This window comes from Sprattus sprattus (genome assembly GCF_963457725.1).
Source record: "Sprattus sprattus genome assembly, chromosome: 8".
NCBI lineage: Eukaryota > Metazoa > Chordata > Actinopteri > Clupeiformes > Clupeidae > Sprattus > Sprattus sprattus.
The window spans coordinates 16,975,634-17,047,722 of NC_137927.1; the positions used below are offsets into that span (position 1 = coordinate 16,975,634).

Sequence of the window (72,089 nt, forward strand, 5' to 3'; positions counted from 1 at the left end):
TTGTCAGGGGAATAGAACTGATGTGTTGCACTTTCTAGTATCTGAGTGGGGTTTCTGCTGCTAAGGACCCACCCATTAGCAAATGACAGCTATTCATATGATAAGGAGATGGTGATTCAGTGATCTCCATTGGGTCATGATGTGGCAAGATTCACTCCAGGGGGTTTGGGCCACAAAGACATTCTAGGGCCATTAGGATATGGCCTTTGTCTTTGCGAGAGGTGTCACAGGTTTGTTCACACCAACTCATCAATATGCATTTGTAGGGGCACAGATTTAGGAATGGTACAGGACACTCTGAAATTATAAATATGTGGTAGTGAAACAAGACATACTTTCTGAATGCTAAACTAACATGTGTTTAGCCAACACCTATGTTTACAAGGCTCAGAAATAAAAAGTCTTGTGAATAAATCTTTACAATGTGTTTATGTACAAAGTCTGAGCACCTCTGAAACAAGGATTTTCCAAGGGTATGTTTACATTTGATTTAAATTAAACTTTTTTTTACTACATTCCTTTTACTTACATGATATTATTGCTGAGGTCGTCTAGAATAGAATCATATATTCCATTTGTGCATCAATGTTTTAAGTTAAGCAAAATGTACAAAAACATCAAGGCATGTCAGACAACTTAGAAAAGTCTAAAAGGCCTTGGACCTTAGAGTGTTAACAAGCGATTTACATTTGATAAATCTATTGCTGGACTATCAATAGGTATAAATACACTCTCTATGTTTGCACTTACTTGTATCCAGCCACGTTGGTGGTTCTCCCACCACTGAATATGTGCCTGTGGGCCACACGCCACCACACGAACACGACCGTGTTCTCATCTGTCCCTTTTGAAGAACAAGAACAAGACCGATGCCAATAAGAAAATGGTTTGTGATCTATTGAACTCCAAACTTAAGTTTACGTTTCCATACCGCAGGGTAGCTAGTGCTAACGTGAACACAAAAACACACCTGGCGCGGTAACGTGTCTTCAAGAGCACTAACGTTACTACTATTCAAGTGTAATAACACATTGACTTTCATTTAAAGTCGCATATTCAATTACTACCATAACATTCACAAAAACAACGCATCGACAAGATAATTACCTCGGCAAATCACAACTGGTTTGCTATATTTCGAGCTAGCTGCTTAAACCGGACGATATCGGACGATAACAACAGCTGTAATCATGAGCGTCTTCACTGTAATCATCTTCACGTATTCATGGGTAAACGTTAGCCTCCGACCGATAAAGATAATGTAGAGTCGTGCTCCATATACAGAAGACAAGAGGGTCCACGAATGTAGCATATTTTTACAAAATCCTGACACAAAGGTCAAGTGACTGAAATTGCTGTGGTTGAATTGGACCTACTGCCCATCTGATGTTGTCGGGTGGGTGAGACGTTAGCTAGCGTATAACATTAGCTAGTTAGCTGGCTAGGTAGCACCCTCGTATAAGATGTTAAGACGTTACTGTAAGCAACAAACCCTACCTAGTTGTTAGCTAGCTAATCTTCAGGCGTTGCCATACACAACAACCGAATATACAACAACTGTAATCATGAGCGCAGTGTTAATTCATGTCAATACAAAAAATAACTATTCAGAGGCGGTTGTAAAGTGTAAATATGAATGTGTACGTCAACTTACATCTGTACGGTTCGGGAGCTGCAGGCGCAGTCATTTCGGCCGCCATTTAATTTTTTTTTTTTTCAAGCTGAGCGGCTCTGCCTGGCTCCACCTCTTCCGCTACGTAGACAAGATGGCGGCCGTTGAGGGTGGAAAGTGTACCTCGTTCCACACTCAGTGTTTTGACCGTTATGAGGGCGACATCCGGGTCCTTTGGGTACACTTCTTTTCGCCGCAATTGAAATCGGAACACCCTACATACTCAAACTAAGGATCGTAGGTACAGGAAGTATGGATATCGGAACACGGAACAATTGATTGCCTTGCAGTGGCCACAACACATCAACTGTGACCAGGTCTGTAGGAGCTCTGACAAAATGCTGCTGTAAGGGTGCACGGGACTGGTCTTCAGGGCCCTAGCGAGCTGTACAGGCATCGCTCCTGCGGCGGTAGTCCTCAATGTTGCGTCTCTTCTTGCCCAAGTAGAACACCTGCTGCCCCGAACACAGGGTCTATGGCAGGCTGAAGTGACCCACTCTGGCTGGTCCATTGGACACCTCCAATACTCTCTCTTTACTCTCCTTGGGAACCACCACGTGCCACTGCTGTTGTCCTGTTACAGGTTCCTGTCATCTCTGCTTGATGACTCCATCCTCTACTTTGACTGCTGGATATTGAGACCACAGGCATCGCACAGTAGCAGATTGCCAAACTACTTCTTCCAGGGTGTCTTGTGCCCATCTTCTAGCCACCCAATTCAAGTATGGATCCTTCAGTTACAGTTCAGCCCCACCGTACGTCCGGCAGAATGACTGTATGGTATTGGGGTTCCAGGCCCTGGGCTCTGTAAAGCGCGTTGAGACATTTTTATTGTTTTGGCGCTATATAGAATTTAATTGGATGAAATTATTGCAGGCCAATGTGAGGGGGGTTTAAGCCTCTCTGAGCCTCCGCCTGAGCAGGGTGATGGCATTGTAATGGACTGGGCTGTTGGGACAATCCATGTCATAGTATGCCTTGCCCTCTGTGTTGGATGGTGAACTGGAATGCTTGAAGCTGTTTGATCCCTCTGCCACTTGGCCCTCTGGTACTTTGACAGAAGCCTACGCATGGCGGCAATTTCAGTGTGGATGATGTTAATTGGCAACCCACAGAGGTTATGCTTGAAATGTAATTTATTGCATCCACTATCCAGGGGTTTTCAACGGGAGGTCCGCGGCCCCCTGGTGGTCCGCGACGGCATTGCAGGTGGTCCGCGACATGAGCCTATATTGATCACTTCACCATTGATTTTTTTAAATTGTATAAATTCGCTTGATATTTCAACACATTTCCAGATTTCTCTTGAATATTGTGAAAAATATCTAAAATAAGAAAAATGTGTCTAAAGGAGATTCACGCTGACAGAATGTAGGTACACTGCACCTATGGTAGTCTGTGCTTTGCAAATGTTAATGCATTGCTTCCCTAACTTCACGCCATACGCATTTTATTCTAACGTACAGTCTGGCGCTCAAAGTTAAACTCACCTGCAGTAAAGCATAGCCTACATGTACTTCTGAAGTTTAGTCGAAAAAGTAATACATGTGGTGAACCACTGTATATCACAGTTATCTACTGTCCTAAGCTAACATTTCGTTCTAACGTCGAGTTGGTCAGAAGCACCAATGGATCAGTTTTTAGTGAGGAGAGTGACAGAGGGACACTTCAAAAATATCTTGTTAAAGTACAATGGGCAAAACAGCCGCAGGCAACCTGCCTGGCCGAGTGTGCCATTGATAAGCCTTGTGCTGAAAAGTTGAGAATATTTCAACTTTTAAGCGCACCTAAAAATGCTTGAAAGGCGTACCGCACCATAGGAAACAATGGTATTGCTACCGTCACGTTTTTAGAAACGCGTTTGGTGTGTTTCAGCCTTATTGCGGCATATGGAGACACATCACGTTTTCTTGAATGCCAAGCCTATTGAGTACATACAACAGATGTTACGTGATTTTCATATGCCTAAGTTCTTTAAAAGTTGCCAGACAGAATTTCCAGAGCTTGCTGCAAAAGCAATGAGGTATCTTTTGCCCTTTCCAACTATCTACCTGTGTGAGAGCGTTTTTTCTATACTGGTGTACTTGAAGAATAAGTGCAGGGCGAGGCTTGGTTCAGATAATGATACTACCATTTCACCACGAATAGACCATGCCCAGATTTCACACTGACACGTCTCTCCTCACACGCACGCACGCGAGCACAGATCAGTGGGCCGCGGATTACTTTCTAGTCAGAATGGTGGTCCCTGGGACAAAACCAGTTGAAAACCCCTGCACTACTGCAAGGAGTTCCCTGCAAGTTACATAATAGTTTCTCTTTGGCCTGGTAAAGGTTCAGCTACATACAGTACTGCTCCCAGACCCTCTTCACAGCCATCCATTTACATTTACATTTTACATTTAGTCATTTAGCAGACGCTTTTGTCCAAAGCGACGTACAAGGGAGAGAACAATCAAGCTAAGAGCAATAAAACCTGGTGTAACAATAAATACTGCTTATTTATTTTTCGATTAAATTGAAAACGACAGAAAGAAAAAGAAGTGCGGGCCTGTCACTGCTTAAGTGCAAGTTAAGCCAAGGTGCCAGTTAGGAAGGGAGTTGCTCTCTGAAGAGTTGGGTCTTCAAGAGTTTTTTGAAGGTAGGGAGGGACGCCCCTGCTCTGGTAGTGCTAGGCAGGTCGTTCCACCAACGTGGAACTACAACTGAGAATAGTCTGGATTGCCGTGCTTGCACCGGGGGCAGTGCCAGACGACGCTCACTGGCTGAGTGCAGTGTCCTGGGTGTAACATTTGCCCTTACAAGAGCATTTAGGTAGGTGGGCGCAGACCCAGTAAGCACTTTGTAGGCGAGCATAAGTGACTTGAACTTGATGCGAGCAGCTACCGGCAGCCAGTGGAGCTCAGTGAGTAGCGGGGTGACGTGCCCTCTTTGGCTGGTTGAACACCAGACGTGCCGCCGCGTTCTGGATCATACGTAGCAAAGAAGACGGCCCTGGGTTCTGTAAAGCGCCTAGAGACAATTATATTGTTTTGGCACCATATAACTACAATTTAATTGAATTGGAATGAATTGAACAAGTTCTTTGGATTTGGGGCGAAAAGGACAGAGGCCTCACATTGTGCTTACTTGAGGGTGTTCCAGGCAGCCTCTTGCTCTGGACCCATCTCAAACTTCTGCAATCTTTCTGCAAGCTATGCAGGCAGCTCGCAGTGGTAGCGAAGCCGAATAGGACAAAGCTACGGTAATAGGAGGGTAAGCCAAGGAAAGCACGCAACTTGTGGCCATTCTCTTACAGTCCTTGCCAGTCTCTGTCGTTATCCCAGCTTGGTTGACCTTGTGAAAGGATATCTCCCTTAAAAAAGAAATTGCTCAGGGTGCAGCTTTAAGTCTGTATCCCTAATTCTGCCGAGCACCTTGAGCGCTCTAGGGCCTCCTCCAAGATTACGGGTTCAGTAGCACCTTTTGGCACAGTGGTGCTGGGAGCAACCCGCCAACGAAGTCCTCTTTAGCAAGGCCCAGTCTGGTAGCCTCATTAAAGCCCTTAGAGGCAAGATAACATCGTTCTGCAGCAAAAACACAAATCTTTTCTCCTGAAGTGTGAACTCTCTCAGTGAACCTCACATAATGACTGCTGGTGCAGAACTCCCAAATTGCCTCTCTAATGCTTGGGCTATTGCTTTGGGATTGTTCAACTCGGCCACAATAATGTCCAGCAATTCCCTGGCTTCTCCCTACTGTCAACACCCAGTGTGGCTACCAGGCTAACTACATTGGGGTTTTTGAGTTATGGGTGGGTCATTGGTAGTGTGTACACTCCCCTCTTTTCCCTTTGGGTGATTGGCACTGCAGCCATACCCAGGCATTCTCTCCCTATCCATCCATACATCAGCATATGAGCTCCAAGAAACTTTTCAAATGCATGCTCATTCCTCTCCATTCAGGTTGATGTGGCCAGAAGTAACTGGTAGCAATAGAATAAGTTGACTGCCCAGATAGCAAAATGCCAGTAGACCACTGACGGCCCAGTGGGCGCAGAGCTGGCGGTCCGCTGGCCTTTTGCTCATCGGTTTTTGTGCGGTTTACTGGTCTTTATTAATTTATACTTCTTCATTAATTTACACCAACCCTTGATTCAGAAATTTCATGTTGTTTTCTTAATATCTTAATAACTAAAGGTGATGGCGGTCTGAGAGCGGTTCAGAAGTGGCATACTTCACCAAAATCCCCCAGTGGATGGATATATGCTTGCTTTCTGGGTCCACATTCAACATTCACTCTTCATAGTTTAGATAACTCAGTTTGACAGAAAATAATAGGCTGTGTGAAAGTTTGTAAAATGACTCGACCATTTTCTGAAGTTCTTCTGAAATGTGTCTTACGGACTTCGGAAAAACAACGTAAGCAAAAGACCTCCGCTGCATTCTCGCACGCTTGATAATGTGTTCAGAGCTGGCTCCCCCGGAAGAGCTTTCTTAAGTTGAACCCCGTGGGCCATCTTGTGGTTATTTGAGGAATCACATTGAGGAATTGACCCTTCGCTAAGCCCCGCCCACCTTAACTACTGTTGCTACGCCTGACAAGCTTTTGTACCTGGCATATCAATCTCAATGATAAGTGCCGTTATCTGACGTCCGCAGAGAGATAATTACTAATTTCTGGAGTTCAGGGGAGATCTCTGAAAGAACTAGGCAAAAGGGGCTTCAGTATGCTTTTGAGGGATACATACATGATATCTGCGCAAAGTCAGACAATGGGGAAATACATATTGAAACCTCCGGCAACCCTCCTGATGCTCCCGCGTAGGAACTGACACAGGGAGAGCAGCAATCGGATTGGGGAAGTCGTGTGTCGGCCGTCATTTAACAAAATGCTAAAATATATTGAACAGTATGTCAAAGCGAGCCTGCATCTTGTCTCTTACCATTTTTTTTTACGTTAAAATGTACGCATTCTAAACAAAGAACCGTAATCATTTGCAAGCAATACTGAGATGAGTTAACTATCCGCTAGCTTGATAACATTAGCTTGTCCTCATGTTGGACACTTAACAAAGTGCCAAAATACATTCAACAGTATGTCAAACGCGAAAAGTAGATATGTATCTTATAGTCTCATTTTACGTTAAAGTATGTGCATTGTTAACAAAGGACCGTCATTTTACTGCAAGCAATACTGAGATGAGTTAGCTCGCTTGCTAACATTAGCTTGTTGTAAGCAAATGTAAGTGTTCTTTGTAATCTTCGAGACATTCAGCTGCGATTGGGGCCTCCCACACTTCTTTATCCACTCACGGCATTTCTCATATTGAGTTTTGGGAATGAAAAAATTCAACCCCACCCTCCAAACTCTTTGGGTATCGGCTGTCGGTTTTGCCCATAGGCACAGTGCCTCGGAATCTTCACTTTGCCCAAAAGCTTCTCAGGTCCTCCGCGCTTAGATACCGTTGCTAAACTACGATTGGCCTGGGGCGGTTTTCGGGCGTGGCTTAGCGAAGGGTCAATTGCATTTGAGAAGACTCCGGCAAAGTTACGACTGCTATTTCGCGTTCTGAAAGTCTTCTGAAGTTCAGAAGAAATCCCAGATGAGAAAACGTTGGAGAATGGAAAATATTGTCCTGAATCCACAGAAGTGGAGTTAAGAAGAAAGTCCTTCTTAAATTCTTCTCCTGCGTTTGAGAATGAGGCCCATTGTGTTTTACCAAACTTTTGTTGTTTATTAATGTGGGGAAATATTTTGTGACTCTTTTGTGAGAATTATAGGCTACTACCAAAGGTGACTAGCCCACAAATCCTTAATGAATTAAGTTACCTAGCCATCTTCAACGGGTGTAAGGCAATAGGAAAGGGACACCATCTAATCCTGATGCCAATTTCCATGCTGCAGGTGGACTGACACAGAGGTTACTTTCTTCAGGTTTTAACAGGTGCAACTCTTGCACAAGGGGAGAGATTTTCCCAGATGTTTGAAATGGTAAATTTGGCCTTGGCAGGTGTGGTTAGTGGAGGCGGCTGCTATCGGTGACCCAGGGAGTGTAATCTCCCATGGTCCATCAGTGTGGGTCTGTGTAGGGGTCATCTGTAAAATGACTGGTGAAACCATTAAATGTTTATGTCAATCACTTTGGGTTTGTCAATACTTTACGTTTAATAGCCACTGGTGAATAAGTCTGTCATCAAAATCTCACAATAAAAAAAATACTCAGACAGTATTTACACAAGATGCATGTATGAAATCATCTTTAAGTTGTTTTGGCAAATTCATTCTCATTTTGTGTTTTATATCCTATAGGGTACACATCTGGAACAAGATTAGTCAAAATCTACATTTTGACTATTAATACATATGATTTTCAAAAACACATTAACTGTCTTAAGAACTTCCGCTGTTTATGGACATTGGAACACAATGAAATAATTGAAATTAAATAATTTTAATATTGTGATTCCCTGGCAGCAATACTTAATACTTTAGACCCCTTTACATATATTAGCACGTCCAAACCCCCCTATCAGTAAACCTTATTATCATGTCTTCATGGTCTCCTCTGCAAATCATTGTTAATCTTGACAGCATATACAGAACTACTACTGTACAATATGCATACCCTTTCACAAAGGTTATTTGTTGAGGTGCAAAGCCTGTGAGAGAATTTCAGACATCAGTCATCAAAGCTCGCCAAAGTTCCTATCGTTACAAGGTAATGCCACAATCCTTGCTTGAGTACTACATAAAACAAACCATTCAACTTGTTTATGGCATAAAAAGGTACAATTGCCTATTTACAAAATTCAAGTTTACATTTCTAATATAAAAAAGTGCATTGAAGTCAGGAATGCGCATTGAGGATATCCATCTTTAAAAATTAAGAGCTATCCATAGGGGGCAGTCTAAGGAAGAAGTACCCCGCTGTAGGGTGATTAGAAACCAGTGCATGGATGACATGTCAGGGGAGTCACACGGGTCCTTGTGACTGGTTCATTGTTATGCTGTTCGCTGTGGATCAGAGCTGTTCACTCCAGTGCCTGATGTCACCTCACATCAAAAGAGTGTGTGTTTGTGTGTGTCCAACTCCTGTTGTTCCAGAGCTTCGTGAACTCTGAGAAAGCACCAGATTAAAAAAAAAAAATCGATCAAATTAGATATGAAAGGCCACTCCTTTGAGGCTCCTTTGACATTCAGGTCATGAATGAAGAAACCAGAGACCAGGAATGGTACTGCTGCCCAACAGAAATTCAGGTCCTTATTTAATAAAAAAAAGACTGATGCTGCATGTCGAGCCGAGGTCCCTGTGTGTGCAGTATTCAGTCGGCAGTGCAGGACGGTGTTGGGATCTGTGCAGTGGTTCAGTGGTTGGGGGACAGGTCATCCAGTGCTCAGAGTGCTGCTCTTTCCCCTTGCTGTCTGCGGAGACTTCTGTAACGGTCTGTCTGGGACGGTCCCTGAGTGATAGGTGTGCTGGTGCCCGGCTGCAGCCTGTGTTACCGCTCCTCAGCCACCTTCCCATTGGCCTCCTGCTCAGGATGATCTCGCCGCTTCTGCCTCTGGAAAAAGCCCAGCTGAGAGAGGGAGGAATGGAATGAATACGCAACATACTCACACTGGAGAGGAAAGGATATCTAAGGAAACACTAAATCTACACTTAAACCTAAGAAATAGTTAATTTTGTTCTCACAAAAAAGTAATTGATGTGTTGGCTAAATGTAGGACAGATACACTGTTGACAGATTGTAAGTAAGAATGTCAATGTGTGTCAACTGTGAAGTTATGGCGATGTCCCTCTGGTTATGCTGGTTATTTTTTTGTCAATTAGTCCTAATCTAACTCCTCACTTAAAATGGCTTCATCACATGAAACATTTAGATGACGATCATGCTTCATTAATGTTACCGGTCACACTACTTTATGTTAGATGATTGGATTGGAATTAGAGATTGTCAAAGTTTTTTGTCTCTCTTTCTCTCAGTTTATGCCTCGTACTCTTTATAGACACGTGTTTGTATGTAGATATATGATAGAAGTAGAAAAATACCTTCCACAGAGCCAGGCTGAGAAGGGCCAGCAGTAATAGCCCCCCAAGAGTACTCCCTATAATAATCCAGATAGGGATCCGATAATCCTCCTCTTTTCTTATTTCCAGAATTATCTAGGAAAATGCAGTGGAATAGGACATTTTAAGTAGACATATATGGACAGCAGAATAGCTTTCTCTGACACCTTTTTTCTATGACAAAATGTTAATTATACAGATTATATACAGAGCTTAATAACACACTGACAAAAAAAAAAGTGTAAAATACGTTTGCTTGCGAGCCCCTGCATGCTATGCTTTGTGTTACTGCAGATGTATACTCATAGGGCATCCATAGATGGCAGCACAACTCAGTATAAAAGAAAAGCTGAATTTCTCTCATGGTCCTTTCGGTCCTTTGGCTCCACTGAGCTTGAACATGCTGGAGAAAGGAAGCACTCTCAAAGCAAACAGCGACAGGAGACAGGGCAGTGGACTGAACCCCTGGCTCTAGGCACACAGTAGTGATGATTAGGCCTACGTGAAATGTTAGCATGCAGATCCGCAAGCTGCACGCACTGCTGTGTTTATGAGTGGTGCAGCTTGTTTAGAATGTCTCAAACAAGTACTCATAAATAAACTCACATGTCTCAGAGGCCGTTCTTCAAACAAAAACATTGGGCTTGAGGAGCTTAGCTGTATGGAGGCTGTTGTCACCAACTCCAACGTTTTGAAGTTCAGCTGGACATTAAGACAGTGTTTTCAGTCATTACCTGTACAATTCTTTTTAGAAGAAGCATACAGCAATAAAGTGACAGAATATATACTATCTGAATGAATTGCCAGAGTTCTATTGGAATGTGAAGCTTGAATGACTCATATTTCAGTGTTGACAGTACAAGTTATGATGATCTTGAATAGTACTTACAGCATGTAAGGAATCAATACGAAGGATCCCTCTAACACGCACACCAACGTCTCTGTGGGGCGGCAGATTGACGCTGCACTGGACTGGTACTGTTAACATGTTTGTATAATTCTGCAGAGATAGGCAAGGTTTTACACAGTCTTCTTGTAGCTACATCAGTATGGATGCACAAATAAAGGATAATATCTGTGTAGACAACCAAAGACAGATTACCAGACGTGATACTCGAGACAGATCCTCAGGAGATGCCCGACTGTGTGCCACATGTTGTGGTGGAATGCAGTGGGTGCCATCGATCTAAGGTGTGGAAGATTTGAAGAGTTTGGTTCATTTTGAATAAGAATCACAATCAAAATGGTGCCTCTGGCGTAATGGTTAAAATTGGTCATTTAGCACTTATATAAAAAGTTCAACATCAAGAGACGTAAATTTAGGTCACATTGTCTTATTGTTCTTTGTCTATCCTCGTGTGGACATATTCCACTGAGAGTGAAGAGATCAAGTTAGCTGGAAAATAAGAAGTGGTGACATCGTAGCAATTCTGGTTAGATAAGAATCGAGACAGAGCTTTATTGCAGCTTTTAGCAAATACTCTCCATATGTGCTGTGTAAGTTCTTCTTACCTGATCTATCTGAAAGTTGGTTATCTGCAAAAGCTGGTTTCCATTCTTTGTCACCTCAGGGATTTCAATATTCAGCTGCAAGTCCCGCACTGGAAAGTAGCCTAAATTTTGAATCTGCACAGAGAAAATGGATAGAGATGGTAGCATAGTGATTCTTGTTGCAGCTGAACTCACACTGAACTGTTAGTGAAACTCATAAGTAATGTATTATTTCTGACCAATATCTCTACAATATCTCTAGAGAGATAGAGACATTTGGCCTCATGACTCACTTGGAAGGTGAAGTTAAAAGGAGGCCCTACGCTTCCAGGCTTTTCCAAGGACAGGTCAGCTTCAATTTCATAACGGGAAGGATCTGAGTCTCTGGAAAGAAAGAGGGAAGTAATTATTTTGCTGTGCAGTTGCATATGTAATTTGGACAACATCAGGACATACAAAAGTAGTATGAGGTGATCATCATGTACCCTTTAATCTACCAAGCCTTTTGATGTTTTATTTTCTTCTTTGCTATGGAAAGGAGATTCACTTATGTCATAGAAGTCATCCTCACAAGCATTGACCCTGCCCTAGACCATACTGCTGTATGTGCAAAAGCAAATAATGTTGATAAACATAGTAAAACCGAGTTCTCACCTTGTAAAAAGAAGGTCAGCCTCATATTTCAGCTGGTAAAAAAGGTCAATTACATTGTCTTGGAGGGATACTTCCTGTCCATCACTGCGACGGGAGAGACAGGCATTACAGACATGTCAATTCTTGAAACTAATGGTTAACATTTACTGTAATTTGGAGATCGTTGTATTGGAGTGTTGTGTGTCACAGTTATCACCTGCTAGCATGTAGGATTATCCGCACGTAGTTCAAGACCATAGAACGATTAAACTCAAATTCCAGACGGAAAGAAACCTTCAAGAAGAGGGACAGGGTGACTTTTAGTACTGCATCTCTAAAGGAGGGAAACAGCATACTGTTGCATACCACTGTTTATGTGACACATTAAGAGTCTGGAAAAGACTGAGGAAAGACTTTATACACAATAGTCTCAGTGCTATATGTTTAGAACTCCACCAACAACATGCAGCTAAAGTACCTAAAGGCTTGCAGAGAAAAGCCTGCAATAACCTGCAGTAAATCCTTGGCTTCCACCCTGACCTGCACACAGCACTGTTGGTACAGTGGGTTCTTAAGAAACAGAGCCTGTTCCTCTCTCTTTTGATCAAAACCATTGCACACATGCATGCACTGTGGTAGTCCATGAGTGCCAGTGCAGCAACATAGCCACGGTTTTAGCAAAGCAGGTTTTGACACATTTACACAACAAACAAGTTGTGCAGTGTCTTCTTCTTTCGAGTTGAATCCTGTGCTACAAGAGAAAACCTTTGGGCCTGATATATCTCAGTACAGAAGAAAAGACAACTGTAAAGTCTTTCCAGCTTGGGGGAGAGGAAGGCTGTAATGAGCTATCTGTCTTGTTCTTGGGATTAGCCCTGATGGATGCCTGCTGGCCCCACACAAAATGCCTAATCAGGTATTTACTTTATACGCACAGGAGGTTGCACATTACTGACAGAACACAGACGTCAAAAGGGAACAGGCTCCAGCATGCTGCCCCTCCCCCTCCTGAATGCGGCATGAATTAGATATGTCAAAGGAATGCTTGTTTGCTTGGTATGCCCAACCAAAATGATGTGCATTACAGAGCTGCTGGGTGAGTTTATATGAGGTCCTTTGAGGGGGGGGGCTCCATAATAACCCTGTCCTTACTCTCTGAAATGGGGCTTGGAAAAGACTGCCGGGCGATGCGGCTAATGGCTCCATTGGTTTTGAATGCTGGCACAGCCGCGCATGGAAAATCATGCACTTCTCTGGGCCTGAAATGTTTTATGTGCCCCTCAAAGGAAACAGCCACACATTTCATTCATGAAGGGGGGGGGGGGGGGACCTCATCTGTGTCAAACCTTCAAGAGAGAGATCAGTCCAGTTATCACCATGTTCAAGTACCTGAACTATCGTTTGGCAAACAGGGAGAGAAGCAGGTTACACATTTCCTCATCTGAATAGGAAGACAGATTTAAGTGGTTTGGTGTTTGAAGCTGTTTTTGTGATTCTGTGTTTGTGGCTTCCTAACAGCTCATTCCATGTATTCTGTAGGGACTTTGTAATTGTTTGGCAGTGATGAAGATGCGAGTCCTAACGTCGGTCTCACTTAAATGTCCCCATCGAGGCATGCTGGTTTGGACCTCAGTCAAGACAACTGACTTACTCAAATGAATCATTCAATGCCTTAAAGGTCCTTGGCATTGTCTGACATTCCAGACCCAATAAAACACATTATGACCCAATGACTTGGTTAAACAATGCAATAAAGTGGCAATGTTATCAAGGTCATACTACACAATATTTTGTGTCTTTGTCACATTAAGCTACACTGTCCTCCCACTGTCTGTATGTCTCTGAGTCGCTTACAGACTGAACTCCACACAACACTGTTACACAACAACGAGACCTCTCTACTGAGGTCATGTTCTGGACTTTAAAGGTCTATATTTATGGGCTGAGGAGGGCTGAATGGGCCATTAGTGGTCACAGAAAGAGGGTCCTAAGGAAGTTGGAGAATCAAATTTCCAATAATGAATTTCATGCCAACAGCTACTAACAGAACGATACATTCCTAGATCACCCCTAGATCATCTTGTTCTTTATAGCCATCTGAAGTTAACCAGTTCATCTTAACTTCACCTTGTAGGGCTGTACAGTAGTTGCTCATAAAAGGGAAGTGTAAGTGCTCCCCAATTATTTTGGGATCACCTTCTGTAACGATAATATATCGACTCCTTAGAAAAAGATATGTAGGGCAGTGACTCACTTGAGTCTTGGCTCTCATGAAAGGTGAGCTGACATTGCAGGATTTCTCATGTTTTTTCTTCTCCACATTGCGGCACTCTATCTTGACGTCTGTATTGTCCTGTAATGGCAGAGAAAATGTATGTACCTACATGCCTGTAGTAGGAAATCTTGGAAGTTGCCATAAAGTACAATATGGATTGTGACATATTAATAACAAAAAATAACACTTACATTAAATGATTTTACATGATGTATAATACGTTTGGCCATGGCATAGCTTGGCACAAGTCATGTAATGAATTTGATACTATGTGCAACCTCTAAGATCATAAAGAAGGATGGACAACTCATTAAATGAGTGAGTACCTTGGCTACGAGACTGGAGAAGCGTAGATTGGGGGAGAAGGAGATGTTGAGACGAGCTCCATAGGCGTTCTCCCCACGGTTCTCCAGACGGGTGTCCACCACCATTCTTCTGCGAGAGGCCTCGATTATCCTCTCCGATGGCAGGACATCGTCCTGACTTAAGCAGACTGTGCCCCGTGTATGGACCACCTGCCCACAGAACTGCCTGAATAAAAAAAACAGGGGAACATGCCGATTCTGTTTGTGCATAGTATGTGAATAAAGCATCATCATATCAATATCATGTGGAGTATGATGACTTCACTTGTTTCCAAGTGACCTACCTCCGAGTAATTAGATCAGAGTGGCTCTGCAATACCAGGTTAGGAACACAGCGGTCATCCTCATCACAGCCATTCCAGAAAGGCAGCTGCAAAGTAACATGCAGCCAAGTCAACTATTGTGAAATCTTGCAGTTACAACAGTACAACTTTTCTCAGACCAATATATTGCACTGACCTCTGAGCGATCTCTGAGTCTTGAAACATTGACATGAACATTATTTGCACTTTTACATTGAAATTGAGTTGGGGTTGAGTGTTTACATTCTTGCAAGTGTACTGACCGTAATGGTTGTCAACTGTTTGTTTAACTTTGACTGAAACTAAATTTGTATCTGAGCAACCCATTGGCTCTAGAAGACACTTGAATACTGAGTGGAAGAGAACTGAGTGGAAGAACTGACTGGCACTGCGTAAAGGCTTTAACTTTGCGTTTTTTATTTTATTTTCATACATTACTCATGAAGGTACTCAGAGTTTGACTGACCGAGACTTTTGGAGGGGGAAACCAGGCCTTACCTCAATTCTAACTGTGGTTGGCCAGCCATCGTCCATTGCTGGGCCCTGATGTGGATCCATGGCAGCCACCACCACACTGAAGACGATTGGTCGGGCATAATCGGTTGTCTCCTGAGGAAGAGAATAATGGATGAGATCAGACCTCACATCATACAGTTACCTCCTGGTCATTCAGTATTATGCTTACTAATCAGTGGCCACCAACTGTGTTTAAGAATAACATTCCACCATACCGCAACTCTTATGGATGAGTATTAAATGTTATTGTAAAACCTTTGCACCTGCCATATCCGCGACACACTGTCTGTGTCCCATTCATCCATCATTCATGTGGATATGCTCTCACCATGACGTGGAAGTAGACATGCTCACAGGTCTCCTCTCCAGGCAAAAGTGTGATGTTACGTGGCTGTTGCCTGTCCGTCTCATCAAGCACGGCACGGGGAGCAAAACGTTTCTCCTCAATGGACACGTTGTACTGCAGAGCTAAGCGGAGAGGGACATTCCTTCATGAGACTAGAATACTATTGGAGACACATAAAACAACTACACAAAATCTTTCTTTGACGAGTATGGAAAGATGGACCAATGATTAAATAGGAAGTTTGAATAAAATAGAAATTACATTTTGACATTAATCATTTATAGGTAATGACGAATGCAGCAGAGGGGTCCAAAGAGGATGGTGACTTATGAATAAGAAGAATGTGTAAATGTGTCCTCAGAGCTTTTAAATATATGTTTAGTTTTCCATAGGAGGATGATGACCTAGACTTTGAATTTATGGATGTCTTGGTGTAATGGATATCTGATCCCAGCATCCCTCTCACCATGTCCCCTGAGGACTATAAGTGGTAAATAATGTACAAATAAAATATTCAGCACAAAAGCTGACTTATTTCTTTTAACAGGTTAATTTACCTTTAGGTCTAGCCTTATTTGCAAGGGAGCTGTTATTTTGGCTCCTATCTCAACTCACGGGGAGGAAAGTCTTTAAAACTCTTCCAAAGGTCAGTCACTGAAGACAATCCTGACTAATGCTACAAAGCAGTGCCAGTGATGACATGTCTCTGCTTTGGCTTAATAGGAAGCAGACTACTGCATGAGGCACTGATAGAAGACAAGGCTCTCCATCAACGACAAGTAAAACCTAATGATTCAGCCCAGCGAGCGACACACTACAAAGAGTGCCACAGATCTTAAGGCTTGGTAGGTTTGATGAAAAAAATGTTTCCATTTTAAAAGTGCTGAACTTGTATCAACTGCAACCCAGGCACATCTGACTGGGATTAGGGGTAGACAACTAAAGATGAAAATGGTGAACAAACAGAAATATTCCATTGTTTGCTGGCCCAGTGTCTCAATCCCCTGATTTCACTAGCCTCCTTATGGGGCGTTCCTGTCAAACCAGGACAAGATGTCTCTCAGTGACTCTTCAACTACCCTGCATGTATGAAATGTGGGCTCAGATGAATATTTGGCAGGTCATGAGGATTTAACCTGAAACACTCACACCACCCTTCTGCCCCCCCCCCCCATACTCACAGGGGGAAACCTTAGTGCCTAAGGACAATCTTTGAAAATAAATTATGCGATCAGAGGCCTAGCGTCTGCTTGCGGGTGGGCTGCCCCTGCTGCTCTCAACCGGCTGGAAACCAGACCTGTCCTTGGGGACCAGTGGCTGGCGGAGGTGGTGTGGATAACTCGCTCCTAGCTTTGATAGTTTACCAAAGGCTGACATCCAGCAGGCCCCTGACGTGGCAATGGTGTTGTAGTCTAGCATACACGCAAGTATATGGCGTGACCAACATTATTCATATTCTTTGGGTCTCTGGTTAAGTGATTCAACATGCATCATAGGGATATCAAGGGATATCAGGGATAACGGCCGACGAGCTGTCCAGTTCTACGAAGTTAATGGACGCTGCGGGGCAAAGAACACCATGACGCGGAGCGGAGTGGTGTTGCTCCGCAGAAGTCCATTAACTTCGTAGAACTGGACAGCTCGGAGGCCGTTATCCCGCTTATCTCCCGTTTACAACATCCAAAAATGTTTTTATTATTATTTAGAATTTCCTTTATCTTTAGGAAATGTAATATGCAAAATAACTTGATGAATTCTTGATTAGAAGCCTAGTGCTCCTGTTAGAGAAAGTAGTGAGAAAGTAGTGCGTGGAACTGGACCTTTAGTTTCCCCGGGCGTTGCTGCAAAGTGACACTCATGAGCTCACCTCTGTAAAGTAAACGGACACACGGACACAGGTATTGTTCATAAGGTTTTACTATTTACAGTTGAACTCCACGTTTCCGTTGATGGTGAAGTTGGACAGAGCAACAGGGAGGTCAAGTTTAGTAATTTTGGTCGAAGGCTCACAATCGAGCCGGCTAGTTAGCCGTGTGAGCTACCATCTGTTTCAATGGGTTTTTTTCTAAGCGCTAACAGCCGCCTACAAATAATATTCGAATTAAGAATTACAATACTCTGCAACATTCGTGTAGAACATAAACAACTAACCGAGTCAATTTAGACATATAAAAAGTCGTGTAGATAGCTTAATTGACATAAAACATTGCCCACTAACTTGTCCCAACACGCCGCCATCTTGGTTCAAATTTTCCTAGCTGTCAAAAAATAAACGTTACGTTGGTTGTCAATGGTAACCATTCAAGAGCATTGATATGGAACGGCGATTTAACGTTTCTACTGGGACTACATCCAAGGTGTCCGGTTATACGAACTTAATGTACACCCCATTAGCCAATCAGAAAACAGTATTTTGTTCCAGAGGGAGATAATTAAAGATAATATAGTTTTGAGTATTTTGGGTTTGATTAGGCAAATGTAAAGCATTGTTCACAGTTCAAGTAGGGGTTTTGATGTGACAGTTTAAAAAAAAAAAAAATACTTTTACTTTTAATACTTAAGTATTTTTGAAGGCAGATACTTTTGTACTTCTACTCAAGTAAAAAAATGAGGTGAATACTTTTACTTTTACTTGAGTAATATTCAATGCAATGTAACTGTACTTTTACTCAAGTACACAATTGGTTTACTTCGTCCACCACTGTCATAAGGCATTTGTATTGGAATGGTTTTCACAGAAGAAAGGAATTGCTATAAAAAGAAATTCCCCTCAGACTTAGACAGAACTTTGAATGCTTCACTGACCCTTTCAACAACACTGTAGTCACTCCAGAGTTCTGTGTGTCTAGCATTTCTCTAGCAGCCCCCTTACTGTTCAAAACAGATCTGTAGGGTAATGCACGGGTAAACCACTCAAGACTCACCGACTTCCTGTGTTGGTCGTATGGAGGTGCGAGCCGTGACGTTTAGACATACGATAGCTGACATACATGTCACGTCCTTGCCACCCCTTCGACAGTCCTTGTTGAAGATGTTTACTTTGCTGGGTTCAAATCTCACTGTAGTATGGATACGGACAACACTACGGGACCTGCACTCCACATGTATGTAGGTGTTAGATTCATACGCTGTATACCATGACCATTTCTCTCTCATAAATAAGATTTTAATTATAATATTGTTTCAAATGTCATTTTCACACTGAAAGGTAAAACACAAGTGCAGGTATAATTTTAATGTGAATTGATAGTTCATGCAACAAGAGAGAGAGATACTTGGGTAAAGGCTTTTTAGATGTCAGTTACTGGGTGATTACAGAGCTATTTGACTACCTCATTGGCTAGATGATTTTGTGAAATTGAATATTTCGGGAAATGTGGTAAAATGTTCAGTTCTCTTCTTACCACAGAAGCACTGCTGCACCAAGAGAGCCTACTGATAAATCCACAAGCCCATCTCCATTAATGTCCATCTTTCCATGGATGCTAAGTCCAAAGTACTGAAGGCCGTTAGCTAGTTGTGCTGCACCAATTCTCTGAGGGTAAGGGAATTAAGTTCAAAAAGTAAGGCAATAAAACAAACCTAGGAGGCAGTCATTGGAAGTAACTTCAAATAGTAGTGTTGTATCATAAGCTTTGAAGTAATAAGAGCATATTATGCATTCATTTTATTATTGTCAAAGTTTTAAAACTATGTTCTGTTAGTCACTTTGGATAAAAGGCTAAATACGTAAACACAAGTATGTGCTACAGTCATAGCTCTAAAACAGGCTTCACCTGTTTATATTTGCGAAGTATCCTGTTGCGTTGACTGTAAAATATGTAAATGGCACCACGGTGATTCTCCTCAAGTGGTGCTCCAATCACCACGTCGTTGTAGGTGTCACCATTGAGGTCTGGTACAGGGGCCAGAGCTGAACCAAAGCGGGCATTCTGTCCCTGGTCCTGGACCTCCAGAGCGCCCTCCAGTACAAAACGGCTCTGGTAGGGTGAGAGGAAAATCCCAGGGTTGATTGGGAGATACCGGTACACAGGAACTCAGTGTGCCAAATGAACAATAATGCCACGTATGTACACAAGAACACATAGGTTGCCAGAGTCTGCTGAGAACATCTCTTGAGTAACCCATGACAAATCTCCAAAATCCAATATCCTACTCTGTGAGGAATGGACAGACCTCTATTTATGTTAGACATGTGGGAACATCAATTGTTGCTTACTTAACTCGTTTCTCTCTTTCTCGCTCTTTCTCTTTCTCTCACTCGCTCTCTCTCTCTCTCTCTCTCTTTCGCTCTTTCTCGGGTGGCTTTGTTTGTTGTTTCAATTACATGAAATTTATTCAGAAATATGAACACAGAACCAACAAGGACAAATACAGAATGAAAGGCAAAACCCACAGCATTAACTTCAATTCAATCAACTTCAATCAGCCAAAACCTCATTCTCAAATTCCATTGTTTGTGTAAGGCAAACTTATGCCCTGAAGACAAGAAAGCATACATGAGGCCTCACAAGTACTTATGGTCAAAGAAATAGTTACGGCTTCTGAATGCCCCCTCAGAGATTGTGTGATCAGATAACTAACAATAACCTGAAGCAAGCTGGAAAGCATTTGTGACTTGAAAGATAATTAACCTCAATTCCTGGAGTGTTTTAGGAAAAGGTGTATTTCTTAAGCTTTCAGTGCATCAGCCCAGTATGAAAAACGTTGAGTTAGCCACACACATCATCTCCACTCATTTCAGTCTCCATCTTTGTTTTTCATATACTGTGGTGGACAGGCAAAACAAAATGAGATCACTTGTTTTTTCAGTCGTTCCTCAAGGACTGAATGAGTGAAAGGGAGGGTTATTGTATTCCACCACACTTCACACAGATGCAGAGCCTGGGGCCTACTAGATAACAAGCACAGGGAGGACCCGTGCAGTCTCAGAGGTTTATTTAAAACACATGGGGTACTGCTGAGCCTTGCGGATGGCCATTCATAGACTGACCCATTACAGCCAACTGGCAGTCCCACACAGCCCTTCTTATTCACAAGGTGTAAAGTCTGGACAGAGGGGGAGATTGAGTTTAGCTTTAAAGGGAATATCTGATTGATCTCTCTATTTCCATGGGGCTTCGAAGTTAGCTGGGAGGCTGTTGGGGAAATGCTTTATAAAACCTGCTGGAGAGAGGCCTGGTTGCCTGCACTGCCTCCTAATGACCAGAACTTTTTAGAATTTTCTCTCCAGCAATTTCCACCTATTAGGAGCTTTCATCCACAAGCAGCAGGTAATTATGTTTGAAGGGGTAAATGTTTTCCTGCTGGGTTCACCGTGCACTTGCCATTAATGAAGGCCAGCCGTTTTCTCATTTGTGTGACGGCAGGTGCCCTGTGTCTCACACTTGGAACAGGTTGGATTAATCAGTGTGTACAGTTATGCACTGTAGTCAGTTCAGTTACAGTTTTAAAGCAACGGGTAAAGGAAATTGTTCAAACTTTTTTTTAAAACCTGTCTTGGTGATGTGAATCAGCTGTCAAGAACATACAGTATATTATCAACCGATAACATGAAGCATCTGGTTAATATGCCTGTATAATGTATGAATACAGTGAGACCTTCTCAGACAAAGTAGAGGCAGTAAGGGGAGGGACAATGGACAGATGGATTTAGACAAACATTCAGAGAGAGAGAAAGAGACAGAGAGAGAGAGAGAGTTTAATTAAGAAGGAATGTGAGCACAGGAAATGGGATTGAGACTTCATAAAAACTTTGACAGAGATAATGACAGTGAGGGGGTTTGGACAGAATGGGGTTTTAGAAAAGTTGTTGGTGATGAGGTGTTGAGCCGAGGGTGGTCCCCAGTGTTGGAGCTCCACCAAAAAGCAACGGTCACGCAACACATCTACTGACCTGCTCTGTCACCCGGTAGATGTACACTTTGCCCCTCTCCCAGCCTCCACTGAAGAACATGGGAGCTGCCACCAGGAGGTTGTCTGTGACACCATCTCCATCAATGTCCACGGGGGCGATCTCACTGCCGTAGTAGGAACCTATCTGTAAAACAAATCAGCGGCAGAAACATCACATCCTCCCACGTGCACAAAGAGACAAGGCAGCATAGATCCAGTCATTTGTGTTGAGGCAGTATAACCCTTCCTGTCATCATTGGCCAGGTGCACTTCCCATATCCCCCTCCTCTGACATTTTGCCAAGGTTAAACAACTGTAAAGCATAACACAGTGATCACTCCTCTAAAGAATGCAAAGTCTGTCCTCCAGCTGTTGCTGTTGTTGTTGTCTGTGGTGTAAAATAGTTGTTTGATTCTTTTCCTTCTTTCTCCTCATTGAGGGAGCAGGGCACAGGGCAATTTAAGCACTCTGTTTTAAATTAGTGACTAAGATGGCAAACACATGAGCTGTCCTGGCGATGTCAGCCATTTTCTGTAGGCGTGCGGTCTAGACTGTCATGGTGTCCCACTAGCTGTTTGGATAAGAGGGGGGGGAATCTGCAAGAGGTTCACCTCACTGCATCTCACTGAAAAATCTGCAAGAGGTACACTGATTTTCACACTTTCATCACAGTTTTCCCATAGTTAGGCTGCTTTTGGGACTCAAAGATACTCATTTTCAAAGCTCTTTAAACTGGCATCAGTACTTTCTATTTCACCTATATGCTTATGATGATGAAGGTGAACTGGGAATTCAGTAAAACCAAAGCCTGTGTTTTTTTGTGTGTGTGCGCATGTTTGTGTGAAAGGGAATGAAATTCTCTACCTGTTGTCCCTTAAGTGAGTGTAAGATAGTTAGGTTGCCGTCATTTCTCAGCGTGAACACGATGACCTTGCCAGTGTGGTTGAACCGCGGGGCTCCGGCCACATACAGCTGACCATTTCTGGCAGACACCACTGAGGTCACCGTGTAACCTGTCAGCATGGTGAAGAGCATTACTCACAGTTCATGCAGATAGTATTTACTTTATGACCATATAATTTGTAACCATATCCTTCATAAGGGATTTGACATTGCAGATAACATTTTTGGTTACTGTGCAACTGACACCTGCCACACCAATACACACCGGTAAACTTTCTGCTGAGGGCACAGATCTTGAGGCTGATGCATGCAAAGGATTTGTGTCTACACAGTTAAAAATGACGTCAGGCAAGCAATTAGTTACTCATATGGGGTAAGGAAATAGTAGCTGTCTGTAGCAAAATACAGCACCCACAGCCCTAAATGGTAAAAAAAGCTGGAGCACATCTGTGATTGCTGGGCTATAATCAGTCAGTCTCAGGTTGGCATAGTCCCGGCGCTCTTTAGTGAGCACAACCAGATTCATGCCTTTGCCCTGTTCCATAATGAGTCTGGAATGGCTTCCATAATCAGGGCCTGATGGGAAATGGGAAAACCAGAAAACCGGAGCGGGATGTGAGGAAAACCAGTAGAGCGGTTTATGGACAGGGCCGCAGTAGTGGTGGCGCTAAACCACAAGGCTTCAATGCGCTTGCCACATGGTCCTCCAGTTGGAGAGAGAAGGAGAGAGGAGAGAACAACAGAGAGAGAAAGAGAATAATAGAGTGTTGCTTGATAAGCAGTTGGTAATGAGGTCTGGCGGCCCTTTGAACCTAGCTTCCTATTCAGGACCCTATGCTTCCCTTCCATTGGTTTCCCTGCTCACACCCTGATATTTCATGGCAGAGGACAAGCAGTCAGTTTCTTACCTAGATATGCACCGTGATTTTTCAGTTCCTCTGGAAACTCTTTGGAGTATGAAGACTTTGGGGGGATCACTTTTCCATGGCGGGTTTCCTTCAAAACTGCCCCATTCCAGTCATAGGCACCCGGTGCACCAACCAAGATTCCATCCTGCCACGAAAGGAGGTGACATGTAGAACGGATAGAAAAATATATCCAAAGTCGAAAGTTTATTTATCTTTTGTCATTTCTTCTCCAGAAATGAATTTGGAGAAACTTTCTAAACATGAGACTTGAGAAATTTCCGGTGCTTTGTCTGAAGTGGGCTGCCTCAAGGACTCACCCAGGCCTGGACATGAACCACCTGTTACAACCAAGACCAGAGCTGGGGCTCATTTCCTCACTAATTAGTGAGACTGAAGTGGCCCTCAAATTAAGTTAATTAATTAATTGGACTATTTACTATTTTGCTGTGCACTGTGTAGCAGGACAGCTTTCGGTCTGCAAAATACATTAACTATAACTGTTAACTATAACGTATTGCAGTTTTGAATTTGGCTATGACAGTTTATATGTTTCACAAAGAGAACTAAAAGATCATAAATATTTATTAGCATCTTGACAGCTCTTTCCTTAGTAAAATACTCTTTTTAAAGCACCTGATTATCCAATAATTTACACAGATGCTGCGGATAATATTTCTGCCTGATGTATTTCTGCCTGATGTATTACCAACGTCAGTGGGTCTGTCAGAAACATGTTAACTTCAGACAGCAGCACATTTTCCAGTGACCGCTACAAATAGAAATTTGCCAAACAGCTTTTGAATCCCTTGGAAATGGCTACAAAACAATACAAGAATGACTGATCCACTACAGCTTAGGAAAATACTGTAGAAATGAACTTCCCTCCAAGGGAAATGTGTATTTGTTTGGTTGTGCATGGTTTCTATGGTAACTGACCTCAAGCAGCACAGTACTAGCGACCCAAATTCTTCAGTTTGTCTAGAATTATGCCTGTACTCTATCCTTTACTGGGTCGTTCACATATATCAACTCTCCCATTTCAGATGAGCATAGCCAGTTAAAAAACATCTTCAAAACAACACTACAAAACAATCTTCAAAACAACACATAGCAATGTTTCTAGGGTAACAATTTACTTCAACCCAGTATCAATAAAGAATTATAAACCATAAATATTTATAAAGTATTCATAATGCATCATAGCGACTGACGTAAGCGTAACTATTTATAAATCGATGCGACTTCGCACATTTTAGTATTATTATGCTGTAGTACCAGCCCTACACAACTATTATTATGAAGGCTTGTATGGGGTCACTTAAAATGCATGTATGGGGCTTCATAAAAACATTTGGTGAATTAACATCATTTGACATAAGGCAAAGGTGTCATTACCAAGAGGGAAAAGAAGCTTTATTACACGTTTCGATACTTCAAGCTGTAAGGGCTTATAGAATAACATTGTAACACTTCATGAGTGCAGTCACTACTATGTATAAATAGTGATGTAGACTTATGTCAATTATTATGAGGCCTTATGAATACTTCATAACCTTTTAGGAATGTGTTTATTAGGCTTTCTGAGTACTGGGTTTAAGTGAAGTGTTTCTGTTTCTAGGGCTTGGTACATAAGCCTGGACAAACACAGTTTTTCAGTAAATGTTTCAAATTAATGTCATTAGAAATGAGATCTCGGCCGCTTTTGACCAGTTACACTTATATAGCTAAACCTAGAGACCTACACCAATGTGGCAGTGCTTAAACACCTCATACACATAAATCCTGAACAGAATACATTCCCTTGTCATTAAAGTGAATGAACGGGACCAACTAAATATGAAGACAGCAAATAAAATATAAAACTTCTAAGGGAATTGGAACATCTGAATTTGTGTGACACTAGCAGTATTTCAAATTGGCAAATGCTGCCTCCAGCTAAACCATCTGTGCTTATGGGATGGTTTTTCCTTAAAGCTCTCAAATACTTTCCAAAAAGTGATCCTGCTTTCAACACTCAGGTTGGCTTTGTTGATTAAGTACTATCCCAGGCATGCAGTATTCCAGGATGAAATTTCCAGTCATCAACCCGACCATCTACAATTTTCCCCCTCTTTTTTTAGAAAGAACTGTAATATGTGATACTCCGAACAGGTTGTACTCAGATAGTGAAACTGGGCAGGGAAATCAAAGGCATTACATCAGTGCAACTGGATCTGAGAGGCAGACTGTGAGATCTACAGGTACAGTTGGAAACGAGATTTGGCTAGACTGCCAGGGACGACTATCCAGCTGTGTCAAACCCAAAGCCAACATTCCCCATGATATCACTGCACAGCAAACAAAACTCCAAGAGAGGCGGGGGGAATCGTCTTTCCACGACTCCTCACAATATTCGTCCCAGGAGGTAAAGAGTGTCTCATTCACGTTTTGGGGGGATGCTACAGATGGAGCCCTAAATCATAATGACCCGAATGCCTGGAGCCACATGGGAGGGCCAGAAGAGACGAAAAGCGTTCACAGTACGCAGAGAACAAAAGAAGTCAAGCTAAATGACACTCACCTCGACAATGTGCGCGGAAAAGCCTGCCTGGGACATCTGGAGGGCAAATGTTGTTCCATTCTCACTAGTTCCTGCAGACAAAGTGGAGGGCAAAGGCATTCTTGAAAGCATTTTCGCGGGGCTGCGGTTCAATTCAGTACAGTGATGGAGAACAGTGAATTATAGCACAGGATTATCAGCTTGTTTAAAAAGAACTGTGAAAGCATTAAAGATTGGCTTCAGTGAGATTTACATGATTGCACAATATAAAGAGTTCATAGTTTGCGGTTTTACAGTGTAGAACATGTGCTGCAGCAGGCCTTTGTAGTTTCAATCCTGCACCTTCCAAGCTGAAGATCCGGTCTCCCAGGGCATCCACAATATCCTTCAGAGCTGCTTCATCCGTCACATTGAAGAAGTGCCCATCATCTGGGTCACTCGCAATGTATTTAATCTCGCTTAGGAAGGCCTCAGGATTGATTCCACGACGATTGTAGTAACCAAGGACCTGGATAGACACAGCGGCTAGTTATCTTTGGTAACAGTGACTCATTTGCCCTGCACCCTTCTTCTACAGCCCACACTTACCAACAGTTATAAATTGGAACTCTTTAGGACGGCTAAATGTTAGACGTGGATCAGGCACTTGTCATGACTATGAGAAATTTCCAATGAAGTCAGCGGCACTGTGACCTCAAAGCCTCCCTGCCCATGTAGCCATGGCCAGTTCCAAATGGGCCACCTCATCACCTTAATCTCAGAGAGCACAGTACAGCCGAACAGGCCTCCAAAACTATTTGTTCCCATAGAGGTCAATCACACTTTGGACCACATGAATAGAGGAGGAAATGAAAGCACAGTGAGCGCTTTGGCTGCGTGAAAAATGTGCCACTCGTCCATTAAGTTTCCAACTCACATTTATAAATGTCTTTTCCCTTTTTTGGCAAACCTTATTTGACCACTGGCACGAAGCGTCGTTCACAAGGGGGAAGAGGCAATGAGACTCACAGCAATGGCGTAGCGGGTTATGCCATCCTTCTCGCTGTCCTCAATAACCTGCTTCAAGTCTGGGCTGTCATGAGACTCTCCATCTGTGATCACAATCATCACCTTCTTTGCACCGCGCCGGCCGCCCTTCTTAAATGCTTGTGTTCTGCGGGAGTGGAAAAGATGCAGTGGAATGCATGAGAGCCCCAGAAAACCGAAAGCACCACATGAATCTTACTTTTCAGTGAGCAGTTTTTTATTCATCCAACAACAACAACCATCAACTAAAATTTACGTGAACATAAACATTAAGAAGCAGATTATGCTCCCTTGGAGATACACTCTCCGTTTTTCTAACTCAAGACTCAAGCTGTTATCTGGCATTATCTGAGCTGCAGGTGCAGAGGATGAAGAGGATTGGTCGTACCGTGCTTCGTTGATGCCCAGGGCAGTGTTAGTCTCCTCACCACCACGCTGCTGGATCATTCGGGCTGCCCTCACCACATCCTCCACCGAGCGGAAGTCACTCAAGCTGAACTCGTGGACAACTTTCTCACCATACTGCACCACACCAACCTGGACAGGGTTCCATCGGTTTAGTGAAACAGTCACAAGTCATTTTTCTAAAGGCTGCATGATTTAGAGAACTGGGGAAAGAGGTTTTAAACTCCACACCAGTTTCTGTGTGTTTCATGAATTATGGCCTACCTGAATCTGTCCTGGTCCAATGTAGAATTTTTGCAGAATATTTATGAGGAAATCCTGAACCTCATACCAGGGGTAGATGGAATTGGACCCATCCAGAACAATCACAATGTCCATGTAAGTTTCACACCCTTTGAGAGACAAGGTGTCTTTTTGAGTCAAATAGCCTTGCCATGTTAAAAAGTTCAAAACTACAATTAATATAGCCTTCATATAGGCTATACGAAGTATGTAATTGTAGTAGTTCAAAACTACAATTAACAGTCAGTTAATACAATGCAGCACATCATTTGGATCCTCAAAGTCAAACAACAATTTTGTCTTGGTCTTACTTTGGAAGGCAGGGGCAACAGCCCGAGAGAACTTAAAGCTGGCGTTCACTCTTGAGCAGATTCCAGTGCTGTAGTAAGAGCTGCCGCACTCATGGGCCCACAGAGGACCGCAGGCCTGACACACAGAGGTCAACAAGGTCAAACCCCTGCATAATGGCATGGTACTTTTGCACACTGACACGCTTCTGTGTACACCAGCTACATCAATCAGTGTAGATTCAGTTACTAAAAGTATACTATATACCAACAAATTGATAGAAATGTAAGATAAAACAGGAAGTAACTGTACTGTACTGTACCATTAAAAACATTACACAAAATAAGTCAAAAATGACAATTTACACTGTTCAGAGTTGCTGTTAATCTATTGACCATGATGTAAAAAGTATGTGGTGGCAGATGGATAATGTTTTCTGAAAGGAAAAGATGTATTCAGTGCTCTTAAGCTCTCAACAAGAAGATAAAATAATACCATCTTATAGTTATGGCCATTAGATATTGTACAGTAGGCTCAGATGCAGGGTTCACAGGGTCAGTCACTATCAAATGTGTCATTTGTGTTCATGCTACAAATTTAGTTATCGTCTGATTGGAAATGACTTTAAAGATCTATGATGTCCCCAGAACAGCCCTCTAAGATGTATTGATTATATTTCAGAAGCAGTTGAAGCTCAAACTGGACAGTTTTGGGGCCATGTGCCAATACCCGCAAGTAGCACTAAAGGGAGCTCTAGAAACTGTTCCGTGTCCAGTCAATGTGTTCTGTGACGCATTAATGCCTCCGGCACCTTGCACTAACTGCTGGGGGCCCTGGCACACAGAACAACTAAGTTTTGTTCAGAAGAATAAATTATGTGACAATACTTTAGAAAGACAATTCAATGTCAATGCAACATATAATTGATAACATAGATAGACTACATTGCAATGTTGAAAAATAAAAACATTTGAAAAAAAATATTAACTCTACTTCATTCCAGAAAGTTAACCAACCTTTAACTGTCATTTTTTGGTAAAGGTCTATTTTATTTGTTACCTTGATGTAGAAGCTAGTCTAAATCAGCTAGCCTACCACACAATCTACTTAAGCTTCCATTGCAGCATGTTTGGCTATCCTGTAATTACTGGCAAGTGTAGTTGAGCCTGTCAGCTTGACCAAATGCTTAAATGAAGATATACATGGGTCTTTTTGCCTTGACAAAGACCCCTCTAGAGAATAATAAATGCTGTGAAAAGATAACAATGCAACATATATTTAAAAGCACAGATACTACATACATTGCACTGTTAAAAGGGGTGGGGGGATGTGGAAGTTTTCTTTGGCTCTAGAAAAAAAGATTATTAAAAATGATATCACATCCTGATAATGGAGCGCCAGATTCTGGAGCGCCTCCTAGTGGCACTCTAGAAATGACTGGTCACAGAGGCATTGAATGATCACGGAACACACTCTGAAGTTCACCCCAGTGGCACTAGCCAGTATTAGCACACTGCCTCAAGAATGACCAGTTTGAGCTAAAACCCCCTGTTTCGTTCTTCTTATTATGTTTTGACTGTATTCCCAGTTAGTCATTCTAACTACCAGGAACGTACTGTACTTGTCTGGGAAGTCCCGCCCCTCTTCTTCCGGCAAATTTTATTTTGCCTTTAGAGTCAGTCTGGAAAGGCGGCTGTACCAACTTAGTTCAGCATTGTAATGATCCTTGGAGCCAATCACAAACTGGCTATTGGCTACCTGGTGCGCCATTGGCGGATTTAAACTAACCACGACTACGTAACAAAATCGACCGCAAAGAGAGTTGGAAAACATTGGACATGGAGGCCGCCGGAGCACAGCAAAACTTCGATACTGCTCTCGCGGCTGTCTTGGATGATTTCAAAAGCAAGTTTTCTTTGAAAACAGAACAGAAACTTGCCCTGGAACAATTCATACAGAAAAAAATGTGTGTTTGCTTTATTACCGATCGTTGTATAGTATCTAAGGTCTGATTGGTTAAAGGAGTGTCCAATTACGTGACTGAAGTGGACCGCCATTGAGTAGTTTGCCTGACTAACTGAGCAAATGCAGTGAAGGGGGCGGGGAATTCCCAGACGAGTACTGTACAGTCTTCCAAGGAAGAATTGATCTCAAGCTGACCAGAACATTTGTCGCAAACAGATGCAGTGATTCGAGATTTTTAAATTGATGTCATGGCCAAAACCTCCAGTGGTAACCTTGTTTTAGTTTATTAACACACTTAACAAAACAGCAGCACACTAAGATTTACATACAGTAAGTAGTTTTCTTCATTCTGCTTGTTTTCACGTTCCAGCCTACTTCAAGTAGTGTTACATGCTATGGTGTTATGTCAGTAAACTATGGTGATAGGGTTGTAGAGATGTAGGAAAACGCTGTACTCACCACAAAACTGTTGTCTTTGGGATTGGAAGCAAGTGTCATTCCCAGCCTCATCTTGTCTTTCCGTTCAGACACATTAGTCAAAGATATCCTTCCTTAAACAGCAAGGGACAGTAAAATACACAACAATACATTCCTTCAATGTACAAGCACAGCTGAGACACTGTGAGAGGCAAACAAAAATTCTGAACACTTAAAACCAGCCCCCCTCTTATGTCCTGTCAAATTCTGACAGAGATGGGCTGGATAGGTCTTTCATGCCAAACCAGACTGTTTAGGCTTCATGCACTTGATAAATGTCTCAAACAAATGCATTCCTGTCTCTGCATACAGTGCATATGTTCTACACGTGTGACACCTGGCAAAGTGCGGATATCGGACTGTAAACTGTGAATAGGTGGAATCTTTGATGTTCGATTGCAAGTATAACAAAAGCAATGAAGCTCATGTGTTGTTGACATTTTTTTGTAAACAATTTATCTTACAATATGCGTATTCCCTCTATTTTCATTAAATTATAATTAAACATTTTTAAAGTTTCAAATTCACTAATTAGTAATGGTATGGAAAAGAAATGCCTTTTAGGATACAATACCTAGGTTGAGCTTGGTACAGCTGCCATTGGATCTTTTGCTCAATGGACACTTGTAAACATCTCCTGTCTGATGAGGGCCATTATGGTCTAATGGAGCACCAACTAATAACCTAGAAAGAAAACAACATTGAAGAACTCAATAAACAGACAGAAACCTAGTGACAGATCGAGAGAGGAAGTATGCACATAACAACGAAATAACCATAAATGAGATGGAAGGTCATGCACTGCTGGATGCTTATTAGAGGGATGTATGAACCGAGTGGCACAGAAACAGAACAGGTAGCAGTAGGGAGCTCTGTAGGCATTTGAAGAGTTAGCAAGTTCTTAATGGAGCATGTCTGCGACCTACAGGGTCATGGCTGAGGCTGTTTAGTATCACCATTGACCCAGACTGGTGTGCACATAAACACACAATATACCCAGCTGTGGTGAACAGAGAGGGACAGAGGCTCCTGATTGGACATGAGGCTACGAGGGTTGAAGCTGCAGTCCACATGGGCCAAATAGGAGGCTGGATTTGACCCACACATTTAAATGCCCAAAGAAGAGAAGTTTCACCAGTCATAGAAGGTCAACGAAGAGGATTCTTGACAGTTATGTGGTGCATTGGGCATCAGGGAATTCTTTTGCACATCAGGTTTAGTCATCATGCCGGGTCAGAATACTCTCATACATATTAGTGGGTTACCTAATACCATGCATGCATACTGCAAATACCACAATTTTGTCATCACTTTGTTATCTCTGCTGTGAGGTATTAAACATAAATCAACAGCACTGAAGGAGTAATTGTTTAGTGATTTCAATTAACGGAAAAAATATCTAGGAATAAGTCCATGCATTGTATTAGGCTATATAAAGTATGTGTATAGTCAGCTCCAGGGTACAGTCTTCAAATATATATAGTCTTATAAATCTATTACAAACTTCACCTCATGCTGCCACTGTAACAGACATTGTATACATGGTTGGAGTAGAGACCACACACCGCCACAAAGTATCAGACTGACCACTGTCCATTTAATCAGCATCCAAATAACATGATGATTCAGCTTTTACGCATGCGCTGTGGGACACTTAAACCAAGCATCAGCCAAACAGAAGAGCCAAATAAGGGCTAAAATTGCAATTGCGTGCTGCTCACACAAGCCAACAAGTAAACGCACTGCCCATGCCAGATGTCAGAGGTTAATAGACTACACAGGAACAATTCATTCACTGGGACTGGTGAGGCACGGAGGAGTGATACTTGACACCCTTTAATAGCAGAAACAGACTTCCACCAACAGAACACTGAATCTCTTCACCCAGTTCTGACACGAAAATCATGTCTTATTTTAATTCACTAACAGCAATACAGTCAAATCTGGGTTTTTATCAAGTCTCAGAAATGTTCATAACAGCATCAAGTGTATATAAGTCAGATGTATATCCATATAGCCTATTCTTAAGATGCAGGACACTCCTCCAATGTAGCAACATGCCAAACATTTCCAAGTTAGTACACTATATAATTGCCAGTGTACTTGTGAAGCCAATGTATAGACATGGATGCCGTTGGTTCCTCCTACACTTGCCAGGCCAAGGCACCGAAAGTGTTTCTTAGAATCTTTTTTACTTTCCGCAGCTCTTACAGTGCCAATATTTTTATTTCCATTAATATTGTGATCATTACCGAGGTTATTGAAGTGTCTGGTAGTCTGGGAAGGGAAGTTCAACTAAGGACACTGTTATCTGAGAGAAAAAGGGACTATTATTGCTTTGGACATCCACAGGATATTCCAAAGCGGCTGCATGAGGAGCTGCTAAAACAATCAACGTCAGACTCATTACGGTCAAGTATTAGCCCGTGTAGAATAATTGCGGACAGCACTGAATTAAATACCCTTACTTATACAAGGCACTAACCAGTTATCCCACTGCACTTTGGTATTCTAGCCCTGGGTTTGAGGAAAAGTATTCAGAAAGCTGTAGCCATTAATGCGCTGATGTTTTTCGCATTTGGATGAAAAGAGGCTTCAGCTACTACACAAAGCACCAGCTAAGCATTCAACGTGCAGGGATGAAGCTTTAATGGAAGTAATTCATCTCATTCCAGGTACAAATAGAACTTTGACCACATTCCAGAGACCACACATTGCAAAGAGTAAGCTCCTTAGGGTATACAACATCCTGAAAAACGGTATGATCACCAAAAGAAAGAAACTGACTAGTTTGTTTTACTCGACTCAATATTCCCTGGTAATCTCGTTCCTTTTGTTTTTACTGCATGTGTATATACCCTCTCATTGCAATGGTACGTTTAATTACACCCGGTTGCCACTTGACATACAGCAGCATTTTAGAACCCTGATGGAGCAATTCAGAGGCACCCCATGGTTTCAGGCATTCAGGCACTCATGACCAAGCACAGGTCAGGTCTCAGTTGGAGAGGCACAGTGGCACCTTATGAAAACAAACATGATGTAGTGTGTTAGAGATGTGGACCAAAGGGTCCCTGAAGGACCACCATCTCAGTTTGGCTCGCACCGTGTGTTGTGCTGTATTATGTGGCCACCCAAGAAAAAGATTTGGGGCTTCTCTTACGTGTGACGGCTAGAGTGCCCTGCCAGTTCTGCACAATACTCTGCACAATTGCACATTCTCAGAATAGTTACATCAACGTTTCTCTCCTGGCAGTATAGTGCTAAATTAGAGCGTCGCACTAACCACAAGCCCTGTGAAGAATACCCTCTGTGACCTGATCTCTGCCCACATACGATACACCATTGTCCCACTGAAGTCAAAAGAGCATCATCAACTGGGTTGATATACTGCCTGAGACAATGTGCCGAGTAAAAAATCCTATCACAAATACATTTTGTAATGCTACTCCAGAAAGACCTAACCAAACTCAGCTGTGGTTCCATTCCTGTATAGAAACTGCAGTCATAAAAGACTTATGTCTTTTTCAAGCCGCTATGAACCAAGATCCAATTCCTATCCAAATACCATGCTGGGGCAACACTAAAGCAGACTCTTTGTGAGATTCCATGTGATGACTGCTCAGGCATAAATTCCAGTGGGATGTGGCAGTAATCACCCTGATTTAAGTTCTTAACCCTACCTACAAACCCAGAGTCATAGTTCTTGGCAAGGTCAAAAATCCCTTCTAGCATAAAAACAAACAGCTCAAAGACAATCGCATGTGAGTGAGACGTTAGAAATGCAACACAAAAGAGAAAGCTGTTTCTGAGTTTAAAAACAGATGCACCACCCATCTCTTATTCCCAGGCCAAAGGTGACAGGGCACCAGTGGACATACTGTTAGCCACAGGAGAGCAATTCCCCACTTCAAAGGGTTGAGTGAAGACCAAACCCTGTTGCCCACCATCAGACCACTAGATTCCTGGGATAACCAACACATTCATCACTCAAGAAAAATAAAAACTCTCATTCTGAAAAACAGCCAAAAATGAGCCAGACTATTACACAATGGTGGCTGTGTTAACAGGGGCCTGCTTTCAACATCACAGGGGTGAGGCCACCGTTCAGGTTTCAGTGTCTGATATGTGGGGGACCTTAGTGAGCTCAGATGGATGAACAGCAAGGCCAGCAAAAGTGAAAACATGAGCGGATGAGGGGGAACTAGCACAAGTAGGACATTCCGGCAGCATCATTTTTGTGGGAAGATATTACAACTACAATTTAACAAGCTTTTTTCAGTCATTTACAGTCTGATCCAAATCATAGTATGGTATTTTAATATTTATTATAATATTTAATATTAATATAGAATAATTTGAAGAATTAGAATATTAACATAGAGGCAAGCGCTACAAGAAATCTGCTGATGTAGGTGAAACACATTGAGCATGACTAAATTTGGAACGTTTCTGGAGTGAGCTCATCGTGCTGGCCCGTCACGCTGGACCTGAAATAGACCATGTTGCATTTCCACATCCCGACACAAGCAGAAACCAGCCAGAAACAAAAAGAGACAGAGAGAACGCCGGCAAACTCCCTTCAGGTCCAGGGGCTCCTTGGCCTCACAAACCCACAGATGACTCTTGTTGCCAACCCCCACCCTTCCTTACTCTGCCACCATTAAATCCTCACAGGCAGCGCCTCTGAAATGTACTCATCGCCCCGGCCTGTTCGCACGGCAGGCAGGCCTGAAGGGTCTCCTGTGGGGGTCGAGAAAGAACGAAGCTGCACCGGGTAAGTGGGTCAATATTGACTTTTACCTACGCCACAACTCAAATAAACCTCTTACGCATTTCGATCTCCATCCTCATTTGGCAATCGCTGTTTGAAACGGAGACCGCAGACGCAGCGCCGTGCACGTCTCGAAACCATTACTGCTTTTTTCCTCTCTATGGAACCTGGTGACCCCATTGCCCTGGCAGAGCTTTCAAGACTTTTAAATGAGACAAAACAGTCTAAATGGCCAGAGTGGTATTCCTAAATGGTCAGAACAAATATATCAAATGTACCCGGGAAAGGATTGGGTCAACACAGCCCTGTGGACTGTCCTGTAGACTGTAGACCTTGGCTATGATGGATACAAAACTTGACACACTTCTGAGAGTGAGTCTGACCTCTCTGTGTCATCCAAAGACACTTCCCACATTAAAAAGACAGTGAAAACACAGACAAATTACTAAAAGTGACTCCCTGAACCACCATTCTCAGCCAAGTGCAATAAAATGGTCTAACCAAAACCAGCATACAGTTCATTCATGTGCACAATTATGAAATATGTGAGCACGAACACACACACAAACCGAAAGATATATAGGTGTACTCATATTGGCGTTGGCAAGTAGTACACACACATACATTAAATGACACGCAGAGCTATACAAGCTGAGAAGCAACACACACACACACACACCTATCCACATACTGAGCTGAGTGTGCTGCCATGAGCAGAAATAAATTATTTCTTCTCCTACCATGGGGCTGGAGCTCCCCACACACTACCTCCAACACACATCTTCCCTTTCACTCCCTCAACACCAGTGCATTGAAATGAGCAGGAAAGGAGTAGGGGACTATGGCTGCAGACCACTCAGCTTGGGCCTGTGTTACTCTGTCTGGGTTGTTCAAGTGACTGATGAACAAGGACTCTGTTGGCCAGACTGTCACAGACTCTTTGTGTGTGTCCTGTGACTACGTGGTGAAAATCTGCGAAGCATCCAGGACAGTTTTCATAGAGGGAGACACAAATAAAGCTGATGTTTTTCGGATATTTGGTGAGGACTGAGGCAAAGGAGAGACACACTCTCACACACACACACACACACTTGAAAAATTTCCTCTGGCTGACAGATTACTTCCAGATGTTCCTGGAATACAGAAGGACATAGAGGGGGGCTGTTTGGCAGGAATTGCGCTGAGAAAATGTTTATTAATATCTCTGAACATGGGTAAAGCCAAACTGAAACAAAAACTAAACAAAAAAGTTAGGAATTTTGACTGTCTTTTTCAAAATAATAAAACTTGTCGGTTATGCCAACATACATACATAAGCCATGTTTAATAAACAACATTGAAAATCCTTATTAAAATACACATTTCACTATCATTAAAACTAACAGATAATCGTTAAGGATCTTATAGGGACTTATGTCAACATGTTTAAACACATACATATATTCCAGGTAGCAAGTAAACTTGGGTTTAGAATGAAAGTTTGCACAACTCTCTGGGGCCCTGCTATAACTCCAAGTTATTTACTCTATTTTCTTGACCACAATGCAACTGTAAGCAGCTTTGTCAGCAGTGAATTGAAAGAACCAAAGAATATGGCTTAGAGTGAGAAGTGAGTGAATGATTGAGTTGTACATGATGATGATGGACCATGAAATGGTTGGTGACACACACACACACACACACACACACACACTCACACTCGCACTCACACACACAGAGAGAGAGAGAGACACACACACACACACACACACACACACAAACAGCTGCAGGAACAGACCTGGAGTTGGGCAGAGCTCCAGAGTACCCTGGCCAGCAGAAGCATTGAAGTTGCCAGCGACAAATCCCTATCGTCACCATGCCAGCAGCAGCCAGTGAGGAGCGCTATGAGGTAATATGACAGATGACAAATGTCCAGGGCTTTCCAGCCTCTCAGAACTGATTTAAGTGCATCATAAGCAGCTTCCCACTGCACAGGAGACCCAGATATCCTCAAGATGATATCAGGACACCACATCTGACAGTGAGTGTCATCCATGAACACTGGTATGTCTATGTAAATAGGAAACGGGCTTGTGGAACCACAGACTGACCTAAAGAAACTGGTTATTAACAACAGACCACTAAGACCCACTTACTCAAATAAGAGTCTGTGGAAAAGTCTCTGTCACCTTGTCATGTCTGAATGGGGTGACCGTGTTCAAGACAGAACAACTTTGTTAATAAATTAGCAAAGACTTGAGAGAGAGTTGAGAGTCTCAATTGCGTCAGTGAAAGTAGAGCAACTGCTTACCATTTTTGTCCTCCTGCAACATGTTGCTGCACAGTGTACCCAAACTGAGCCTGCTTGGAGCCCTTAATGATCTTGTGGTTCCTGGTGTCAATGTTGAAGCAGTCGAGGAGCCCTAGAATAAGACACAGAGTCAAACACAGACCGTCAGCAGCATGTTTGGACAGCGCAATATATTTACTGGCTATGACGACTGCCTCCAAAAGCCAGCACTTCATTGATGACCCGGAGCAAAGTGGAAAGATTTCATGGTGGTTAAACTGGAAAGTTTTACGCAGCCTGTCTGAAGGCAGAGATAGGGGGTTTAGTAAGAGACAACAATGGCCGTTATTGACGAGGATAACCTTCGTTTGATGAGCGACTGAAACTGGTATGGGATTAAATGGGTGGATGCCATCTTCACACAGTGCTGTAAATGAGCTAAGGAATCTGCGTGAGAAGGTGTTTATTTTAGGACAGAACCACTGCCCCATCACACACTGAACACAACTGGACGGAAGGACCATAGAAAATCACCACCTGGCCCTGAGCGTCTCGCAGAGAAACAAACACTTCCACGGAGGTCTTTCGACAAATCGCCTGAGTGATTATCGTCCCCATTTCCCCCTATCTGGTCCCGCCTGGTACTTCCTGACCCTCCTCCACTCTCTAAACAGGTCCTAATCCTGGGGCCATGATAGAATGAGGTCCAGGAGGGCCATGTCCAAACATGTTGTCTGTCAAGAAGCCTGACTGACGCTGTCTGCCAAGTTGAGCAGGAAGGTCAGAACAACAGTCATATTATATGCGCTACTATAACTCACTGGTTGCAGCATGTTGCTTGCAATGCCCATGTCAGACTTTAAATGTCCCTGCGAGCGCGCGTGCCGATGAAGACATAAACCCGCTTTATGATACAAGTGTGCAGAGGTCTCAGCGCTCATGAGTCAAGCCACGTTCTTGAGAGAAAAGAACACTACCTCTTCTCAGACTTGAACTGTTGCCTGGGAGGAGCGTGACAGTCTTGAACTTCTCCTCAGACAGACAGAGCTATCGTTTTGATTTGACAGCAATATGCCAAGAGTGGGCTTTCCAGTACAAATCTACTACAGGTGCTGAAATGAGATACATCAATAATCATGACCCGTTCCCAGCCACAGCTGTTTATATCTGGTAAAAGTGGTCCAAAATGTTGTTAATCACTGTGGTAAGCTCCTGATTAAAGCATGTGTTAACCATAATGCAGGACACACGTCACCCACAGGCAAACAAGATTTCGGTAAATTAAGAAGAGGAAGAATAAAAGAGAAGGGAAATGGAGACCTAAAAGCAGGAATTGATGAAAGGCTAGATTTCAGAAGTTGTTTGATTCTCAGTGCCTCATTTTTAACTTCTGGACCCTCAGAGAGAAACATATGGGGAAAGCCATATCCTCTGGTTTTGATCAAAATGCATTTCATACAAAAAAACCTACAAAAAAACAAATGGCCAGACCAATGGAAGAAGATAATCTTTTTTGAAATGCCTTGTCACCACACTAACCAGTGTTTTCGTTATTGATGGTGATGATGATAATAATGATGACATCATGTGGGATTTTAAAATAATTTCCAGCATAGAAAGTGTGCAAAAAAGAGACGGATAAGCACAAAGACATCTTCCTTTTGGCAGGCAAAGATGGGAGGAAAAGTTAAACCCTGTCAAACTACTGGCTTCTTTCAATCCATCTCTGCTCCTTTATCCTCTTCCCCACTGGCTACAGCATGTCCGATGATCTCCTCTGCCTTTTGGCTCAGGTTTAGCAGATGACTGATGTCCAGCTACTGTGGGACGAGGGTTACCACTACGGCTTACACAATATTAATCTGGGAAACAACAAAACGGTTGCTATAACAACACACCACAGAAATGGATGAGGGCCAACTGTTTCTTTTTCCCCCTGAATTAGCCTCAGCCCCTGGTTTAACACCCTGGGCAATGTAATGACACTGTGTAATGAAAGAGGCTGAGCGACAGGCTTAAAAGCAATCAACCTTAATCAGATGCAGACCTCCCTGGCTTGCCTGAGGTGGAATGTTATTTTCCAGAGGCGATACCATCATATCGCCCTCAGAGCCTGTCGTACGAGCTGGTATGAGGGGCTTCACCAAGCACCTTATTATCACCCCTCCCCCGCCAGGCCTACAGAGCAGGGCTTATTTCTCTCAGAACCTCATGCACACAGCGTCAAGCTTCACTCTAAGCCCATGATGAAGTTTTAAGACTGCATAGGAGTTGCTATGGCTTGACCAGCAGGGTCTCTTGTCTGCTTCATTTTGTTGCTGCTGTGTGCTCAGGGAGGGCTATACTACATCACCATGGCACTCCAGTGCCATTACTTATGAAAAGAGAACAGTTAATCCCTGTGGAAAATGGTCTGATCTCTTTTTCTTAGCCCTGATGCACTATGACTACTCTATGAAGAGCATGTCAGAGCTGGCGAGTCACTGAGGTGGGAGGCTCACAGGAGGTGGGGAGCGTGTGTGACAGATAAGGTCAAGACAGGATTTCCATGAGGAGAAACTAATCATTGTCTAGTTACAGGGCAGCCATGTGGACAGCAGGCACACACACACACACACACACACACAGGTGTTGCCTATTGACTTCAGGTTTTTGAGTTTGTACTGTGTATTTAAAATGTTAATGTGACTATTAACTATAGATGTTTGAACTTTGTATAAGCATGCTTCCAAACACACACACACTAACACAAGCACAAGAACACTATCTTGCCCTATCCATCCACACAAGCACACGACCACTATATTTTTTTGCACAATCCACACCAGCAGCACAAGAACACTTTCCTCCTTGACACCGACACTGTCTCACAATTATTGCATTCTGTACCCATTCCTGTAACTGTAAACACATTTTTTTCTCTCCCTATGTATATGTGATTTATGTATGTACGTTTGTCAGTGAGGTGTATAAGGGGATATGTGTAAAAGCTACTGGATGACCTAAATTTCCCTTGGGATTAATAAAATATACATTTATCTATCTATCTATCTATCCATCTAATGTTGGAGTCATGGATTGAATACAACTGAAGGTTAATTGCCCCAAGCTGTTGTGTTATTACTCAGTGGCCCCAGGGTACTGTTGATATGTAATGTCATCATTAAAAGAACAATTGAAGTGACTCCTCCTTAGAAATAACCCTCATAATTCTGAACTGTACAACACGTGATTCTATGATTAGCAACTTCAGATGGTGGACTGCAGGATATATTGGCATGGCCGATGCATCTTTCTTGATTAATTATTCTTAACCCAGCCACATTCATTTAAGCCTGCAGCTATGTGCGGCTATTCATCTAAATATTGACACACTCTGCACTTTGTTCATTTCCTGTGGCATGAATGGTGCACATTTGTATAGCTCCTTTGATGTTTTTTTGTAAATAATCACCACGGGGATGTTTATGTAGAATCATAAACTGAATATCCAAAATAGTTGATTGTTCACACATTTGAAATCCACAATTAAGCAGTGAAAACTGACGTGATAATGAACTAGGGTAGGGTAAATAGTTTTCGTTTTATTCCTGTGAATTCTAAAATCTTTCCCACATGTGTTTTCAGCATCTTAAGGACATATAAACACAAAGGACACACTAGCCAGTCCTTTGAAGTCTTTGTGCTTGTTTTAGAAAGCAAACAGCTCCAGATACCATCACGGAACACATTTGCTTTATTTCAGACCGAGGGAGGCAGACAAAAAAAAAGAAAAAAGCATGGAATGGCTCCAGTTTCCATTTAAAACCCTAACGTGGCAGAGCGATTTAATATTCCCAGTAATATCAGCAGCTCCTAAAGCCGGACTGAGTCATGCCGGGTTTCCTGTGTATGGATTCTTCTGCCCAGATAAATAAACCTCAGCCCAGCCAGCGGTTGCCGGCGCAGGGTGTCCGGGCCGGTCCTGCGCTACTCTTGGCTTGTCACCAAGCTGCAGGGGCTCCACCACAGTAATCCCTGACTCTGAGCCACCTTTGGCCAAGCCAGGCAGTGCCCAGGGCCCAGGCAGGGGTATCCAACTGGGAGGGCACCTAGTATCTGTGGCCGTCAGCACACCTCTGTCCTCACTAGCTTTTCTGTGCCACGGGGCACCCATGCTAATGAGCAGCGCTGATGCCCACGGCCGAGGCTTATGATGCCCAGGGGCGAGGCTTATTGGCCAGCAGATTGAGTTTTAATAAACTCCACATGCCGGAAATGCATCTGTCAGTCACTGCTCACAAGTGACTACTGGAGCCCTGCCTCACGTGTAAACCCTACTGTACAGGCAGCAGGCTGACAGCTGTTTGGACTTGAACCGGAGCATGGACATCCTGTAACGTGGTGTTCTTCCACTGATTGCCATCAGTTTTCCCCATCTGGTGCCCCACAGTGCCTTTGTCTGGAAAGGCCATCACAAGAACGCAAGCGAATAACTTGGTAGTGGAGGTGGCATGAAACTGAGACCGAAAAGAAATGTGTGAATCACATGGTGCATGGTGGCGTCTGCAGCCAGATGTGAACCACAGGCCATTTCAAATTATGCTAACCCAGGATCTCAGGAAATCTTGGGTGGATGGCATAGGAAATTTTGCTTGCGTCAGAAGAGAAAAGCCCATTGGTACAGCTGAGACTGAATGAACCGAATGAGACGTCTGGAAAATCTGGACAGTTCTCATGCAGTCACAGTGCACTGAGGAGACAGCACAGAGAATTGCAGCACAGTCAGGGTCAGAAATCAGACACGTCTGTCATGTATCACATTCTTGATCAGAGCACATAGTGTAAATACTTTGTGAGAGGAATAGTTTGTTGTATAACGCCTTCATTTATTACATTTTACTGCTGACTAGAGGAGTCAGTGAAAGCTTGTTTTGACGGTTCAGTCTGGTTCTCTGAATTCTCCACATGCTCTCAGAGGTCTTTGGAGTTAAGGTCACACTGTGATGTGATGCAGAACTTCTTTCCAGATAAGTATTATATTCCAGTAGTTCGGCATGCTCTGTGTGGCTTCCTTTAGCACTGACAACTCCCCTTGAATGTGAAATGGGGAGAACGGGTCTCTCAACAAAGCTTAATTCAGAGGGGAAAAGAAAACTGATTGGCAGCCATCCTGTTTCAATATGGAAACAGAAAGTGAGTGAGTGACGCTCACCATGAGCGGCTCATCTTGGGTCAGTAAGAGAAGCTTGCCCACAGTGTGGTTCAGACAGCTCCCCATGCGCTTGAACAGCTAGGCTGCTAACTGGAATTCACCCATTGATGCTAACCACAGGCTCCCATGGCCTGTGAACTATAGATCCTCCTCTGCACAGCACATCAGGCTTTATCCACACAACAGCTCTCTATCCGTCAGCCAGCTTCTCCCTCACTGGAGGTTTATATGCACAAGGTCAGTCTCCCCTCTCCACCGAGAGAGAGAGAGAGAGAGAGAGAGAGAGAGAGAGAGAAAAAAAGAGAGGCCTGTAACTTGGCCAAGAAGAAAGCAGAAAAAGGAAGAAAGAACCAAGCTAATATTTGGACATCCAATATTTGGACCTCCACACTTAAATCATCTGCTATCTAACAAAACCCAGTCAAAACACATACACTGAAAATGGGTTAAGCTCTGCATGTTGCCACTGTAATCAAAGACCGCAACAACAACCTGGCAGGAGCATGCCACACTTTAGCCCACACTCCTTTTTCTCAGCTATGTGAGGATAGCTAACGATGAAAGACAGTGCGTGACACTGCTAAACAACAGCCCATGTGTTTGGAGTGATGGAGGGGAGGAGTTGGAGCTTGATGAGAGAACACTAAAATGCATGTGGTTACATTTAAATCAGTGTCTCTGGTGTGACTTTAAAGACATTCAAAACACCTGCCCTCATCGCCTAAACTGTGGTTAACTTTTACGCTTGGCTCTCACATCACCAGTATTTATCTTTATCATCGACAGCAGGATACTCTCCACATGATAGCAGGTTAATTGAAACAACCTTTTATTTTGCTTTGCCTCAGGACAATCTGAAACTGCCATCTTAGTTCTTCCTCAATTGAAATTTCACTGATAATTGACCCAGTATTCTGGCTGCACACCAACAGTCCTCCAGACACTGGAAATTCTGAGTGCTTGACACGAAGTAGATAATCACCATTGGTTCTACAACACATGCACTGTGAATGGAAGACAGAGTGTAAGAGTGAGGCAGGTCCACCCAAAACCTGGCTCAGCATCTAGACTGGAGAAGGTGACGATGAACTAACACCACAGATCAAATCAACATCCTTTACCCCAGGCAAAAACTGAGGTAGAAAATCTCAGTCAGAACATTGTTAAATGCTGTACTTAAGAGTTCTAAACACTCCTCAAACTTCTATTTCCTCCCTGAAATATGACTTTTCTCTCTCTTGTTTCATGCCAGCTGTCTTTCCAGGGACCTTCCGGAAAGAGCAACTCAGAGCAGTAAAAAATACACAACCAGAACTGGCCACATACACAAACACAGACATGCACTCACTCCACTCTCTGTCTCTCTCCTTCTCACTCACTCACTCTCACTCTCTCTCTCACACACACGCACACACACACACACACACACACACACACACACTCACCTGGCAGCAGGCTGCAGGTCCAAAGCAGCAGAGTGCAGTAGTACTCCATGTGTCAGTGTGTGTGAGTGTGAGGGCTGAGGAGGAGAGACCCTGCAGTGCCTGCTCTAAAGAGTCCACTCTTATTGACTCCACTGCCGCTCCAAACACGTACTATATCGGGGGAAAGTAGGAGGGGACTGTGGCTAAACCAAAAGGAGGTGCACCCTCAGCCTGCAGTCTAGTCTCCTCTCACTCCCTCACTCAGCCTGTAGTCTAGTCTCCGCTCACTCCCTCACTCAGCCTGTAGTCTAGTGTCCTCTCACTCCCTCACTCAGCCTGTAGTCTAGTCTCCTCTCACTCCCTCACTCAGCCTGTAGTCTAGTCTCCTCTCACTCCCTCACTCAGCCTGTAGTCTAGTGTCCTCTCACTCCCTCACTCAGCCTGTAGTCTAGTCTCCTCTCACTCCCTCACTCAGCCTGCAGTCTAGTCTCCTCTCACTCCCTCACTCAGCCTGTAGTCTAGTCTCCTCTCACTCCCTCACTCAGCCTGCAGTCTAGTCTCCGCTCACTCCCTCACTCAGCCTGCAGGCTAGTCTCCTCTCACTCCCTCACTCAGCCTGCAGGCTAGTCTCCTCTCACTCCCTCACTCAGCCTGTCAGACAGACGCTGAAACTTTCATGCTCTCTCAGAGCAGACAAGTTACTTACCTTAAAGATAGGATGATGTCTAGTAGGCTTGTGCTGGAATAAGGGGTTAAATGTGATTTTATAAACTTTAACAGTCTTCTGCTGATTTCTTGGAAATTAACAGCCTGTTCAAGGATTTAAGTTTAAGGTTTATAATCTAATATTTCTTAAATACTTCATACTATGATGAGGACTTCTCTTATCTGAGGGATAAAATGTTGAATTATGTGTAGCATCATGTTTTCTATTAATCTGCCAAAAGTAACCATCAGCGTGACCATAATTGCATGTCATGTAATTAGGTGTTATGGGACTAAGATAGTTATTACCATTAGAACACTCTCTTAACTTTTCTGTGGTAGTAAATACCATGTCATACATTACCATAATCTGTATGAATGACACGGCATAAGATACTGCAGTCTATTATATAACAAATGACTTGAACACATTTCATCAGAGCTTCATGAAGGACACACAAGCAACCCATGGGTACACGTGAATACCAATATGATCTAAAACGTCTGCAAAACCAATCAGTGTCAAGTGAAAACGTTTCTCTGGGTCTCATGTTCTGAGTGTTGCTTGACTTTACATAGCTTAGCTCTGTTTCATATGGCTTCCACCGATAAATCATCACCACCACCTTTGATCAGTCTGTTAGCTCCTTTTAAACCACATAAAATGGACACGGGCTGTGCAACAAAGCTGGCAGCGTTGGCCACATCCTGATCTGTATCGGAGTCTGAACCGATATTTAAAAAGCCATCTTCTCGGCTCTCTCATCAAGGTCTTCCTGCTGCCAGCAGTTTTCCCTCTGCCAGCTTTCCCCAAGTCCCTCTCTCTCTCTATCTCTGTCTCCCTCTCTCTGTTTCCCATCCTGAGAGGGGTCCTCTCTACAGGGGTGGCATGGATAGTTCCCAGCTCAGAGTGCAGCATGAGAAGTCCACACACACCTCCTATCGTGAAGACTCAGCTGATCGTGGGTACAGAGAGAGAAAATTGAGCAGCATAACAGACCCCAGTGTGCTTTAAGGAGGATATACAGTAGCTGTGGGGATATTCCCATCCTGTGCAATGAATTAGAACAGAAAGTAAAACATAGACAGAGACATTAAACCTATTTGTTTTTATAGAGCCAGACAGACTTGGAGTCATTTAGGGAAATATATAGATCTGCAATAAATGTGAATTATATTTATTTGATCCACTAAATTTCCCTACCGGTTTCTTTTCAACACTCGATTGCAATACTTGTCATTTCACAGTAAATTCTGCCTCTTCCTATGACTAACTTAATGAATCTCTCAAGATGACACTGAACTACCTCGGCTATTCAGAAACAAACTGATGTGTGTACCAGGCGAGCACACGAGTGCCTTGCCTTCATAGAAACAAACATATGCTACATTGGAGAAAGGGATAATAAAAGCAGGATGTCTCCTCTCATGAGCTTGTTGAAACAAAAGAATCAGATGCTGCTTCAAAACGGAAGGGAAGGGGGGCGGTTTGGTTTGGTAACTGTCACAAAAGAGCATGAAGCAGCTTTTACCAGTATTCTGGGGTCTCAGCTCATGGCTTAAGAATCTCCCCGCTGTCGGCTTGAGAGACGGCAGCACTGAGAGACAAATGATAAATCTGAGAGGAACCTACAATTAAAATTAGGGGTCTTTTTTTCTTGAGGAAGGAAGGCAGGGGGCCAAGGCAGCACAGGAGTTGGGTTGCCTCAGTCAGTGTTTCCAGGCCGGGAGACTGCTCCCCTCCGTGATGTTCTTGCTGACCAAAATTACCGTGCGGATATTTAACTCACTGAACATTGCAGGAAGGAGAAAGCGGGGGGGTTGGAGTCTCCCAGGAGAAAGAAGTGAGCTTTATGGAAATCGGACTCCCTTCTCTCCATAGACTGTGGAGGTACACAGTACCCACTGTGAGGTGTAGCCTGAAATCAATACTTGTCGTCCGCACAGAAGCAGCGCTTACCTCACAACCGCAGGGGCCCCTGACACCACTCAACGACTGCAAGTAATTATCTCAGTCACCTCAGGACGGCCTCTTGTGTGACGCACACTGCTCTATTTCAAGACAGACAGAAGTGCTGGCTACCAGCAGGTCACGTCTTCAGAGTGTAGACTAAAGTAACAAGAGGATGACCTGCATTCAGAGTTCACACCAAGCATGCATTGTAGGTCGAAAATGTGTTTATCTTCCATCACCATCGCTTTGGTCTCTTAGAGAGCCCTACAGTTTGCTTCCAAAATTCAAAAAGGAGAGACACTGAGCGTGCTTAAGGACTCGAAGGTCTGTGCGACTGTATGTTCAAGTATTGAGAGTAAGTGTTCAGTAATCGTCCAGTCAGAATCAACCTAAACTAGTTAAACAGCTGGTGTCACGCTTAGTGGAAGCCTGATGACCCAATGACACAGTCACTTCCCCCAGCTCTCCATCCCTCCAAGATGTTTGGCCTCTGCCAGAGCTGCAGACAGACCTCTTCCCGACTAGAGAGCATCATATTAACTCAAATTCTTGGCAAGGGACAGCCAGAGTGTTGTAAGCAACAGCTTTCCCTTCAGGCTGTCTGTGGTAGAGGCCATAGAAACCATCAGTGAAATGAGGGCTGATCAAACACCACACAGACAAGTGTGTGCCCAGGGCCAACTTCAATTAAGCCCATGTATGCCAACATTTCTCGGTAGCAACTTTTTCAAATTGGTAAGTTCCCTCCGAAACTGGTATTTGTTGGCTGTACACGAGTGTAATATGAAACTCCTCTTGAAAGACGACTTTACAGTAACTAAGAAGTTTCGAGCCAAGTTGTTTCCATGCACAACTGCCAAGCAAGACCAAGGGAGAAGGCACAGCCGAAGATTTATGGAGTGAAATATAAATTCTGTCATCCAGGGGTCTTACTGAAGTAATACATTTTATCTTAGTTTTGCTGATGTTTGAAAAATTTGATTCACGGTAGTATCCAAGTAAGTATCCATTCGAAAAAAAGCAATTTTTAGATTTACTGTTCATGTTTGTTATGTTATAGAGCTTTTTGCATCGAGAGACCTTTCTATTCATGCTCACCACCAACAGAGGTGAACTTCATGGAAAAACTATAACCCTCAGCCCACACAAATTAAACATGAACACAACCATCTCAAGACAAAGAGTGAACAAAAAGGGAAGCTGCTTTGAAAGAGTCCATTAGGGTAGACGTCCCATAAGAAATGCAAAGAGAATATTTTATAAAAAATGTTTGAAACAACATGGTGGAAAAGAATGTTCTTCTCCTGGGATGTTTTAAGTACACAGAAAGACTAGTTCACCACAGTGGACTGGAATCAAACATGTATTTTCTGGCTTACAATAAATCAAGTAAATCACAGTCACAGTTTGATCCCCTCCTAATAATGCAGTTCGCATTCAAAACAAACATCCGCTCCTCTATACTACAGTGACCCCTTAGGTCTGGTTGAGAAGATTTCCCATGGTTCCCTGAGGAGGCTCAGTACTTCAAACATGTTGAAAGTGAAGATGAGAAAAACCAAAAGACAGAGCAGAGAGAGCCTAAACTGATTCAAAGCAAAGCATTGAACATCACTGTAAAAGGTATTCTGCACAGGAAATACCGGTATGTCATTTAAAAAATACATAAACAAATTATTGTTATTCATGAACAAATGTATCATGTTATCGGCTGGACAAGATTATATCATTCTTCAGGAATTAGAGGGGAGTGACTGCTTGCTTGTGTGAAATTGCATAAATAATCTGCATGCAGAAAGCTGGGCCGGAAAAAATGAATATATGACTGACAAAATTCTGGGTTGAAAGAATGCTGTGGTTTGGGGTTGTAGCCGACGTTTTCGCAATCACTCGGGCTCTGCAGCACAGACTCTTCCTTACACTCAGCCCACGCTATACACAAATCCACAGGGCTGTTATGGCAGGATGGGGTTGACACACGCCCTACCTCTTACGGCTGACGGAGTAGCCTTTAGTCGCTAGCTAGCTGGGAGTCTGAGGTTGTTCTCAGGACACCTCAGAAGATCCACAGAGGGGAGATGAGAGCTTTGCCTTTACTCAAACCAAACCAGCCTGACCAATCTCTGACGGTTGGTTCTGGATGCTGTCAACTGATGTTTGTCGAACGATGACATCAAGAATGCATAGCTTTTTTGTGGTCTTCTATCCTGAGTGAAACAAGCAGTTGGATGACAGCCATTTTCCAGTGGAATGAAGGCACAAGCATTTTATTATACTTCATATATTTTAGCAGTAACTTCAGGGCACTGTAAAGATTGTGTTTCTTTTCACATTTCTTGTTTAGTAGGCCTCAGAAATGAACAAAGTATTTGGTACCATAGCTAAACATGACTTAATCATGAAATACTGAAGAGGTTTAAAAAAAAAAAAAAAAAAAAGTAACCAATACCACTGAGAAGTACCTGTTTTAATGGAGGAGTGGATTTCATATCAGAGCTATTCTCTGTGTTACGTTAATATGACAATATCACGGTAATATCACTTTTCTACTCAAGAAGCAAAAAATGAACAGTGAACACCATGATGCAGCCTTTCCTTGTCATTGCCATTACAAGCTACCATGACTCCTATGAACACATGGCCTTACGCTAGCCTGCCCCTACACTACCCAGGAAAGATTTAAAATGTCCATCACAAACTGATAAACCTTCTCAAGTAGTTTGCCCCCATGGAAAAAGATCAGCAGCTTTGCAACCATTTTATCCAACTTGATTGAAACCATGCAATTCACTGGCTCCTAAACTTTAATTAAACATACTGACCACACTGTACCAAGTGTAATACAGCAGTTACGTCCACAGTGACAAGCTCCGATGTGGAGGCCCACACACTGGATTTGGCCATGTGTTGAAATGTCAGAGGAGCCATAAACCCCTAGCAAGGAAGAGGTCATTAACAATTTTGGCGACTGGACTCCATGACTCAGATTGTTTGCCTGGGCATTTAACTAGACTCTCTAGTTAGTTCATGTGCACATTTAATGTGGTCACTCTCAGCTTAGTGAACAACAGAGTAGCATTTAATTGTTTGAGAGCTGCTACCAGTGGAAACCTCATTATAATGTGAAAAATGGTTGAGGACTCTAGTATAAATATTAAAAAAAGCAAGAAATGGTCTAGTCTGCGGAGTGAGTCATTCTTACTTTTCCAGATATCTGGCAGGCGAGCGTGCAGCCTCCAAGAGCCAGTAGCAACACAGTGAGATAGAATAATGTGGAAAATGAAACCACACACCACAGGGTGAGTATGGCACACAGTTAATGCTGCAGTTAACTCCACAAACACACGAACACGCAGACACACAACTGCAACACACTCCTGACACCCAACGGAGATCTGAACAAATGATAACAAAAGCTACCACACCAAACACTGAAAAGACATAACCATGAATAAAACCAGCACCAAAGAAATTGCACTTCTCTGATAGAAACAGTATGTCAAAAGTCAGAATCTCCTCATCCTGAGAGGCACTCACATACCACATTATAAACAGCAGCCTGACTGAACTTTACATCTCTGGAGAACTGTGGTTCTTGTGCAATAACAGCATAGTCAACCTTAGATCTAAAGTCAGCTTCTGCCTTTATTCATGCCTTAAGAGGGAACATGTACTGCAGTTTCACTGAGCCCTTGGTTACGTTTGTACTCGAAGTAATGGAAAAATATGACGAGGGAAATTATTTTAAACTGCTGCATTCTTTTCTCTCATACATCTCCTTGGAAAACCGAAGTCTGTGATTTTCTGCATGTAATTATTAGTTTTCAAGACTTCTGCGTAAAGTTGGGCACTTAAATGCCAAGCTAAGCTTCTCTTTCTAGACACACTGCGTATCAAGATGTATTACATATTGCAGCAAAGTGGAGGACATTTGCACAGTATGAAATGGTATATCTCTGTCTGGTGACTAAAATAAAGAGCTTTCTTTGAATATCTCTTTAATATTATAATCTATGTTAAGATTATAACATATGCCAGTATGTAATGGTCTACAGGCCATTTTCAACAGCATGAGAAAGCCCAGTTGGGTACAGAATTGTTGAATAGATCAACAATGAATGGATCATGATGAATACTATGATTTTGTTTGTGATTGCATACAGGCATACATGTTCTATTGCCTCTCTACCTGTTGTGTCTGATGGAATTGTTGTGCGCTAAATTTAGACTTGGGCTCAATGGAATGTCAAATTTTGAACAATAGTCAATATCTCATTATCATCAAATACTGAAAAAGGACATTAGATGAAAAGGGAGGAAATCATATAAACAAAGTTGTCTAACCTCCCTGTTTATCCTTGTCTATGCCTTCATATCATGCCATGTTTACTGATAGTTACAATAACTTAAAGCCACAGTGTAGCTAAAAAATAACAGCTGCAAAAAGCAACAGCATTGAACCATTGAGCAGTATGGGGAAACACCACTAAAACACTAAAAAAGGACAGTCAGTAAATTGCAACAAGGAACATTAAAGGTCACTCAATCAAAAAATATGCATTATTATCAAATGCTTAAACAATAGTAATAATAATTACTTTAATAGTGCTTTTAAAATTAGCATATGGTATCAGTTTGAAATTAAATTAAATATGCATTATACCTAATATATGTCAATTCTATGCCGTGAAAGCCCGAATGATGTAAGCCTATTCGCTTAATGATAATTTCTCTGTTACGCCATTTCAGCAATACACAGCTCATATAACAGACTGAGGCTACAGCATGCTGACATTACAATGAATCACCGTTTTGACAGAGCTGAGGACAAGAATTTCACAATATCACTGAGCTGGACTTGCGTCTCAGACACCACAGCTATGGCAAAAATGTGAGGGAATGGGTAAAAATAAACACATAATCAACGTCACAGACGCTGAAAAAAGAAGACTTGTTTTCTGAATTAGAAAGAGAAAAAGTGGGGCTTGGAAACAATTCAGGAGGCACCTTTAAAGAAAGAGCGTAAAATATGGCTGGCAGGCTCCCGCTCTGGTCCAGCCAAACAGAGCTGGGGTCCTGGAATTTGGTTGTTTAGTTGGAACCACCAGCTGAGAAACTCTCCTCTTCGATGACTACATAATGATTTATGAGTAGGCCCCCCTCCAAAGGCCTCCCGGTAGAGGAGGGCACACTCTGTCAGGCCAGGCCAGGAGTAGATAAACATACCTGTGACACATTAACCAAATGGAACGCCATTCAAAGAATTACAGGAACAAGGGCCATCAGTCTGAATAATCAGGTTTTCTTTGAAAACCTTCTTGGTAACTGGCCAACGTCAGGCTACCTGTCAAAATTTAAAGCCGATATTCAAAAGTGTTTGTTCAGCTGAAGGCACATGGTGGCTAGGTTCAAGGAAGACAAAAATGAAAACAACAAAAAAGAACAGCACAACTTGAGACTAGGCTAACAGTAGAATACAAACTACCGTGCAGCAAAGGTCTGAGATCTTGCCGTATGTCATCATGTCAGTATCATGTAAGGGATAATGGCTAATCGCAAAGATGACAGTAGCACAGTTTCTAACAATTATACTGTCAAACCCCAAAATAATGTTTGCTTGTAGAATAAAAGGACTTTTCCAGCAGAATGGCGCCATATATTTTCACAGAAAAACAGCTACACTGACTGTCCAACAAGCTTTTGTGCTTTACAGGAAAATCTGTAACAAAATGACAAAATCGACCAACTATTCCGTTCAGGGCCTAATCCTGTTCCCATTTACCATAGTGATTAGCTAAACTGTGACTTTTCATGTCTATGCTGAGTAACAGTGATGATGTAGGCCTAGGATAACATGTACTTTTCAAAGCATATGTAGTCGTTTAGTGGTTATGAGGGCCTGGTCATTGTAATTAAAGGACACATTACAAATATTATGAAGGAGAACAAGAGTAAACTGTATTTCTTAGTCTTCATGTGAAACAGGAGGAATGATTGGATCTCAAACAAGGTGTTTAACAGATAGTTTTAAAAACTGTGATGTGGCCTAAGCCTAACTTTACTCCAGCAGACTGAATCCATGTGTTGCTACCACAATGGACACTGGTATGATGAAGGGGCCATTTCAACAAGAGTCTTAATGTCCACAGACAATCTGCTATGGGCTGTAATAGAGAGACTTTGTATGTGGGGTGCCATTTGTAAAATGTTGCACGTTCTATAATCCTACTCAGTTTGCGTTACTGCAAAACTTTACTCTTGGAAAAGTTATTGCATTAATTGACATTGTTTGAGAAACAGGGAAGGTATATGTCTGGTGGTTTCTGGTACCATTTGCCAGTGGTCTCTCACTGCTCCTCATAATAACTCCATGTTGTTGATGGTTATCTCAAGCTTAGTAGATTCATCCATTTGGTTTCACAGCTCTTATAATCCATGCAAGCGGTAGATGTAATTGAGGAGGTATGTGTAGACGTTATTGACATTGGTCAGGTATGCATCTCAGGTGTCAATCAGTGTAAACTGCAGTGAATGGGCATGAGGTAGGGATGGTCATTATGCAACTGCTCAACCACTTTAGGCTTTCCTCCTACCATCACACTCACTCACACCATCACTTACTCTCCAACAACCCTGTCTACTGTTACACCATGACTTTCATTTTGGCGGTGATACACTCAGCATTGCCAGAGGGATTAACGAAAAGAAACACAGTTTCAGACAGCCCTTCATGCTGAAAGACCATGTGATGAGCATCTTCTCCACTGTGATATTTGTAGTTTTGGCATAAGGCTAAACGTCGACATATGGGGCTAGTCTTCACGCATAATGTGATGTCTTGACTATTGTGTACCTGCACCACTAGTCGGCGCTGTGCCGCCAATGAAACAATGACTTGCATGTAGCTCACCCATTCAATTGATGCTTCAGTAAACTATTACAGTTCAGCCATAAAGACGTGTCCGTTTGTCCTTCACATAAACAAGGTACTCTAAAGTTGAAACCACGAATACATAAACAGTAATTGGCGACGAAAATATGCTGTTTAGTTTACCTGCATTGTTTTCGGCTGCAGTATTGACTGTGAGTGTAAAGTAAAAAGTGAAGTTTTGTCGTGAAGGAAGAGTTGCTAGCAAACGTTATTGAGCACGTCAACTAGCAAGAGAGGACGATTGCTAACATGGCTTCATGGGGATTCATCGGTCATATCGACGCATTCGACGAAACAGTGGAACAATGGGCTACCTACGTGGAAAGGTTTGAACATTTTGTCTTGAACATTTTGTCTTCTTAGTGTAGTAGGTGCTAAAACCTATCTTTTACGTAGCCTTATAGCTCCGAATAAGCCTGGAGAAAAGGACTACAAGGATATTGTGGATGCTTTGCAAGGACATTTTTCTCCGAAGCCGCTTGTGATTGCCGAAAGATATCGTTTTCATAAACGGGACCAACAAGAGGGAGAATCAGTGACTCAGTACATAGCAATTAAAAAGCATTAAAAAGTTGTCAGAACACTGCGAGTTTGGAGCATACTTGCATGACGCGCTCAGAGACAGGCTTGTATGTGGATTGAACACAGAGTCAATACAGAAAATATTGCTGACCGAGGCCGCGCTCACTTTCAAGAGGGCTATGGAGATAGCGGTGTCTATGGAGACAGTAGCACGAGAAACGCATCAGTTAAGTAGTGCAATGAAAGTGCGTGTTATTTCAATGAATAGTCATCATCGCAACAAGTGCGTGGAAAAATGAATCATTAGGAAGTGGATTGTTACTACAAGGATAAAAAATGCCACAATTGTGGAAGGACAGGTCACATATCCAAGGTGTGTAGAAACAAATTGACTGTAAATAAGAAAAAAACCTGTGAAACCGAAATTTAAAAAGAACAGGGTGCACCACATGGATGCAAAAGAAATGTCAAACAGTGATGATAGCCCAACAGATTCAGAATTAACAGTGCATGTGATGGCACAGAATGGAATTTTGTGACATGTGCGTTAAGGCAAAAATGGAAGGGAAGATAGTTGAAATGGAGTTAGACACAGGCGCTGCAGTTTCTCTTATGTCAAAAGAACTGTATGACATGCGATTTTGCCACTTACCATTGCGTCATACCAATGTCATACTGAAGACATACACAGGCGAGATGATTTCTCCAGAAGGCGTCATCACAGTCGCAGTCAAGATGAATAGGCAGAGGGCTAAGCTACCGCTATATGTGGTTAAAGGGGCCTTGCCTCCACTTTTCGGTAGGGAATGGCTGCGAAAAAAACGGATTGACTGGCGGGAAATAAAGATGATTCACGAGGAAACACTAGAGGGGGTACTACAGAAGCACAAGGAAGTGTTCAAGAAAGAGCTGGGCACACTTAAAGGCATTGAAGCTGCCATAGCTCTGAAAGCAGAACATCAGCCAATTTTTTGTCAGGCAAGAGTCGTTCCTTATGCCCTCAGGCCTAAAGTAGAGGGCATCATATCACCTTTAAAGTTCAGTGACTGGGCAACGCCCATCGTGCCAGTTGTCAAAATCAATCCGTTCTGTGTGTAGAGAAATACCCGATTCCACGAATAGAGGACTTATTCGCATCACTTGCAGGCGGGCAGCATTTCAGTAAGCTGGATATGTCTCATGCATACTTGCAAATGCCTGTTGAATAGAAATCTCTCAAATATCTGACCATTACAACATCCAAGGGACTGTTCTGCTACAACAGACTTGCTGTTGGAATCACGTCATCACCAGCGATTTTCCAGAGGGCCATGGACCAGGTCCTCCAGGGTCTTTCGGATGTTCACTGCTACCTGGATGACATTCTTATCACAGGACAGGACCGTATGCATCATTTGAAGAATTTGGAAGCAGTCCTGAGACGTTTGGAAGACTTCGGTCTACGACTGAAAAAGGAAAAATGTGAATTCTTCAAAGATTCACTTGAATACTTAGGCCATGTCATCGATGCCCAAGGTCTGCACAAGACACCAGAGAAAGTCCGTGCAATCGTGGACGCTCCGGCACCTACTGATGTGAGTCAGCTTCGTTCATTTTTAGGAATGATTCATTATTATAGCAGATTCATTCCAAACCCTTCTACCATTCTCAACGTGCTGAATTCACTCCTGTGCAAGGGAAAGCAATGGCAATGGACATCAGAATGTAAAACAGCTTTTAAAGAAGCCAAGCAGCAGCTGTTATCACAAAGTGTTTTGACTCATTACAATCCAGAAACCTCTCATCAAGGCAGGCCACAATGGCATGGATCAGTGGCTCTCTGGAACGCTTAATTCTTTCCTCAGCATCTGCATAAGTGTCAGAAAGTTCTACACCTCTGTAGCTACCACACCTACACTCCACCTTCACTGCTCTCAGCTTTGGGCCATCACCTTTCGCCATGCCTTTCAGCACCTCTTTCGAAGTCTCAATAGCCTGCACAGCTGTGGGAAGAGAGATGCTGTCCTTTTGGAATGGGAGAGATAGATGGGACAACTCACCCAAAACATCCATGTAAAAGACCAGTATGGAGGAGGAATTCACTGGACCATAGACCGCGGAACCGGCCGGGCCAGGGGGGCCGTGGCCCGGGTAACTTTTTGAAATGATTATTAAAAAAATAAATGAATGGTTTTTTTTTCAACTCAAAACCTGTCGACAAGATCAAACTTAAACACAACCCATGCTGTAATAATTTAATCAAGCGTATTTCTAAACCAATATTGTTCACGTCATGCATGAATGTTGCAAAATGTAGACCTATAACTGTGCAGCACTGAAAATCGCGCGAAAGAAGTAGTAGTGATTGTGGTAGACTGCAGAGATTGTTCGTGGCGTGGATTGGAATATCAAAATGAAAAGGCACAAAACCATTTTTGAATATTTCAAAGGAAAACAAATAAAAAGCGCAGCATCATCTGATGGGACAGCTGTACCCCAACCTTCAACTGTGGACCACCAACCAAGCAACAGAGAGGAATGTTCTTCAACTCCAACTACGCTAACCGAACCAAACCTAGCTGAGGCTAGCCATGGGAACTGCTCAAGTGAGTGCTGCAGGGATCTTACAACGCCTCATCAACCAAGCAATCCCGATGTGCTAAAAAGAACCAAGAGGGTGCAAGGGACAGGTTCTTCACAACGCACCCGATCCTTGCAATACCAGTGGTTCAAGGATTTTGCTTGGCTGACTCTATGTGAGACCAGAGGGAAACTGTTCTGCACGCAATGTCGCTGCTGTGCTAAGAAAAACCTAGCGGTGAGTAAGAACGAGCCTGCTTTTGCCGTGAACGGTTTCAACAATTGGAAAAATGCTGTAGATACATTCAGGGAGCATACAAACAGCAAGCATCACAAAGACAGTGTTGCTCAATTTCAAACTCTGGTGTCCCAGCAGCCCAGCGTAGCAGCTCAGTTGGACACACAGTTACAGTCAACCCAGAAGCTTAAGAGAGAAATGCTGCTGAAGCAGCTATCTTCGCTACGTTTTCTGGCGGGCCAGGGAATTCCAATAGACGGCAACGAGCCCGAGAACAGTAACTTGTACAAGTTGATGCAGCTCCGATCAGAGGACTGTCCGTCAATTAGCAGATGGCTCAGTGACAAAAACTACATGTCTCATGACATAGTGAATGAAATGATTCACCTGATTTCACTTGATGTTTTACGAAAAGTGCTGTCACCTATTCGGGATGGACATTATGCTATCCTCGCAGATGAATCCAGAGACATATCCAACAAAGAACAGCTTGTCACAGTGCTTCGATGGGTTGACGATGCGTACACAGTTCGTGAGGATTTCATTGGGCTTTTCGATTTACCCAAGACAGATGCGCAGACCATCTTTAATGTGCTAAACGACATTCTGACCAGATGCAATGTGTCACCGGGTTTATGCAGAGGGCAGGCTTACGATGGTGCTGCTAATATGGCCGGCCATCTGAGGGGAGTTTCTGCTAGATTTAAACAGCAAAATCCTGCAGCAATATTTGTGCACTGTTTGGCACACTGTTTAAACCTCTGCCTTCAAGATGCTGCAAAGAAATGCAAAATTATTCGAGATGCACTAGACATTGTGCATGATGTGGCACAGCTAATTAAGCAGTCCCCCAAACGAAACAACGCATTCCAGTCACTAAAGGCCGAGCTGAAACCAGAAACACAGAACCTTCGCACGCTCTGTCCTACGAGATGGACAGTGAGAAGCAGGGCCCTGAAGTCAGTCATAGACAACTACTCTGTACTTACCACTGCGATGGAGGAGTTTTCGGAAGAATCACACGATGAACCTGGTCGAAAAGCTGCAGGCATTTTGGCTGTGCTTGAAAAATTCAGCACCTACTTTGGTCTACGCCTGGCGCACTTGATTTTTTCCCCAACTGAGCAGTTGTCCAAGACTTTGCAAAATTCCAACTTAATGCTGCAAGATGCGCAAAGCGCAGTCACTGTGACACGGGCTTTCATCCAAAGGCAACGATCGGACAAGGAATTTGACAGCTTCTTCAAGTCAGTTAGTGAGGAATCTACCGATCTGACTGAGCGCCCCCAGCTACCCAGGCAACCAAGACTGCCCAAAAAGTTTGGAGGTGATACGCAGCACCTGTTTGATGGTGCATCACAATACTTCAGGAAGCAGTATTTTGAGGTGTTGGACATCATTGACAATGAGCTGGATAGGCGCTTCGACCAGCGTGATTTCGGAGTAGTGGTGGACATTGAGAGGCTACTAGTGACAGCTGGGAACGGGGATGAGGTGACACTCCCATCATCCATTACGTCTCTATACAAAGATTTTGACTTTGATCAACTCTCCGCACAGTTGCGCATGTTGCCAGACACGATTAAGACATCTGCACTTCAAAATGACAAACTGTCAGTCAGAGTAATAAGCAATGCAATGAATGCTGTTCCTGTCGCAAAAGACCTGCTGCCCGAAGTACACAAACTTCTGAAACTTTTTTTCACCATCCCAGTCAGTACGGCATCAGCAGAGCGTTCGTTTTCCACACTTCGTCGACTGAAATCATACCTCCGATCAACAATGACACAAAAAAGACTGAATGACTTGATGAACTGCCATATTCACCGTGACATTCTGGAGGACATCGACATGACAGCCATCGCTAAGGAGTTTGTGCAGGCCAATGATAGACGCAGGCAGGCCTTTGGGAAGTTTTAAGCGTAGGTCAATGGTTTTTTTTAGCACCGCCGTGTGCACTCTTCTTTGTTCAATGTTTTTATACTGCATTGTACTGATACAAGTGAGTTTATGTTGAATTAACATCTTACTGTGGTGCTTTTGTTGTGTATTGTTGGCTGATTGAGCATTTTATTCTGCACAGTTATGTGCTGGCATGTTGTGGGCTTAAGTCATGACCATTGATTCATCTATGTAGGCTAGCCTTCTGTGCTGTGTTGACTGTTTTGGCAATTTGCGCACTTCTGTGCTGGCATATTTTGGACTTGGGTTATTAGTGTTGTTGGCTGTTTGGACATTTAAAGTAAAATCATCCTGGCAAAGTGATGTGCATCCGCATCCGCATTCTCGCTCTCTCTCTCTCTCTCTCTCTCTCTCTCTTTAGTACTGGTACAAGCAAGCAGTTTCAGTTGCGTTACCACCGACTACCGAGGTACCTTTCTTGTGCATTTTATTCTGCGCTGTTCTGTGCTGGCTGACGTGACTGATGGCATTACGTGCGTGTCCTCGTATACCGTGCATAGCCTTGGCTATGGATAATGTCGGACCTAAAATGTTGGTGACCCCCTCTTGCGATTGTGGCCCCCCCTTGTTCAAACACGTTCCGCGGTCTATGCACTGGACCTAACCTTCTTGAGCCATCCTCTCACTCTTGCAGCGTCTGCTTTCTTAATATCTAGTCGCTGATCACTTCCCACCTGAACGCAGGGATGTTTGTCTCGAGAGCTTTAACCCATTTCTGCCTAAAACGCCTGCAAAAAACGCCTGCTAAATCCTATGCTTTTCTAGGAGAAAGTACCTCATTTCCTGAGGGTTTTCTGAGAAAACAGTAAGAATTGTCAACTCATAAAAACCTTAATATCTAAGCCTCTGTAGCACTTAGAAACATGAAATAAGAAGCAATGTGAAGGTAAGAACTTCAAGCACACAAAAAACAATAACATTTATAAAAAAACTCTCAAACACACACAAACAATATAAATCAATGATATAAAATACAATAAATACAATTTTGTATGCAAACATTATGAGGGAGGGGAAGAGGGGGAGGGAGGAGCGGAGAGGGATGGGGAGGGAGTAGCGGATAGGGATGGGGAGGGAGGAGCGGAGAGGAATGGAGAACGTCCTGGGGTGGAGCTGGCCTCGCAGTTCACATGGAGCATGAAGCACTCGCGGTGCAGAGGGATGTTACACTGCTTGCACCCCATCAGTGTTGACCCCGGACACACGTTGGTGCCGCTGTGCTTCAGGGAACACTCCTTGCAGGTGTTCCTTTTATTATTGATCTGGGCCAGATCATGGTCAGCAGAAGCTTCTGTTGGGGTGGTGGGAGCTTTGTAGCCAGTCCTCCTGTATATCCAGGCAGGTCCTCCCACAGACCTGGCAGCAACAAAGGCATTGTAGGCCGCCACACCGATCAGGTAGAAGAAACAGCCTCCTCCACCACTTCGTAGAACGATGGTGAATCTGGTAGTAGCCCACCATCTGATCCAGAAGATCCACACCCTTCATGTGCTTTTGATAATCAGCCAGGCACGCTGGCTAGGGGTGCAACGGATGAAAAAAACTCACGGTTCGGATCGTTCCTCGGATCAGAGTCACGGATCGGATCGTTTTTCGGATCAGCAAAAAAAAAAAAAATAGACAAGACAAATAAACATGTGGAGGAAGGGGCTGCTTAAATGCCGCGGTGATGAGCGGTTGTTGAGCCGCTTTCGGTTTCACTCCTGTCAGTGAAACACCGGGGTGATGTCGCTGTAAATACGTGGCCATGCTCGATGTGTTTCCACTGTTGTATGGCTTTCTTGTGCCACAGTGCCTACACACAGTCACGGTTTTATCCACCAACCTCTTTCCTTCTGCATTCAATTTGACAGGGAAGCCAAAATGCTCCCAAACAGGGGATTTAAATGTGGGGCGTTCAAGTTCTTCTGTTCCTCCGCTCGCCATGACCACGCTGTGTTGCAGGTTTTTCTTTATGTTAGCAATCGCTATGTCAGCTACGTGTTACGGCTGTGTGGTAACCTAGGCGACAGGTTTGTGTGGCAGCGCGAGTATATGGAAACAGACGTAGCACTAGAGGCAGCAGTTACGTTACAGTAGACACCGAAGTCTAGCCTACTTTTATTTTCCATGCCCACTGTTCTACATGTTGTACGCTGAGGACAATAAATCACAACAAGCCATAGGACTGTTTGCTTATTGAAAAGGGAACTGTTGCAGACTTTTACCCAGAGCGTGTTAAGTAGCTCTGTCCCTGGAACCAGCAGGAATGGTTACGGCTGTGTGTGGACTGAACATGCGCACAATTTTTTTTTTTTTCATAAATCAATCTGCGGATCATGCGTGTGCCGAACCGAAATAGATGATCCGAACGGATCACGGATCAATGATGATCCGTTGCACCCCTAACGCTGGCACATGGACATCTGTCTGGCGTTGCCCACCAGCTCTCCTCTTCACTGACCCATGCTCTGTCGGGTCGTGAAAGTTGGACAGAACCATCACAGTTTTTGTGTCCTGCCAGACGCAGTACGTGAGGTCATCCCGCTGCGCCACATTGAATGCGTGCTTCGTTAGACCAGCCACCTTAGTAAGTTCTTTGTTTTTAGGGAGGTCCTTCCTCCCGGCACGCACCGTGCCGCATGCTTGCACCCCCCTGGCCTGCAGATCTAGCAACAACTTCACACTTGTGTAAAAATTGTCCATGTACACACACAGGTTGGACCCAAAGTAGAGCTGTGCCAGGTCTGACACAATGCGGTGAGCCAGGCCTGTCTCAGTCTTTCCCACAATGGCCCCTGTGTACACCTGGAAGTTTTTGACGTAGCCAGTGTTGCTCTCCGCCATGACCCACACCTTTATCCCCCACTTCACCGGCTTCATCGGGAGGTACTGCCGGAAGGAGAGGCGTCCCTTGTATTTGACCATGGACTCATCCACGCTCACATACCCATTGACCTCATAAGAGTGCCTGGAACTGAGCGAGGAGGAGGTCCATGAACCGCCGGATCTTCCACAGTTTGTCAGATTTATCCATGGCGGGGTCAACATTATCTTGGAGATGGAGGTATCTGAAAATACATATGACAAAGCATTCAATCATTGTATTATTATGAGACCCACCCTCTCAGCTGGTGCTAAGACAATGGCCTACTAGAGTGTCTATAGGGTATAGGGGTTCATTTGGGGGGATGGGGGGGGGGGGGGGGTGACAAAAGACGACAAAGGTGAATAGCAGGAAGGGGGTGGGGAAGGTGTTAAAATGCTAATTGATCAGTGAGGCGCAGACAGGCAGTACACATTCAAGTTGGATACACAATAAAGCTACACTAACAGAATAGCAATATTTCCAGTTCCATCAATGTTATTTATAGTATTTATATTTATTCATAATTCTATTATTCATTATGCTGTATTATGCTATACAGTTCTGCACGTTGTTTTTCTTATCTAAAATGGTTGTTGCACTAGGCCTCTATTGCTTGTAGCTTGAATGTTCTCTCCTTTTTGGACAAAAACGTCTGCTAAATGTAAGTAAGTAAGTAAGACTTTATTTATATAGCACATTTCGTACAAGAGTTGCAATTCAAAGTGCTTTGCATAAAATCAATAAAAGCAAGCAGCAGGAGCAATAAAATAATGGTCAACATCGTATCAGAACCTGATGTTCCGATAGGCTTAAAATATTAAAATCATAATAAAAGTAATAAAACCCTTCTGCCTGGTATTTAGCTCAGTTGAAACCATAGTGCTGCTTCATAGATTCCGCCCTACACTGTTAAATATTTTCCCTAGCTATGTTTTCCCGCCCAAAGGCCACCCTTCCTTCAGAGGCCTCCTTGCCTTCTTCCACCGAACGCACTTCAGGGCTTCGGGAGAGACACTAGCTCTCTTGTGTAAATGCTATTTATTCATTATGCCATTATTGTATCTATAACTAACATTATTGTATGTATATATTATCAACCATCATCACCATTAGTAATCGCTATAGCACCACTATCATTACTGCCCATTCCGTTTTCTAAGAGAAGAGAACTCGGAAGAGCGCACAAGAAAACAAAACATAAATAATTACCTCCAGATCATGTTGAAACGGTCCCTGGACATTGCCTTTGGAACGTTTGTTTGGAATAGCCATTTAGTTTGCCTCCAGTAGTCCCGGCGTGCTGGCAGCTTTAAAATCCCGAAAGTTAGACCGAGGAAAGTTTTCATCTCCGTTTTGGAGACCGGTGTCCACTTTGAGGTTGTGGGGATCTGTGTGCGTAACTGTTCAGCATACCGATTTGTCTCTGTTACCAACAAGTCCCAAAGCTCATCTGTAAATATCAGGGAAACGACTTTGAGGGGGCTAGCATCCACGGCGATCGGTTGCTTTATCCCCGGTGTTCTTGTAAATGCCTTCATTGTCCGAGGCTGGTAATTGCCGGTTGTCCAGTCCACTTGGAATCCCTGAAATTCCTCCTCCTCCTCTCCTTCCGTGTCCACAAACGTGTCCTTCTCCTGTGCCGTATCTAATGGATCCTCTGGCACAAAGTCATTATCCTCCTCCCTCTCAGGCTCAAATCCTTCAAAATCTAGGTCGAAATCACTGCCATCGCTATCAAAACACTCCATGTTCACTGCTCCTTCTTCACTACTACTTCTCGCTAGCCAGCATGGTATCACTGAAAACAAACACAGAATATTGCGTGGCTATCTGATTGATTGACGTGATTTTCAGCCAACCAAAGTTCGTTTTGGTGGTCACCTGATCTTTACCAAAGCCTTAAGACCCACCCCATGTGTATTTTTAACCAACCAGAGTGAGTTATATGCTGCATTCGTCATGAAAACAGCACGTGTACAAAATGCTGCGCTGCGCAGTAACCGGCAGGAAAGACTATGTTGCGCTTTGCAGCAACCGGCAGGAGGGGCTATGCTGCGCTACGCAGCATCCGGCGCCAATGGGTTAAGGGCTCTCCTGCGGCGATCAACCCATCTGGTCCCATCTACTCTAGTGTGTGTCAGGACAGACTCGTCTAGCAGTTCAGCCAGCTGGTCCAGCTCCCGTCTTCTTTTCCCTGACCCTCGATAGAATGATGTATAGAAAGACAGGAACCCATCAATCTGAAAAATGAAAAGTAAAACACAAACAAGGTGTTGAGAATCAAAGTCCCACAATGTTAATACATTTTATAGTAAAAGTAAAAATAGCACACAAACCTCTTGATTGAAGTAAGGTCCCTGGAAGGCATTCTTGCAGGCTAGCTCTAATCGATGAGCTAAACAATGAATGCCCATTAGCCATGGCATGTCATTCTTTAGCTTAGTGTAGATGCCCTGTCTGCATCCAAAGTTTACGCTGGCTCCATCTGCTCCAAATCCAACAAGATAATCGGGCCAGTTAGGGATACCCTTGGAGATTAGCAGTGACCGGATGCAATGCAGGATGCCGTCAGCTGTGCTGCTCTCAGTGTTCTCAATTCTATTAGGATGATAAAAACACAGTGATAAAAAAAAAGTAACAAAACACAAGTGAGCCACTTCAGAGAAATCCTTGTACTGTATGTTGTAACTAGCCTTTAGATTAATTGACAAACAATAAACTTAAGCAATAGATAATTGATAAGAGATCATTGATCATAGATAATTACCCTAGAAATGCCATGCGAGGGACACCTTTATGCAGGAATTTCACATAAAGGACCTCCTTCTCCGCTGTTGACCTGTCTGTGCTCCCATCAACAAGGACACTGATGTATCTGGAAGCCAATACTTGCTTGCTAACCTCAAGCTGTATTTGTTCAGCGAGGTACTGGGTAAAAACCCTTACTTGTTTGTTAATGTAGGCATCTTCCAAATCAACTCCATGCCGCTTCTCCAGATTGATAAGCGTTGGATAATAAGCAAATGGCTTCTCATGTTTGGCAATATGGTAGGCAATTTCAAACAGCTTGACCATTTTGCAGAATGCTGTCTTTTGCATCTGATTGACAGCTTCCACAATTGGCTCTCAAAAGACAAAAATAGTATGTTACATGTTATAAGGGACTTAATCTAAATCTAATTGAACCCCCCCCCCCCCCCCCCCCCCCCCAGTCAACTGTGGTCTCAAGTAATTGTATTTACGCAAATAGAGGATTGGGGAAAAAAATCACTCACTGACTGCACTCTGCCAGACGTTAGCTAGCTTGTTGGGGTAGCCCATTCAATTCAACAGAACTTTTTGGAACATTCTGAAGAGCTAATAACGCTAGCTAAATAACGTCAACTAGCTAAAGCTAACAAAATAATTTTAAAATAAGTAATACTAGTTATTACTCACCATAGGCGATGACGTGTTGCTTGGTCGCCTGATGACGGAATGCCACATATTTCTTGATATTTTCACTCCCCTTTATAAAGTCAGCAGAAGCCTGTGCTGGATTCACAACGACTTTGACAGGTCGTTGTCCAAAAGTTCGACAAGCCTGGCAAAACATTTTAGTCTTTTTTTCATCGTCGTCTTTCTCCACCCCAAGCCAATCTAGTTTCCATTTTTCAATGGTTGATGGGTGTGCACATTTAATCTTTGGAACTTGAGATATTGACGGAGACTGTGTTTGTTGGTCCTCATCATTTCTCCTCACACTCGCGGCAGGTCTTATTAAGTAACGCTCCATTTTGTGATGCTGTTTGTTTAGATCGTTCGGTTCTTCACGCAACAATCAGTCAAGGCGAACATCTAAAACATTATATGGCAACTGGACCGGTTCATATAAGCTACGATGTTTTTGTAACAATTTCATTAAATTATAATTTTTATTAGAGAAAATTATGGGGGCAATTTTTGCCCCTCTCCTTGTGATATCAGGGGCAAAATGATATTTCTTAGGGAAAGTTTTGCCCTTTGCCCTCGTGTATTGCCGACGCTGTATCCACAGGTGGTTTCCCAAGGGTCCAGGATGTGGACAGCGCCATGATGCCATTCATCAGTAGGAACGATGAACTGACCCTCCAGCAAGGGTGCCTCATGTGGGGTATCCGCGTCATCATCCCTCCGAAACTGAGACACGCAGTGTTGTCTGAGCTACACACCGGACACCCTGGTGTGGTGAAAAGTGTCAAAGACCTGCCAATCCTGTCGACTTACCCAGAAAGCACCAGGTCCACCTCTCCATCCCTGGACATGGCCTGGAGCTCCATGGCAAAGAATTCATGTCGATTTTGCTGGCCCTTTCCAAGGCCATATGTTCATGGTGGTCGTAGACGCTCATTCCAAATGGCCGGAAGTGCACTTTATGAGCTCCACTACAACTTTCAAGACCATACAGGTGTTAAGAGGGCTATTCAGTCGTTATGGACTTCCAGTAGTTTTAGTAAGCGACAATGGCCCCCAGTTCGCATCAAGTGAGTTTGACTTGTTCATGAAGGGAAACGGAGTGAAACACATACGCTCTGCACCATTCCACCCAGCCACAAATGGGCTAGCAGAACGCTTTGTGCAAACCTTCAAGCACTCACTGAAATGCTCGGTAGGGACACTGTCAATTCAACACAGACTGGATGCGTTCCTGGTGATGTATCGCAACACTCCGCACTCAACAACTAAGGAATCACCAGCCATGCTTTTCATGCGTCGCAAGCTGCGATCACGACTTGACTTGTTAAAACCGAGCGTAGCATCACGAGTAACGAAAGGGCAAGAGGCGCAGTGTGCTCATCGTCAAATAAATGCAAAAGCCAGGTCATTCCAGGTGGGTGACAGTGCTAGTTTGTGATTATGGAAGAGGAGGTGAGAAGTGGACCCCTGGCATAGTATCCGCAGGAACCGGTCCTGTGTCATACACAGTCGATGTCGGATCAACGGAACACTGGAGATGCCATGCCGACCAAATGCTGGCCCGGCATGCTGAGTTGGAGGCTCCACCGCTGGAAGAAACGGAGTCGTTCCCTGGTTTAGTAGAACTGCCTGCGTTCCAAGACACTGTTCCAGAACCTGCTACTCCTGATTCCGTGAGTGTGGCATCACCACAGGTAACACCAGAAGCCACCAGCACACCACTTCGAGAGACTGGTAAGAAATACCCATCTGATGTTGCTAAACCACCAGTTAGGTATAGCCCGTAAGGCATACCGTATGTGGAAATTGTGTTTTTTTGGACATTCTGAACATGTTTTTTTTATAATAGTTTAAGTTTAATAAAACTATTCATTAGTCTAATAGTCACGTCTCAAGAACAAGGGCAGAATAAACCCTTGACAGACTCTGGGTTTTGGGACAGTCTACTCCCTACCTCAAGGTTATGATATTAGTTTGATTGATATATATAAATAAATCTCATGTTCATGTTCAGTGTGGGAACAACATTAAGTGGAGAGGTGATGTGATGTCTTGACTATTGTGTACCTGCACCACTAGTCAGCGCTGTGCCGCCAATGAAACAATGACTTGCATGTAGCTCACCCATTCAATTGATGCTTCAGTAAACTATTACAGTTCAGCCATAAAGACGTGTCCGTTTGTACCTCACATAAACAAGGTACTCTAGAGTGAAAACCACGAATACATAACACATTATGTGGGTATATTTAATTATGTTGTTAACGGTTAACAGCATAAGGCTCAACGTCAACATATGGGGCTGGTATTACGCATAAAACGGGTACCGTATTTTCTGCACTATAAGACGCACTTAAAAACCTTTAATTTTCTCAAAAAACGACAGTGCGCTTTATAATCCGGAGCGCCTTATATATGGATTAATTCTGGTTGTGCGTACTGACATCAAAGCGATGTTGTGTGATAAACAGCGCTCTGTCAATGTTTTAGAACTTTGATAAACTACAAAGCCGCACCGCTTTGCTTGGTAAACAATATAGCCGCCGCCGTAATATATACTGTGCTTCACCATAATATTTCAGTGTGTGAGTAAAGTGACCCCAAAATGGCACCTGTCAAGAGACATGCTTACGACGTGGGCTTCAAACTCAAGGCTATCAGTCACGCAGTAGAACATGGGAATAGAGCAGCTGCGAGAGCATTCAACATTAATGAATCAATGGTACGAAAGTGGAGGAAGCAAGAAGATGACCTGCGCCAAGTGAAGAAGACCACACAGAGTTTCCGAGGGAACAGAGCGAGATGGCCACAGTTAAAGGACAAAATTGAACAGTGTGTAATTGAACAGAGAGCAGTAGGTAGAAGCGTCTCTACAGTCTCTATTCGACTGAAGGCAACAGCATTAGCACAGGACATGGATATCAATGACTTTCGAGGCGGTCCTTCTTGGTGCTTTCGTTTTATGAAAAGACGTAATCTCTCCATCCGCACGCACACGGACTATCGTCTCAACTGTCAAAAGATTACGTAGAAAAGCTGTCCTCTTTCCGCGCATACTTTAAAAGCAAGATAAATGAAAAGAAGTCAGGCCAGAGCACACCAACATGGACGAGGTTCCCCTCACCTTTGACATCCCCGTGAACTGCACCGTGGAGAAAACAGGGACCAGAACGGTGTCTGTACGTACCACAGGGAACGAGAAGTCATCCTTCACTGTAGTTCTCAGTTGCCAGGCTAATGGCAAGAAACTTTCACCAATGGTCATTTTCAAGAGGAAGACATTGCCAAAAGAAAAGTTTCCATCCGGCATAATCATCAAAGCTAACCCGAAGGGCTGGATGGACAAGGAAAAGATGAGTGATGGCTGAGAGAAATTTACGTGAAGAGACCGGATGGCTTTTTCCACAAATCTCCGTCCCTATTGATCTGCGACTCCATGCGCGCCCATCTCACCGATGCTGTCAAAAACCAAGTGAAGCAAACTAATTTGGTGCTTGCCATCATTCCAGGTGGATTAACTAAAGAACTCCAGCCGTTACATATTGGTGTCAACAGGGCGTTCAAAGTTAAACTGCGAGCTGCGGCGAACACACATTCACCAAGACAGGGAGACGGTGCCGGGCGACTTTTGCTACTATATGCCAATGGATCGTGGATGCCTGGGCTAAGATATCAGTCTCAACTGTGGCCCGAGCTTTCACGAAGGCCGGAATCATCACTGAACTGCCAGGTAATAGAAATGACACTGACTCCACTGACTCGGATAATGACGAGAGGGATCCGGGGATGCTGGATGCCGTAATCGCCCAACTGTTAAACTCGGACACTGAAGATGAAGAATTTGAGGGATTTGTGGACGATGAATGAACTGAAAAAGTGAGTGTATTGTGTAATGTATCATTAATGTTTGAACAATGTTGAGAGTTTAATAAAGTTTGATAGTTTGTCAGGTTTGACTGACTGACTGTTTTGTGTCGCTTAATTAAGCAATAAGCCCCAAGAGGCCGTGCTTTGCGCTGGTTTTAGAACAGGTAAGGGGAGTTGTTATGCACGACGCGACAATTTAATTTAAGAAACAATATTTTAATGATTTAATGATAAACAGTCATTCTTCTACAAAGTATATTTCCTAAATAAATCGTTGCCACGCAACCCTTGAAGCAACGCAACAGCCAGATGGAACACTTGGGCTACCGACAAAAAAGGGTGCTTATTTATTCACATTCATTTGTATATCGCCATTAACAGTGCAATTGTTGAAATAGTTTTCAAACAGGCTCCTCTTTGCTGGTGCAGCGCCAGGGGTATCCTGATTCAAGGATTGGAACAATCAGTTTTAGAATGTGCCTTTTAGCCCGGTGCGCTTTATATATGAAAAAATATACCAAGTTTTAATAATTAAACATGCCCTCTGCTTAGTGTTTTTAAAAGAGAAATCTGCTTGTCTTTCAGCCTATAGACCTACAATGAAAGTGCACAACACCACAGTTTACAAGGCATAGACCGATCAAAAATAAATTCAGCTTCTTTAACAAGAGGTAAGACCCTTGCGTACCAGAGCGAGTTCCCGTTAATGAAAACCCAACAGTGAACCTTGACTCTTGATTGTATGGATAACTGGATATACTGTTTAAAGGCAATCCATACTGTACAGGTTTGAGACAATACTTTGACAGTGATGCCAACTCGTCGAATTGATCCGTAATAATACGAAAATGCGGTGCAAATACGGCGATACGAATATAATGACTCATTCATACGAATTTGGGGTCAACTCGCAATATTATTTAAAGAATAGAATATTTGTGGTAACTCGAGAAATAAGCAAAAATGTGTGATAATTTGGCCTCCTTCTTACCAACGCTGAGGGCGGCATTCTTGTTAACATTGACTGAAGTGATACGCTTGCGCTAATTGGTCGATATTATAGCTCCAGCGACACGGAAACCAATAGGGAAGCTTGGTTCATTGTAATCTATTTAAGTGCGCACAAGCGATTCGGAATGTGTTTTATCGCTATATGAAGACTACCGGTATTTAGTTTTGACGTTGATGGATAAAGTTACCTTGTTGCATCTCCTCTTAGTTTACAAATGGCCGCCACTAACAGATTTGGGTACGTTTCTGTGATGTTTTTTTTTATCAACTACTGCTTAATATGGAAACCCAATGAAAGAATATTAAACTACTGATCAAGAATAAAACTTACTTGACTCAAGCGAAATATTTTTCTAACACAAATACGAATGTTGAATGCAGAATTTCCATCGAATCAAGGTATGTTTCTATCAAAAGAGTGAGCTAAATGAAAAGACTCAGTAAGGCAAAAGACTGAAGTCGTAACAGACCGCATTTTTGTCATCCCCGTGGCAACAAACTGACACGAGCTCCGCTGCTGTCACTGTTCTTGTAGGCGTTGTCGAGTAGATCTTTCGACATGACTGTACTCTGTCTAATCAAGCTCCTTTCATTTTTAGCTCAATCTTTCTGTTATGGACGAACAATTTCTAATTTTTTTTATACGTTTTTGAATATAGCATGCAAACTTCATAATCTAAAATTATTGCTGAACAAAAGAAGAAGACATTTCCTAGGAAACAGACTTTCTCCCAGAGTTATACCAAGGAATACACTTGTATTAGTTAAAGTCCTGTGTCTACCAGTCATGCATTTTGCACTATATGTCGGTCCACATTTAGCATTGCCCATAGTGGACTCTATGATGTTAAGACACTAATGTCTTCCATCAAACAAAAACAGCCAGCACCCAAGACCAAGGGAATAAGAGTCTGCTGTCAATGGGATTGGGTTTTTAGACCCAGTCCAGTGGCATGACCCTGACTGAGAAAGTCACCTCAGCTGAGCTGCTTCTTGCTGAAGCCTTTGTAGAACATTGCATACCCATCAATGTTGCTGACCACCTCTCACCACTAATGGCAAAAATGTGTTAATTTATTACTAGATGACAAACCTCAAGACAACATTTGCTTTATGGGGCATACAGAAGTTATACAGCTGTATTGCCAGTGGCGGTCCGTCAGGGCCTTCAAGGCCTTCTCTGCTGGCCTAAACATCATCAGAAAATAAATGTAATAAAATACATTTAATTTTAATATTTTCTTTTCATAAATATGTATTAAATGATTCCCCATAGTCCATTATCTTCATTTCATGCTTCCAGCGTTGTTCATTTATGTTAGAGCTTTCATCCAATCATATTTCCGCTATCATGTGTTGCCACGCTCCTTGAAATCTTCCCAGAGAACAGAAATCTTCCCTGAGGCCTTCAGAATTCACATTGAAGGCCCGTGTACATCTGATTGGCTATCACAACTTGCTGTTTCAGTTCATTTAAGTTGAATGAACTGAAACAGACAGTTGTGACAACCAATCAGATTTCGAGTTGGCGACACTGGGCCTTCTAGAAGGCCCGGAAGATTTATTTCCTCGCGTTGAACGTGACACGTAAACGTCCTTTGATTGGATACTGAGGCAGACCGGTGCAGTGCTTCAGTGCTCAGTTTAGCTGGCTAAAACGACGTACATCGGTTTCAATGCTTATTCTTCTAGTTGTTTCAATTGGTAAGACTAAATATAATTACATTAACCAACTCAAATAAATTAGTTTACACAAACTTGATAATTCCAGTTTTTGATACAATTACAACGCCATTTTCAAGACGGAACTTTCAAGAAAAACTGGATATCGTGAGGATGGGAAGTTTAATGAAACTGCTTTGCAGGTGGGACAATGCGATGTTACTTGTTAAACTTGTTAAACCTCACATTGAGTCACATAGGCTACTTTTGGTGGACTTAATAAAACTTTGTAGACTAATCCCTGAAAATCGCCTTTTATTTTTAAGTTGTGACAGTAATATCCAAGCGATCATATAACTTAGAGTTTACTACTCTTAATGTATTGTTAATACGGGT

At 43.1% G+C, this 72,089-nt stretch overlaps 1 protein-coding gene across 1 annotated transcript; it reads right to left on the minus strand.

The window, feature by feature from the left end:
- Positions 1-9,136: 9,136 nt before the first annotated feature.
- itga11a (integrin, alpha 11a) lies at positions 9,137-44,153 on the minus strand. The gene is made up of 30 exons (XM_080844099.1): positions 44,021-44,153; positions 37,403-37,514; positions 30,913-31,022; positions 30,321-30,412; positions 27,920-28,034; positions 27,591-27,718; positions 27,310-27,458; positions 26,904-27,048; positions 26,238-26,403; positions 25,917-25,987; positions 23,357-23,501; positions 22,410-22,558; positions 21,547-21,690; positions 19,427-19,630; positions 19,055-19,185; positions 18,575-18,741; positions 15,633-15,772; positions 15,287-15,397; positions 14,771-14,856; positions 14,448-14,652; positions 14,101-14,199; positions 12,064-12,140; positions 11,868-11,951; positions 11,507-11,597; positions 11,235-11,348; positions 10,825-10,908; positions 10,612-10,722; positions 10,329-10,424; positions 9,705-9,818; positions 9,137-9,231 (listed from the first exon to the last, which is right to left on the minus strand). Exons 1-30 carry the CDS (start codon positions 44,067-44,069, stop codon positions 9,154-9,156), a joined length of 3,567 nt encoding a protein of 1,188 aa, XP_080700225.1. The 5' UTR covers positions 44,070-44,153; the 3' UTR covers positions 9,137-9,153.
- Between the last annotated feature and the right edge of the window lie 27,936 nt (positions 44,154-72,089).

What these genes read in the sequence shown, in the direction of transcription:
- itga11a (XM_080844099.1), bottom strand. Translation starts at nt 44,069, where the DNA reads ATGGAGTACTACTGCACTCTGCTGCTTTGGACCTGCAGCCTGCTGCCA. An exon ending in TACTTCGCAAATATAAACAG is followed by an intron (nt 19,186 to 19,426) that starts GTGAAGCCTGTT and finishes CCTTACCCTCAG; the next exon opens with AGAATTGGTGCAGCACAACT. An exon ending in AAGAACGGCCTCTGAGACAT is followed by an intron (nt 9,819 to 10,328) that starts GTGAGTTTATTT and finishes GCATTTTCCTAG; the next exon opens with ATAATTCTGGAAATAAGAAA.